At 35.8% G+C, this 72,089-nt stretch overlaps 4 protein-coding genes and 1 non-coding gene across 6 annotated transcripts; 2 read left to right on the top strand and 3 right to left on the bottom strand.

Moving 5' to 3' along the window:
* The first annotated feature begins 22,758 nt into the window (after nt 1-22,758).
* LOC125493652 (protein MAIN-LIKE 2-like) lies at nt 22,759-24,033 on the top strand. Its single transcript, XM_048637132.2, has 3 exons — nt 22,759-23,364; nt 23,472-23,678; nt 23,929-24,033. The coding sequence occupies exons 1-3, from the start codon at nt 22,759-22,761 to the stop codon at nt 24,031-24,033; spliced, it is 918 nt and encodes a 305-aa protein (XP_048493089.2).
* A 2,312-nt stretch (nt 24,034-26,345) lies between these two features.
* LOC104903706 (uncharacterized) lies at nt 26,346-31,608 on the bottom strand. Of its 2 annotated transcripts, none has more exons than XM_048636720.2 (4): nt 31,209-31,608; nt 27,904-27,989; nt 26,693-27,343; nt 26,346-26,572 (listed from the first exon to the last, which is right to left on the bottom strand). In XM_048636720.2, the coding sequence occupies exons 1-3, from the start codon at nt 31,276-31,278 to the stop codon at nt 26,693-26,695; spliced, it is 807 nt and encodes a 268-aa protein (XP_048492677.1). In that variant the 5' UTR covers nt 31,279-31,608; the 3' UTR covers nt 26,346-26,572. The 2 variants fall into 2 exon arrangements, with proteins under 2 accessions (XP_048492677.1, XP_048492678.1); XM_048636721.2 differs by having other exon boundaries at nt 27,904-27,971.
* A 5,795-nt stretch (nt 31,609-37,403) lies between these two features.
* Nucleotides 37,404-51,220, top strand: LOC125493651 (protein EARLY FLOWERING 3-like). Its single transcript, XM_048637131.1, has 5 exons — nt 37,404-37,649; nt 44,509-45,374; nt 45,489-45,540; nt 49,207-50,050; nt 51,027-51,220. The coding sequence occupies exons 1-5, from the start codon at nt 37,404-37,406 to the stop codon at nt 51,218-51,220; spliced, it is 2,202 nt and encodes a 733-aa protein (XP_048493088.1).
* Nucleotides 51,221-56,253: 5,033 nt separating this feature from the next.
* Nucleotides 56,254-57,360, bottom strand: LOC125493650 (uncharacterized). Its single transcript, XM_048637130.1, has one exon. The coding sequence runs from the start codon at nt 57,358-57,360 to the stop codon at nt 56,254-56,256; it is 1,107 nt and encodes a 368-aa protein (XP_048493087.1).
* Nucleotides 57,361-64,491: 7,131 nt separating this feature from the next.
* On the bottom strand, nt 64,492-64,596 carry LOC125493936 (small nucleolar RNA R71). The gene has a single exon (XR_007270259.2). It is a non-coding gene; the product is annotated as a small nucleolar RNA R71 (small nucleolar RNA).
* Nucleotides 64,597-72,089: the final 7,493 nt, after the last annotated feature.

The following is a 72,089-nucleotide window of genomic DNA, read 5'->3' as shown; positions in this document are numbered from 1 at the left end:
CCCCTCTGGTAATGTTCCTACTCCCTCAGTTACAGATGATGTTGATCTCCCTTTGTCTGCTAATTTTTCTGAGTCTAAAGTGTTGGATGAACTTCGCCATGTGCAAAAAGATATTGATGAACTTTCTAAGTCATGTCTTGTGGGAAAATGCTGGGGTTTCCTCGTGATTTTCGATCTATAATTTCTAAGATAAAATATGACTGCAAATTTGTTAAGGGTGATGTAGAATATATTCAGATGGGTAACCAGTGGATTTTGATATGTTTTGCGAATCATGATTTTGTTTCTTGTTTGGTCTGAGAGACCTTGGCATGTCCAAGGTGATCTCTTTGTCATTCAACCTTGGAAACCTGATTTTGATCCGTTTCTGGAAGAAACTAAATGGGTTGATTTGCGGGTGCATATTCCTAGATTTCCTATTGAGTTGCTGAATTTTGAGTTAGTTGATAGTCTTCTTGCTTCAAATAATGTGGGTTCTTTGGTTAAGTTGGATTCTAGGTCTTCATTGCGTAATAAAATACGCTTTGCTAGAGCTTGTGTAAGAGTGAATATTTCTGATCCCCTTCTTGAGTATGCTGAGGTGAAAAACGTGGGAGGGAAAATTGTGGGCTATATAATTTGGTATAAGGTTTTCTTGCTGGATGTCTTGTGATGAAAACATTATTGACAAGTGCCATGTGTCGTTGTATGCTCAAAAAAAGAAGTGAAAGTGTGTTTGTTAAAGAATCCAAAACAAAAAAGTATTGCAGAAATTTTGTCTAAGGCTAGTAGGCAAGACAACGCTGGTGCTTGGGCTGAGCAGGCCAATCTTGTGCCAACAAAGCCTAAGTCTATGATGAAACAACCTATAATTCATCGCTCTGTTGCTGGATCTTCTGATGCCCCTATCAAGAAACCCAAATTAATTCTAGTATTGTGTTTAAAGATTATGTTGTAAAGAATGTTGCTGGTAAGATAAAGGTTTATGCAAAAGGTAAGTATAAAACCCTAGTTGTGTCTGCTGCTATTGATGATGAGTACGACAATGAGACCACTTCTGATGATGATAGCTTGAGGTTCACTGCCAAGCTAAGCTTTGCCCCTCTGACCATGAGTTTCAAGCTAGCTTGCCTCATTTTTCTCATGATGAGAATAAGATGGCAGGTGAGGTATTTACTCCATCCATGGAAGGCAATGTTGTGTTGTCTCCTGTCCCTCTACAAGTTGTTTATACTCACGCTTTGATGAGAACCAATTTGCTCCATGAGACACAAAATTTGAACCCCTGATATATATAGAATGTCGCAATAAAGTTTTTTTAAAAAATAGAAATAAAATAATGAGAATCGTCGTACATCATGGAGCGTGAGTCCCGCCAGAGGCACATTTCGTCTTGGAACGCGAGTTTCATTCCGTCGTGTGGTTTCCATTTTTTACGTGTTCATCACACAATCGCGATTTAGAAATATAATTTTTCGAAAATCATAGTCAACAACTACCACCACCGATTTTAATAAAATGATTTGTTGATGAATCATGTTCGTATTTAATAATCTGACAAATGTTCATTAATTATTTCAAGTTAGTTTTTTGAAAATTTGAAAAACGAGTCGCGATTAGGCGCCGAAATTTTGATCGTCTCTACAAACTGACGGGAATCTGTTTTTCTTGATGGTCAAGTCATTATTCATTGAATAAAGAATAAGAATATATTCTTTACCCACTAATCACATCGTTTATCCATTAGTTAAGGAATAAGAATTATGAAAAGAAGTGAGAATAAGAATCGAATCTCATGTGTAAGAGGCAAGAATTCGGATCTTATCAGGCAAAATTGAGTTGTGCGCCAGGCACATGACTATGTGCCAGATGCACGATTGTGCGCCTAACGCACAATAGGGCCCTACGCTAGACGCAGATCCATGCGCCTAGCGCACAGAATTGTGCCTCACGCAAGCTCCTGCGTTTGGCGCGACGATCTATTCAGTTTCGTTTTTCAATGCATTTCTACGTATTACGATGTATTTTAGGAAGAATATTTTCTGAAAATCTTATTCCGCCTCATTGATAAGAAAATCCAAAAAGAATAAGAATATTTGTGTTTCCAAAGAATTTTAATGACGACATTAGGGTGAGGTCATTAGAGTGATGTCATAGGGTGATTTAGGATGGGAGAAATAAGATTTTTTTTAAAAAAAGAAACTGATTTCCTACTTCTTTGAAACCCTACTTCATCACTTGATTTTCCTATAAATACTCCCCTTTTATCTTCATTAGATCAACAACTTCCCACTCACAAAATCAACTGTTATTTCCCTAGGAACACTACAAGAGGGGGGGGGTGAATTGTAGGTGTAGAAATAAACGTAACTTTTTGCGGAAATTAAAACTTAAACGAATAAACAAGCTAAAGGAACACAAGGGATTTTTACGAGGAAAAACTTCTTGGGCCCAACAAGAAGAAACAACCTCGACCACTAGGGATTTTAAACTCAACACTTTCACTAATTAGGCCAAACAACTCTGTTACAACCTAATTCTAACTCGAGCCCTACCTTAAGTTCCTAAACTCAAGTTCCTGAACCACTGTTCCCTTAACAGCAGTTCCTCTCAACTTCACTCGAAGTTTTCTCACACATACAAGCTTCACTCAAAGCCTTTCTCTTACAGAACTTCACTCAAAGTTCCCTTACCCCAAAAACCAAAATACAATTGATCGAAATAAGCTTAGTGGAATTAGAGTAAGAAGGCAAAGAACAAATGGCTATTATGAGAGAATGAAGGCACTGACACTTAATAAGTTAAACTCACTTAATTACTTAGTCAGACACAATTTGGAACTTATCTAGACTTCTATATTTATAGTGTTAATCATAAAGAACGTGGGAGTAATGTTAGAGTACACGTTTTAATCCATTTACCCATGATGTTCCTTCCCCTAAGGAACACGTTTTACATCATGTCCCATGATCCCATGAACTATAAATGAACGTGGATAAAATGCAGCCATTACTCCTAAATAATAGGAGTTCCTTCAACATTATCCGAAAATCAGTTTTTATAAACTCTTTTTATCTTTAAATCTGAATTTCTAATCTTTAAGAAAATAATATCTTTGAAATAAAATCTTTCTAACAACAGGATATTTATTTTCTTATTTTCCGAAAAATAATATCTTTTCCAAAACAGATTTTTTTTTTAAAACTGATTTTATCATTTGAAATTAGAAATAACTAATTTCCTATAATCTAGGCATGACTTACTCCATTATCTTTTAACCGTTACACTAAGTACACGCCTAAGTCTAGTTCCTTATATTAGTTCAGTTCCTTTAACATATTTACTAAGTGCCACTGAGTTTGTTCCTTACAGAGGAACAAACGCTTCATTCTCAAATATTCTGCCACAGTTCCTTACCATTCTTTCTTTGTTCCTTTACATTGGAACTAGAAAATAAAACGCCTAGCTTCTATTATTCTTGATCCAATGCTTGCTCCAGTATCAACATAGAAACTTCTTTATTTAGCCTTTGAAATCCTCTCTTGACTTCTTCATTGACTTTGTATTCTCCCAGTTCCTTGCATTGATACCTTAGACACCATACACTTAAATAATTCATTAGTTCACTACTTAGTTTGTTCCTTTGTTTCTTTGTCATTATCAAAACTAGGGTTCAACATCAACTTCAATAATCAACAATTTTCCACACAACTTAACTTCTCACAATTTCAATACTACTCTCATCTTCTCTACTTCCATCCTCTAAGAAAAATCTCATTCAAGAAAAAGTTAGAAAATTAATTAGTAGTAAGAAGTTCATCAAAGAAAAACACAAAATAAGGTTTTAATTAGCAATTAAGTAAACTTATAAACTAAGAAAATCAAAGAAAAAAGAAGTAGAAAACTTTGCAAACGGAAGTGCATCATTTAGCAGCAATTTCAGCGCAGCAATGAGCAAAAATTCTACTTGTGCTAGCAAGGTAAAATTTATGTTGTTGTTTATTTTTATTAATCTTTCTTAATCATGTACTAACTTTTTTTTTGTTTCTTCTTATCATTTTTTAAAATTTTTGGATTTGATTTGTGTATGTGGAAGTCCAAATATAGGTTCCCAACCTTAAATCATCCTACCTAGAATAGTCAACTCTAATAGGGAGACTCTTAGGAAATAGTAAGTTTATGTGCTTTTTCTTAAGCAAGTTGTTATTCATCACAAAAAATGTATTTTCATCAAAAAAAAATCAAGTATAGTTGTACATAAAAATCTCCATAAAAAATAAAATATGATGCTGTAATTATAATCAGTTTTAATTTTATACTATATTTCATTTTTCGTCTCTATTATATAAATGTTTTTCCTATGAATTTCAAGATATTTTCAGAAATTGGGCTTTGGAATTTCTAAAAAATGAATTTTTTACAGTTAATTAAACATCATACAAAAGGGTTATGAAAAACTAATTTCGTCTAGTACCACATAAGCTTGTTCTTTCAATAAAGTTCAAACAAAACTCATTTAGGTAAAACTAAAAACATAAACTTTAAACTAGACATCAGTATCTTTTCAAAAACATAAAAATCATATTCATATGAATTTTATACAATTTTATCTCATTTTTGTAAAACCTTTCATGAAAATCGCTAAATTCCAGAAAACTGATTTTCTCTTCAGTTGAGAAAATAAATAGCATGGGTCTTAAATTTTCCAATTTAAGTGAAAATTTTCAGTATAGTCCTTCAATGTGTCTAGAATGTTTATATCAAAATTCACTTCAAACCAAGTTCAATAAATTATCTTTTTAAAAAAAATTGGATAAAGATCCTGTTTTGACCGGTTTTAGCATAAGATTCATCATACTTCGAGTTATCACTAAAAGATTGTAAAATTTGGACACAAAATACAAAACTCACTTACCTATACATATGCATATCACATGTTCAATTTTACGCTCGACACTGGAAAATTATGAAATTTATAAGTCGGTACAAGAATAAAAGTGCAATATGGAAAATGAAATAAAGTGATCAACTCAAGTTTCATAAAAAAAATATTTTCTTTTGTCACAAAAATGTTAACTAAAGTCATTAAATTTCAAGTTTCTCTTAAAATGACTCATTTTGATTAAATAAATAAAAATTAATAAAAATCATCATAAAAAAAATTAAATTAAAGAGGTTAATTAATATTTAACTTTCACAAGTTTACAAATAAACATGAATTCCAAAGCCCATTCTAGGAGATGAAGTTCAAGGAGCACCATGGTGAAGATCAAGATTTTTTAAGATCATAGAATTTATATATTTTATTATAATAATAGTTTCTTTGTAAATAGTTATTACATCACTCAATTAATGAAAAATATAGAGATGTTTATTCATAATTTTCATAAATAATTCCACAATTCTTTTTGAATAAAATGAGCAACCAATGTTACAAATGTTGCATGTTGGGCCCAATATATCATAACATATGAATCAAATGACCCAATCTCAATTAAGAAGAAAAAATTGCAAATCTAGCTAAGTTAAATTGTATGATGATCCATCTTACATTTTCATAATTGTTCTCCATAAACTTCAAATGGATCAATAATTATATAATTTGACGTAATTACAAAGGTAAATATGACATCCTAATTGATTTTTAGGTTGTTTCACGCGTCTCGCTTTAAATGGCCAAATTCTGATTAGCCAAACACAATCTCCAAATTCCATCTCAATTTGATCATTTTATTAAAAATGACTTCGTAATCTTCAATTAAGATTATTTCCAATCATCCAAAAGCCTTCAATTAGGAAGCAAAATCTCTTCTTTTAGAAAACGTCTCTTGTGAAAAATACTAAGTTTAATCATTAATTAAGGTGATTATTTCAACTCACATTCAATCACTAATTAAGGTGATTACTTTCATCATATTTAATCACTAACTAGTTATTAGGCCCGGGCTATGTTCCGGGTAAGAAAAAATTTCATTTATTAATATAATACCTAATGATAATAACACTAAATACAACTTACTCTAGCGGTTAAGACTTTAGTATATGTACTTGAGGTCTCAAGATCAAACCCCTATACGACGCAATTCCTAAATTTTTTTATTGTACATCGATTACATGAACCAAAACTCCCTAGGGAGAGCGCCATGTGGCACAATTTCTTGTTTATGCACGCCATTTAATATATTTGTATAGATTAAGGTGGTTATCTTAATTATGGATTAATCACAAATTAGGGTGATTATCTTAACCTTTCATCATATTAAATCACTAATTAGGTTAATTATCTTAATCCTTGAATAATCACTAATTAGGGTTTCCTAACCTTCATCTTGATCACTAATTGAGGTGATTATCTTTCCTTCCTTTAATCACTAATTAAGGTGATTATTTCAATCCTTTATTTTAATCACTAATTACGGTGATTATTTAAATCTCATTTCAATTACTAATTGGAGTGATTACCTCATTTCTAATAGATTTTTTTAATTCTAGAGGTGAGTTATTATAATCTGTTTCTTTTCCTTCCCTAATGGAATTGGCCATTTAGGGTGAGACGTAGATCAAACTACGATGGTTTTGATCCATGAGTGAATTCCAATCCCGCAATGATTGGTACGTAGTGCAACTTTGGTGCTCAAACCTACCATGTACAAATAATATATTGGTCCTAAATAAAAATGGTTGATGTGTATATGTACATGACAACATAATCTTCTTTCTTTTGAATAGTCATGATTACTTTAAACTGGAAAATAACGCATCTAGTAAGAGTACGTTCTTTAGAACGGAAGAGGGGACGAGTTCCAGACACTTACACACCTCTTGACCTAAAACTCCAACCCTATCTCATGGTATGAAAGATCAATTTTCAAAAGCCTTATCCATATGAAGTCATCATCATTTTAAATGATATTTCTTGAAATTGATTTTAAAATGATTTATTAAATAAATATGTCCCTATAAAGATATTAATAAGGTGTCGACTTTAAAGTTTTCTAAATCTCATAGTCCAATGAGAGACTTTTTTGAGATTCAGATCGTTAATTAAGAGAATAAAAAATCGGATACCACGGGCTGGTGACTCCACTGGGGATATGTACCTCCACTTGAGGTATAAGAGGTTTAAACCTGAGCAATGCGTTATTTTCTATTCCATAGGTATATATAATAAAAAAAAAGTTAATCATGGCTATTATTTGCAATTCAATTTTTGTATATAGCATGCTTATGTGAAAATTATGACAGCTTGGAAGTTTATCGATCCATACACGTGCACTCTTTTTAAACATTTTCTTATTAGGTCTAATACCTCTGTCTATTGGCAAGGCTTAGAATTTTAGAATGACAAATTAATGAATTAAGGGCGTAAAACCTGCATCCGCGAGTTATTGCGACCGACTCTAGAAGTGACTCGACGCCATTTTAACATAATATTTCCTTAAATAAATCACACTTTACTTGACTTCAAGGACACAAGGATCAATGCACAAATGACGTTTATTTATTTCAGTTATTGCATAATGTAAAATTTTTTCAAAAAATTTCTCAGGCCGTTTTTAGTCGGTCAATATTTCAGTAATCATTACCTGTAGCTAATTGCTGCGGAAATGATTATTGAAATACTAAGAGTATTCTTGTTTATTTATCATAAGTGTCATGAAAAAAAGTGTGCTTTCCCATTTTTTTTAAAAAAAACTTGCATTTACTTCACAATTTTTTTTCATTCAAAGGGGTCTGCTATATACAACAAAAAAAGGCTAAATACAGCAAGACATATTAAAAGACCAACCTACACTTTGGGTGGTCACCTACGACGAATGATCCCCTTTTTGGGAGGTCATCTATGACAAATGACCCGCTTTGGGGGGTCATCTATGACCCGCTTTGGGGGGTCATCTATGACCCGCTTTGGGGGGTCATCTATGACCCGCTTTGGGGGGTCATCTATGACAAATGACCTCTTATATGGGGGTCATCTATGACAGTTAACCCCCCTATAGGGGATCATCTATGATAAATGACCTCATTCCCCATTGTAGTACATATAATCATAATTCGAAAAATATAAAATATGACCTACCAACTTTGAATAATATGATATTAAATTTGAAATTTAAACAATTGAGTACTCACCGAACTGCTGTTATTATTATTTATTAAAGCGATCTCCATCATTGAAGCCCAATTATAATAAAAAAATGGGTGCAGCGACGAGAGAGTACTAACGTGGTAAAGGGAAAAGTGTTTGTGGTGAGTGAAATTGTTGTGCATGTACATGTTATGTTTTATGCACATGTTATGTTTTGATGATGAAAATTAATATAATATGTTGTAGCATGAAAGTATGTAACAGTTGCAACAGACGCATGAAGAAAGAAATTGATAAACGAAGACTTTGAAGAAAAGAAGAATCAAGAATGAAGTCCAAGTTTATAACTTCTTAGAATAGTTACTTTGGATTAAAATGTAATATGCTTTAACTTAGTGATGTAGTTACTTTGGATTAAAATGTAATATGCTCTAACTTAGTGATGTGCAATGTGCTAAATATAGAAATATAAAGTTAGTATAATTATTATTTTCTTTGAGTTAAGAAAGCTTTAGAAAAAGATTTTATAAAACCGTGTTTTTTTTTAGAAATAGATTTTATAAAACCGTGTGTATAAAACATTTGATAAAAACGAGTTTTGGAAAAAAGATTTTGATAAAATCGTGTTTTGATATAACGTAAGCTTTAGAAAAAGATTTTATAAAAATGTGTTATACAAAATAAAAGGAATTTTAGAAAAAAGATTTTTCCTTAAAAACGTGTTAAAAAGATTTTTTATAAAATAATTTTATTTCTAACGTGTTTTCTAAAAAACGTGTTTTTCAAAGAGATTATATAAAAGCTGGAATTTCCTAAAAACAAGTTTTATAAAATCAGATGTATTTTGGAAAATATTTTTTGAGTTGAAAAGAAAATCTGTTATGGAAAACATATCTTTTTAAGAATAAAGATAAAGATGAAAAAGATAAAGATTGATTTTCTAAAAGAGAATTAAATCCCTTGAATTAAGGAATTGAAAGATATCCTTTGGAAGGATATTCGTCCAATCCATGTTCTATAAAAGGGATTCATAATTCACTTTTAGATCTCACGTTTTCAGAGAGAAAAATCGAGTCTATTAAAAGCTGAAAACTATTTCCTCCGGCACTGAGCATAGCACTGAGCGAGTCAGATTTAAGTTACTATTATACGATTGTAATTGTCCTCTACTTGCTTGACTAAGTAGCACATTATTGAGGATCGTTCTTTTTCTGTAACTTTAACATTATAGAGAGTGTCAACACTTAGAGTTAAGTGTTGGGAGTCATTACTAGGGTTAGTAGTGAGGGGAATTTTATTGTATCAAGAGTTTGATATTTTAGGATTCAATGAAATAAAGAGTTTTGTTTCTTATGGACGTAGATCTCAGAGGTGAGATTGAACCACGTTATATCCTGTGTTTACTTGTCAAATCTAATATCTTTTAGTTTATTATTCGCAAAAACTTAAATCAGCGATTTACGAATATTTGGCACTGTGCCAGGCACTGAGCCACGAAAGGATTTTTGCGAAAATCGATTAGATTTCACCACTCAATTCAACCCCCCCCCTTCTTGAGTGTTCCCTTGGGTTCCAACAAGTGGTATCAGAGCAGCACTAGTAGAATAAATGCTACTTGCTGCGGTTAAAAAGTGCCATATTGCTGCGTTTTTGGGCGCGCAACAATTAAGGGCGCAGCAATAGGTATTAATAATATTGCTGCGGTTTTAAACCGCAGCAATATCAACAAATATTGCTGCGGTTTCTAGCACAAAACCGCAGCAATATTGTAGTAGTATGTTGACACGTAATGCCACTTACACGTAATATTGCTGCGGTTCTTGGCCAGAAACCGCAGCAATATGTCCTAGTTCACAAAATTTTTTTTTTTTTTTTTTTTTTTTTTTGCATTTGTCAATTAATTTTGAAATATTATAACCAAACAACTAACCCATTCACAATCCATTAAATTCACACACAAACTGAAGATAAAATATTCATTAATTGATAAAAATGAAAAATCTAATTACATCAATATTACAAAAGAATAAAATGTAAAAAGGAAAGGCGAAATTAAAAAAAAATTACAACTAAATTACCAATAAAAACAAATAATATACGAAAAAAATAAAAAACTGAAAAATAAAAAAAAATCTAAAAACTACAACCAGAACTTAGAAACGAAAAAAGAGGAAATAAAAACGAAAAAAAAAACAGAACAGACGAGGATTCCGCAGCGTTGAAGGAGACGATGGAATTGCTTCGTTGGATTCGGCAGCGTGTGAGACGAATAGACGTCGCGTTGAAGGAGACAATGGAAGACGAACAGACGACAACATTGAAGGAGGAACAGACGGCAGCGAGCAAATCACGAGAGGATATCATGTCCAGGCGAGGATGAGCGAACAGACGAGGAAGAGAACAGACGATGAGCGAACAGACGAGGAAGAGAACAGGCGAGGATGAGCGACTTCGGCGGGGAGACGAAGGATGAGCGAGTAACCGCCGGTTGAGAGAGGTCTGAGACAAAGTTTGAGGCTGAGAACATGAGAGAGGAGAGAGGAGAGAGGAGAGTGGTGAGAGGCGTGATAATTGAGTGAGGCGTGAGAACTGAATGAGCTTGAGAGGCGCTTAATGTGTTGAAGGTTAATGAGAGAGATGGGCCTTAACCCTAGCCTCTTTAAATACCTTATACGGAAGTATTGCTGCGGTTTTTTTAAAAAAACCGCAGCAATATATTAAAATAATAATTTTTATATTATTTTAATATATTGCTGCGGTTTTTATCAAAAACCGCAGCAATATGGTTGGTCAAATAGTAAAAAAAATTCAAAAAATTTACGCTGAAATTATATTGCTGCGGTTTTAGGCCGAAACCGCAGCAATATCCTTATTTCATATTTTTCCTTTTCTTTTACGTGATATATTGCTGCGTATGGGTAAAACCGCAGCAATACTACCGCAGCAAATAGCAATTATTCTACTAGTGCAGGCTATTCTCGTAAGACTCACATCTAGAGAATAGAAATCATGAACACGCAAGATGACTTTCGTGACAAGTATTCCAAGTGTCCAGTTTTCAACGGGAAAGATTATGGATGGTGGAAGACTAGGATGAGGATCTACATTCAAGGTTCTGATTTTCAATGCTGGAGAATCATAAAGACTGGACCTCTTCCTATTCAAAACAAAGATGATGAAGGAAACCTGATCGACAAGGAGGAAGATGAGTACAATTCTGTTGACTACGGAAAAGCCGAAAAGAATTACAAAGCTATGAGTATTCTCCAATCTGGAATTGGACCTGATGAATATTCAAGAATCTCGGCGTGTACTACTGCTAAGGAAATTTGGGACACACTGGAATTGGCCCATGAAGGTACAAACGAGGTAAAACAGTTTAGGATAGATTTACTAGTCCAACAATATGAATTGTTCACAATGAATAAGGACGAATCTATTAAAGATATGTTTACCAGATTCACACTAATAACTAATGAACTAAGATCCTTAGGAAAAATCTATTCTTCTGAAGATTTAGTCAGAAAAGTGTTAAGAAGTTTGACTAATGAATGGCTTCCCAAAATCACTGCTATTCAAGAGGCTAAAGATCTAACAAAACTCTCAATAGAACAACTAATTGGTTCTTTAATGACCCATGAACTTGTTTTAGATCCTAAATCAAATGAACCAAAGAATAAAGGGTTGGCCTTAAAAACTGAAGTAGAAACGGATGATAGTGAAAGTGATGAAGAAGTAGCGTCTTTAGCTAGAAAGTTTCAAAATTTCTTAAAAAAGAACAGGAGCAACAACTTTAGGAGAAGTGGAAACTTCAAAGGTAAAGGCACTACTTCTAACCCTAAGAAAAGTGCTACTAACTCTGGTTGTTTCAAGTGTGGTGAGTTTGATCACAGGGTTAAAGAATGCCCTCTGTGGAATGAAGAAAAGCCTAAGGAAAAACGAGAGCAGTCGAAGAAAGAGTACAAGAAAGTTATGATTGCAGCAGTCTGGGGAGACTCGGATTCTGACGAGGATCAGTGCCAGGCACAGTGCCACGTGGCGAAATTTTGTCTGAATGCTGTACAGACAACTCTGAAGACGGCACTGTGCCCTGACGACTCACATCTATGTTTGATGGCTAAAAGTTCGAACCCTCTTGAAGAGGTAGAAGACAGTGAGGTAAGTCTAACTTCCTTAAAACCTTCAATTCATCTTCTTTCAAAAAGTCAGCTTGTCACATTACATGGAAACGTAATTGATGATTGTCAAAACATGAATGATAATTTTGATATCATGAAAAAGGAAATAAAAAACTTGACTAGGCTAAAAATTGGATTAGAAACAGAATATAAGGATTTATTGAAAGAAAACAAAACTCTGATGAAAAGGATTGACGAGAAAGACATAGAGATAAACACAATAAAACACGAAAAGACTCTAGTTGATAATCTCGTAAATAGCTCAGTGCCAGTCACTGAGTTCGAAGCTGAAAAATCTAGTCTTGAGGAACAAATTGAAAAATTAAATCACGAGTTGAATGATCTTAAGAACTCAAGACAACAATCTAGGATTGTTCCACTCATGTTGCCTAGTGATGAAAAGATAAGAGAAGAACTGGATAAAGTTAAAAGAGACTTAGAGATCTCCCGAAAAAGAAGTAGTGATTTGAATACCTCAGTTGAATATTTGGAATCGCAACTTTCTATTGCCCGAAAGATGCACGAAAAATGGACTCATGGGATGAATGCTCTAAATTACTTAACTTGCACCACAAACAACATGAACAAAACTGGATTAGGATATACTGACCAGCAACCCAGTGCCAGGCTCAGTGCCAGAACCTTCGAAAGAGACTTTCGAAAGAGAAAATACGTGGGCCTTCCTGAATATCTAATTTGAATTTTTGTGGAAATAATGGTCATCTAATTGACGACTGCAACAAAAAGAAAAATCGAATTGCAAAGAATATCAAACGTGTTACTCAAATCTGGGTTAGGAAAGACATACTTGATGCTCAGCGTAAGAAAAAGGGACCCAAACAAATCTGGGTTCCTAAAACTAACAGTGATTCTTTTGCAGGCAAATGTGAGAGGAAGCAGCCTATAGTACTTGACAAAGGCTGCTCAAGACATATGACTAGTGATAAATCTCAATTCCTCTCACTAGTAGCCTACCATGGAGGGTGTGTTATATTTGGCACTAATAAAAAAGGATAAATTGGTTTTGAAATGTCGGCAAATCTTTAACACACTCCATAGAGAATGTGATGGTGGTAAGTGGTTTGAATAGTAATTATGTGATCAAGGTAATTATGTTGAATGTCATGCATGAACCTTTTACAAGATAACTCGTGGTTTTGGGTTTATTTTGGAAATTAGTTGAATATTATGCCTATTGTCCTCCTTTGAATATGTTAATTAAGTGTTATTGATGCATGTCTTGGTGAAGCTTTGTGAGTAAAGGTCCACTTGATATAAAAGGACTCGTAATGGTCTAATGATGCTGTCCTAATGTCATGATCCTAAGTTGCCGAACTAATAAGCTATATGATCCTAAGTTGCCGAATTTTTGAGCTATGAAATGCAAATTCTTTCTCCTATAGCAAGCTTGATCTTTAGCCCAATATTCTGATTTTCTATTCATGAATTTGACATTTGTGCCTCATCATTTATTTTCTTTCATATATCCCACCTTATCTTCATTTCCCTTTTATTATCTTTCTTTTCTTCACACATTCATCCAAAGTTCAACAAGTGCTTTTAATCTTGATTCATGGTATATGGAGCATAGACATATTGATAAGATGGTGAAAGAAGAAGACACATTAGTTAAGGGGGAACATGAAAAGGTTGGAAGAAACACTAATGCTTGAAAGAATGAAAGTACTATTTCATACTGTGCGGGCACAGTGCCTAGAATGTATCTAGAAGAAAATGAGGTTCGAATTAACTTATTTCACCTTTGATATCTTATTGATTGACTCTAGTAATATTGTATGGTCTGACTCTCTTTAAAAAAAAAAAAGAGAGAGAAGAAAAGAAAAGAGAAGAAGAGTAAGACACTTGTGTTAGATAAATCTTAGAGTTTAATTTCTAGATGGAAAAAATATTATCAAAGGTTTGAAAATCATTATTTTGGATTCCAGTATATCCGAAGATTAGTTATATTTGAAAGAAAATAGATTGTTCAGTGGCACAGTGGCACACACAGTGCCACAGTGAAGAAAGTCTTATGATGTTTATTTGCGAAAGTTGAAAATATGAAAAAGGGTTTAAGCACTTGTTGTTCGAATTTCCATTTCAAATCTTTAAGCTTGCATTACCTATCTCCATCTTACATTCTTAGCTACTAACCATGATCCTTCATGATTATTTCTTGCTTCTTAAATTCGGATTGTGAGTTGGATTATATGTTTGCTTAATGACTTCGGATTGTGAGTTGGATTATGACATAGCACCAGCATCCTTAGTATTTATTGCTTGAGCTACTTGAAGTATTTTACTGACTATATCTCACTTTGACTCGCTAAACATGTTGATGCTATCCTTTTTGATAATGTCAAAAGGGGGAAGATGGGTATAATACTTAGACTATTGAATGAAATTATCTTGGTTACCAAGTTACTTGTGAAAACGTATGTGAATGATATTATGTTACTTTCCCTAATGTGATTTATGATGCATACTTTGAGGGGGAACAAAAGAACAAATGTTCATTTAACAATATTATATTTTATGGTTTGTCATCATCAAAAAGGGGGAATTTGTTGTGCATGTACATGTTATGTTTTATGCACATGTTATGTTTTGATAATGAAAATTAATATAATATATGTTGTAGCATGAAAGTATGTAACAGTTGCAACAGATGCATGAAGAAAGAAATTGATAAACGAAGACTTTGAAGAAAAGAAGAATCAAGAATGAAGTCCAAGTTTATAATTTCTTAGAATAGTTACTTTGGATTAAAATGTAATATGCTCTAACTTAATGATGTAGTTACTTTGGATTAAAATGTAATATGCTCTAACTTAGTGATGTGCAATGTGCTAAATATAGAAATATAAAGTTAGTATAATTTATTATTTTCTTGAGTTAAGAAAGAAATAATTATATAAAATTATATATCTATATAAAAAGGAAATAGGTTTTCGAAATCAGAAATACAAAAGGACTTAGGAAAACGTGTTTTTTTTAGAAAAAGATTTTATAAAACCGTGTGTATAAAAGATTTGATAAAAACGAGTTTTGGAAAAAAAGATTTTGATAAAATCGTGTTTTGATATAACGTAAGCTTTAGAAAAAGATTTTATAAAAATGTGTTTTACAAAATAAAAGGAATTTTAGAAAAAAGATTTTTCCTTAAAAACGTGTTAAAAAGATTTTTTATAAAATAATTTTATTTAAAACTTGTTTTCTAAAAAACGTGTTTTTCAAAGAGATTTTATAAAAACTGGAATTCCCTAAAAACAAGTTTTATAAAATCATATTTATTTTGGAAAATATTTTTTGAGTTGAAAAGAAAATCTGTTATGGAAAACGTATCTTTTTAAGAATAAAGATAAAGATGAAAAAGATAAAGATTGATTTTCTAAAAGAGAATTAAATCCCTTGAATTAAGGAATTGAAAGATATCCTTTGGAAGGATATTCGTCCAATCCATGTTCTATAAAAGGGATTCAAATTCACTTTTAGATCTCACGTTTTCAGAGAGAAAAATCGAGTCTATTAAAAGCTGAAAACTATTTCCTCCGGCACTGAGCATAGCACTGAGCGAGTCAGATTTAAGTTACTATTATACGATTGTAATTGTCCTCTACTTGCTTGACTAAGAAGCACATCATTGAGGATCGTTCTTTTCTGTAACTTTAACATTATAGAGAGTGTCAACACTTAGAGTTAAGTGTTGGGATCATTACTAGGGTTAGTAGTGAGGGGAATCTTATTGTATCAAGAGTTTGAATTTTAGGATTCAAACAAATAAAGAGTTTTGTTTCTTGTGGACGTAGATCTCAGAGGTGAGGTTGAACCACGTTATATCCTGTGTTTACTTGTCATATCTAATATCTTTTAGTTTATTATTCGCAAAAACTTAAATTAGCGATTTACGAGTGTTTGGCACAGTGCCAGGCACTGAGCCACAAAAGGATTTTTCCGAAAATCGATTAGATTTCACCACTCAATTCAACCCCCCCCCTTCTTGAGTGTTCCCTTGGGTTCCAACAGAAATTATATTCTAAAATTTGCTTTGGAGTGAGTAATAGTTGTTAAATTATATTATGAAAATTAACATATAGTAACCAATATAAAGGATAAGTTTCTTTACAGATCTCTAATGTGCAGCTTACAATCTGAACATATAATTTAGTGTTTATCTTGATCTCAACTAAAAAGATAAGAAGAAAAATCATAATAAATCATAACTTTTTTCTTCTAACTAGTTGCTGCACCCATTTTCAAAACATGCACAAGAAATACAGAGGTAGAGACCTCTTGTATTTATCATCTTGATTTGTCACTTTCAAGTACCAACCTACAACAAATAATGTAGAAGATCTTAATTTTTTTGGCGTGTGTGCACAAGTATTTATGGTAATGTATTTTGCTGCACCCTCGCGTACGAGATTTCTTTTACTTTTTTTAATTAAAAAAATAAAATTAACCATGGTTAAGTTAGGCATAATTTTAGATGTTGTATTTAGCCTTTTTTTTGTTGTATATATATATATATACCACTTATGCATTCAAATTGGTTTTTCGAAAACAAAATTGATTTACAAAAAAGTCATGTTTTGAAAGTGTAGTTCGAAAAAAATAAAAAATAAAAAGGGTCATAATCACGAGTTTAATACGTGTCATGTGTAGGAATTAGAATGTCATAAAAATGGTATAGCTTAAAAAATGAGAAGTCTAGTCTAAGAAAAAAATTATGTCAAATCAAAACGGATAATTATATTAAAAAAAGGGGGATATTCTTCCATAATCCTGCTAAAAACATATAAAAAGAAAAGTCATTAACTAACATTGTTAATGTATGCATTTCAGGTACTTCAAATTTGTCTAATCCTAAGAGGTGGAACAGACATATTCAAATAGGAGAATACATGGCATGACGCCTAGCCGACCGAATTCGGAAAAAGGTTGAGAAGAACCCGAGTACTTCACATTTTCTAATACTAAGAGGTGGAACAGTCATTTTCAAATAGGAGAATACATGGCCTGACGCCCAGCCGACCGAATTCGAAAAAGGTTGAGAAGAACCCGAGTACTTCACATTATTCTAATACTAAGAGGTGGAACAATCATATTTAAATAAGAGAATAGATGGCTTGTCGTCCAGCAGACTGAATTCTCAAAAAGTTTGAAGAGTACTTGAACCAGTTAATTGCTTTTATATTGTACTTTGTAGGTAGAGCTACGTGCGGCTTGATCCCCTAAAAAAACAAAAACAAAAACTCCGAAGTTGTTATAATAGACAACTCATTTTCTTAGCTTTCTTTACTATGTAATGTGCTAAAAGGGGCACATAGACAACTCATTTTCTGAGAGCAGCTGCAAAAAAATATTTTATGTAAAAGTTTTCATTTTCGATATATCATAACTACGTTGGGCTTGATTCTCCAAAAAAAAAAATTGTCACAAGAAAGATTTCTTCCCCAAATCCAAATCTACCTATGGAGATACATCAGCAACCTTCGGGTTTGGCCCTTTTTGCATCTGATATTTTCCCTTTATGGTTTCAGTGCTTAAAAGCGATCAATACATAGGATCACCACAAAGAAGAAGAATATCTGGGGCATTATAATTTGCCAAAATGAGGACACATACCTAATTATATCACTTTTCTTTTATTTATTAGCAGTAGGAAATGGAAGGATATCATCAAATTGATTTCGGAAAATGTTTGTATCTTATCCCAAAAAATACGACTCTGAAAAAAGCAATCTAGAATAAAAAATCTATGTCTAAAAAAGAAGAAGTCAAAGAAAGTCAATGAAAAGTAAAACAAAATAATTGAAAATTCGTGTTAAAAATCTTCTAAAATTTATCATTTCTTTCATCCCCTGTGGAATAAAAAAAAAAAGAAAAAGAAAAAGGAAAGAGATAAAATCTGGATAAATCATGATGTTAAATTTTCATTTCATTTTACAAGACCTCTGCCTGGGCCCATTCAGGATCTAGGCTGATTCGTTGAAATTCTGAGCATAGTGAATGTTTTATGCCATTAATACTATCATCCTTGTCTACACCAGTTGTATTCTCTGCTACCCGTCTCAGCATTATGTCTGAAATTCCAAACAATGACCACCGACATAACACTACCCCTCCACCTAATTATCTAATGGTTGAGCTTTGAGGACTTGTCCAGGCCATGCTCCACCGACAGGATAACATTGAACAAATTGTGTTGGGCATAATGCGCCAAAGCACCCAGATGCCTCCTCCTTTTCCCCCGGAGTCAGAATTAGCTTCACCTTTTCACTTTGAGCCCATGAACAATGAAAGAGAAAATCTCATTAATCTTGAAGAAGAGATAGTTAAAATTAAAGGAGTCTTGAAAGGTATGACGAAGGCTGAGCCATGGATGGACATTCATGGACTAGCACTTTTGGTTTCAAGATGCCTAACCTGAAAAATTTTGATGGAACTAGTAGCCCAACAATTTCCTCAAAAATGTATGTGGGGGCAATGAGTCCCCGGGGAGTGGAAGAGTCTTTGATGGCCCAACTCTTTCAACAATATCTAGATGGTGCGGCAACACATTGGTTCCTCTATCTGGAGAACAAATAAATCCACTTTCGCTGATATAGTCAGCGAGTTCGCAAAACAGTCTAAGTACAATGAAGAAATTAATGTTACCAGAAGAGATCTGGAGACCACCTCCTAAAACCTTAATGAGACAGATTCTTCATTCATCACTCAGTGGAGAAACAAAGCCTCGCATCCGCCGTGACGGCTTAGCCTACGACACGTGCCCTTGGGGCCGAAGCCCCTACTATAGGACGGCAATCGGGCGGTGGGCACATGCGTCGCTTCTAGCCCGGATTCTGACTTGGATACTTCATGCCACACTAAACCCCACTGCCTTCTTCCGATCTTTCTCTCTCCTCCCTCAACCCTTCGTCTTCTCACTTCGGTATGATTTCTCTTCTTCCCTAATTTTTTGTTTCACTAAATTACCCTAATCTATTTAACAATTACTTTAATGTACTGTGGTAACACAAACAATAAAAATTGCTTTTTTTTTGGATTGTGAATCTCAAACATGGGAAAGAAGGCGGGGAATTCAAAAGGGAGATTATTGTCGAAGACGAAGAACCCAATTTTGATTGTGATGAAAAGATTCTAGAACAGCCGAAAAGAATTGTTCTTGGAAATGTGAATTTGGCCCCAAAAAAGAAAAAGACAGAAAATTCTGATGAAGAAGATGATGTGTGTTACTGGTACCCCAATTCCTGTTCAAGAAGCTAAACAGTGTTGGCCTCATCGCTACTTGTGCAAGGTGGTATTTTAAATATTTCTAAGCAAAAAATTATTAATTTTGTTTTTTGTTTAAGATTGAAAATTAATTTTGACTTGCTTTTGTTTGTTGAAATTTCAGGGTAAATGGGCTAGTAAGTCATCATATACAATGTAAGTGTTATTGAGAATTACGAGAACAAATAAAGATTTTTTTTTTTTGGGATTTGAGTTGTTTATTTTTCTGCTAATTTGTGCTTTGTTAGAGCATGGCATGACGAGCAGATTTTGTGTAACTGATGTTATGTGGCCTAATTATTAGCCCCTGACTTTAATATTATTTTCTTCATAAGTTCTCCATTTTGTAACGACAACTTTAATTTTTTGTATTAGAAAATTAAACCTGTGTACTAGAAAATTAAACCTGTGTACTAGTATATAAAATTATGAGGGTGACATAACCCAAAGATTTAAAATAATCCTTGGGTTATGTCACCCTTATAATTTTATATACTAGTATATAAAATTACAGACAGAGTCATAACCCAAAGATTTCAAATAATCCTTCACCCTTTTTTTGTAGTTGTGAATAACTTTTCTTTCTTTGTAGGAATCGGAGTGTTCGGTTCTGCCCCATAAAAGGATCCGGTTGACAACCGGATCCTTTGCTTATTTTTTCAAAGGCCGCAGCTCCAAAGGATCCGGTTGAAAACCGGATCCTATACCCCCCTAAAAACCGGATCCTAAGGGGGGTTTTTGTACTAGTAATTTATCAAAATATCAATTATTTCTAGTTTTAAAGCCTTATTTATTTCCTTGGATGTTATGAGAATTAATTTTTATCAACTAGTAACCCCCCTTTTTTTATGAGCTTTTAATGGTGGTTATTCTTGTAACATATATTCAGTTACAAGTTAATATGGAAAGTCTGAACCATTGAGCCGGGCACAAGCACAAATCTTTGGGTCAGTGCAGCTTCCATAGCAGTCACATCCACTGGTAGGCAAAGGAATCTTCACATTGTTCGCAACTTGGATAGATTTGCAGTACTTAATACCTATAATTTGCCATTCCAATTGAATATAAGGAAGCTGAATACAAAAAATTTGAATCCCATTGATGTATTTTTTAAAACGTTATATCTCAATATTCACTTTATAGGGTTTGTATTTGTGGACTACGGAGTACTTGAAACGGCACACACTCACATTGTTTCATTACTAAACACAATAATAATAATAATAATAATTATTATTAAATTAAAAAAGCACTCTGACCCGACGGGTTAACCCGACCCGACCCAAATTTGACCTGCCAATTTTTGGGTTAAATGGGTTTGGGTCAAAATGGGTTTCGGGTTGAAAAATTGTTGTCGTCAAAACCAAAAAAACGGGTCGGGTTTGGGTTGGGTCAACGGGTTAGGTCAAATTTTGACAGGTCTAAACACGAAGCAAAGCGCATTGCGGGGTAAGCAGGTCAGGGGTTCGAAACGCTTTGTAGCTGCTGCGTTTTATGAATGATTAATAAGTAAAGTTTTTTTTTAAAAAAAAGCCATCAGCAATTTCCCACTCCTCACCTCATTTGCTCCACATTCTCACTTCTCAGCTCATTCTTCTCTTCCCCATTCTTCTCTCAATTTTGCCAAAAACTTCAATCCAAATCGCCACAAATCTTCACATACTTACGTTTGGAGCACTCCTCTTTGATTGTTTGGCAATTCTAAGGTAAGTCATTAGTTTAAATTGCATTTCGATTGGAATATTCTAGTGTTCGAATTTTAAAATCAAATTGGGGGTTTTGCTTGTAGTTTGTTTTTGCTCAATATTTTTGCGTGATTATGCTCTATGATGCTTGTGGATTATGTATATGTGATATTTAAGTATGTTTAAGCTTATTTAGCTTAAATTGCATTTCGATTGGAATATTCTAGGGTTCGAATTTTAAAATCAAATTGGGGGTTTTGCTTGTAGTTTGTTTTTGCTCAATATTTTTGCGTGATTATGCTCTATGATGCTGGTGGATTATGTATATGTGATATTTAAGTATGTTTAAGCTTATTTAGCTTAAATTGCATATCGATTGGAATATTCTAGGGTTCGAATTTTAAAATCAAATTGGGGGTTTTGCTTGTAGTTTGTTTTTGCTCAATATTTTTGCGTGATTATGCTCTATGATGCTTGTGGATTATGTATATGTGATATTTAAGTATGTTTAAGCTTATTTAGCTTGGATTAGATGGCTTAAATAAGTCGAGATTCCCTCCATTTGTGCAAAAATCAGTTCGAAATTATGGAGGAATTTTTCTTGAATTTTTTCTTAAATTTTGGCTTAGTTTTGATGCATGAGTGTTGGTGAATTGATCGTGGTAGTTTAAGCTTGGAATTTTGGCATGATTTATAGCTCAGTTGTGCTTAGAGAAAGGTTTGAAAACTGCCTGTTTTGGCCATAATTTCGCTCAATCTTGCTTGTTTATTGTTGTCAAAACATGCTTGAATTTTCTCACATATGTATGACAATTTGGCTTAAACTTGAGCAAAGTTATTAATGGTTGGAACCATGGTTTTCATTGCAATGATTTATGATAGTATAAAACATTATTCTTTTGCCAAACTTACAATGTAATATGCTTAGGGAGTTGTCTTGGCCGAGTTATCTTGATACCTTGAGTTTGTTTCCATTGCAAGCTAACCTTAGAACATTATTCTTGATTGTATATGTATAAATTGTGCAAAGTGGTTATCTTGAATTTAAGATTTGTGTTTGTAATACTTTAGAGGAAAAATACACCTAAATAAAGCTAAGGCTTTGTTAGTTCAATTCAATGAATTCATTGGTACAATATTATGTGACTCAATCTGTAATAAGAAAACAAAGTTGTCAGAATAGTCCCCTGTTATTATTATCATGATGAATAAAAGCATTTTGTTTTGTTCATATTAGCTTAATTTTGTTTCTGTTTGCTTGGTATCATACTCTTTTCATACATGGTTTTTTTTGGGTGGGGTGTGGGTTTGGCAATGTTGCCCTAAGGTCCTTCTTTCTCTCTCTTATTCATTGGTCAATGTATGTTGTTCTTGTGTGTTCTGCTGTTGTTTTTCGATATGTTGCTACTATTGTTCTGTTACTGTTATTGTTGTTGCTCTGTTCTGTTGTTGTTCTTGTTGTTATTTCCCTCCTCTTCAACTGTGCATTTGGCATTAGTAGTAATCCTGATCAACTGAGCATTTGGCTTTGTTATTTGGCAGGATCTAAATGGCGCACCGCTATGCATTCGTTGGCAAGCTTCAGAACCTTTCTGGTATGGAAAAACATTTAAGTGAAACTTCAGAGTCTTTTTTAGAGGAGTGCAAAGCCTTAGGTGGCTTGTATAAGATGTTGTCGCTGCCTTATTCCAAGATTCCAACCCCTTTTTTGTCAAAGGTGTTGGAATATTACAATCCCGATTCCAACACCTTTAACATTAAAGGGCATGTGCTAGGAGTAACACTTCAAGACATGTTATTCCTAGCGAGAATCCGAATTGATGGCAAACCTGTGCTTGTCAAGGAATACAACGACGATCATTGCATCTCTATTTTTGGGAAGGCTATGTACGAATTTGATGAGCTAAAGGCGATTATCGAGGATACAGGATCGGATGCAAAGAAGCGCAAGGTAGCGCTATTGATGCTAATAGTGAACTCCATAATAATGCCGTCTCATAATGGGAATCGTTTTTATCCCGCATTTTTTGAATTATTAAGTGATCCAGATGAGACGTCTATGACTTATGCATGGAAGGCAGCCATGCTTGCTGCCCTCCAGCATCACTTGCAGAAGAGATATAATAAAGTAGGTGGTTGTGCATGGCTATTAGTGGTAAGCTCCTTCTTCTTATTCTTTTTTTCTTTTTCTTTTTTAAATCAATCTTTATTTTATTATATTTATTATTTAAAAATTAATTTGATTGTGACCTTACTGTACAGTGTTTCTTCTTCGTTCGCATCCCAAAGTTGTGGGATTCCATAGGCCTCACATCAGTGAGGGAGGAAATGGAGGAGGGGCAATTGGCTCAAGACCCATTTCCAATGAAATGGATATTAAGGAAGCTGCAACTGTCCACCTTTGGCAAAGATCAAAAGGGGGGTTACCTCAAGACAATATCCCCTGTTTTTGAGAACCTCGAAGACGAGGTATGTCTTCTTGTGGAATTTTTTTTTTTTGATAAATGATCAAATTTCATTAAGTTCAAAAACCAACAACATTTTATAACCTACCCCCCCCCCCTCTTAGGTTCAAACCAACTAGGTTGGACCCAACCAAAAAAAGGGGAAAGAAGAACTCTAATACAATTCATAAAACCATTCCCTATCTTTCCTAAATATTTTCCTAGGCAAAATCTGACTAATTCTAGTGACTACTGTACTCTTAATCTCATTACAGATATGGTCACAATTAACATCAACATTTGACCAAACCAGATTATTCCTAGCTTTCCAAATTCCATATATGGCAGCAACTACAACAGCATTACACACTGATTTCTGAAACCTGCTGAGCCTGGTCTTCCTCTTGATGCTCCTGAACACACAAAAGTAGCTTGCATGCTTACATCTGATCCTGAGCCAATCTTGTAACACATGCCAAATCTGACTACTGACTGGGCACCCAAAAAAACAAGTGCTCATGAGTTTCTGAGTCACTTTTACACAGAACACAGGCATCAGAGGAGTAAAGCCCCTTTCTCCAAAGCCTTGCACATGTTTGTAGCCTCATCCTCATTACCATCCAAATAATAACCCTATGTTTGGGTAGATTAAACCTATTCCAAACATACCCACTCCAGCAAACTTTCCCATGCCTCTGTTCCATCTTCTTGTAAACCATGGCCACAGAGTAATGAGTCATCTGTTGTAGATCATTCCCCATTCCCATTGCCATCAACTGCTGCTTCACACTTCTTCTGGAATTTACTCCACTGTATTTGCTAATTGATCAATTGACATCTACCAATAAAAGAAATATGTCTTGAACTCCAAGTTCTTATTCTTGCTGTCATCTTTTCAATGAGCACCTCACATTGTTTTAGGAGCTTCGGAGTAAACTGAAACAAGTAGGCCATTTTAGGAGTTAAATTATATTGAATTTTTTTTGGGTTTTGATGTTGTATTTGATGTTTTGTTGATAGGAAATTTGCTGGAAACCCTATTCGAATTGGGTGCTTCAAGACGAGCTGAAAGAAGATAGACAATTCATAACACGACATGGCCCGATGTTTTGTAACAACTATGTGGTTCAACATAAACCACATAATGTTACAAAACAACTTGGAGCCTACGAGCTCGACCCGATCTTGGATCCGGACAAGTTCAATATAATTAATCATAGGATACAAGTTATTGATAATCGTGGCGGTAACGAACACGATTATTTCGACTCGTATAAGAAGGAGCTTGCAATGTGGGATAAAAAAATGTGTCTTGAAGTCGATGATAGCACTGATGATGATGTCCTCCTCCTTCTCCTCGTGCTCCTCCTTCTCCTCATTCTCCTCATCGTAAACGTAGGTTTCATGGAAATCAGGAGCTTCGGAGAGGCACTCGTCAACGTAACCGGCTGATATAAGTTTACACCCAGTTTCGGTGAGCTGGGTTATTTTTCAGGAACTTGTATATTTGGCTCTGTTCACACCCAGCTGGTGAGTGGGATATTTTTTTTTAAAAAAACTTGTATATTTTTAGAACCATTTGGTTCTTCTGTTTCAGAAGAAAAACTTTGTCTATTTTCAGAATCATTTGGTTGTTCTGTATCAGAACCATTTGGTTATCATTATTATTATTACTAGTGTAAGACCCGTGCATTGCACGGATTTGATTTATTATACCAATAGTTACTTTGATTTTTAATTACACATTATTTGTGATAATAAATATTTATTTCAACTTTTTATTTTAATTACATTAAAAACTTTTTATTTCCATTAAAGATTTTTTCACAATACCTTGTATACTATTTCTCTTCACATTTAAATATATAAGAAATAAACATGTTTCAATAAAGTGTAAATTTAAGATTAAATTAATGTAAAATGTAAAATACAAATAATATAAATGGTGATATTGGAAAATGTAAATAAATTATATATGTAACCTTTGCATCCATTACAACCATTTCAATTTTTACTGTAATACTCCATGATTATCTTAGTGGACTTATTTCATTAACGAAATCATGATCATAATCTATATTTTCAACCATATAAAGGTGGCTCAAAAAAGAATTTCTGAAAGAGGACTAATGTTTTTGAAAGAAAAGAGATAAATAGATGAATTGAGGGGTCAATTTTCGAATTCATGGAGTTGGGGTTTGGGGTTGTTGCAAATGGGGATTTAGGGTTCGAATTTAGGGGATTTATGGTTCGAATTTAGGGGATGTTTACACTAATTGGGTTTAGTACTTGAGATGTTTTTTAGAGCTTAGTTAGTTCCACAGAAAATAAATTTCTCCATCACAGTTTCATCAACAACATCATCAACTTATCCACGTATCTTATTTATTAATCATTAAAATAGCTGATGCTTTTCTTTCAGGAAAATTGGGTACTCTTAACAGCAGATTATTCCCAGATAGAATTGAGGTTGATGGCTCACTTCTCGAAGGACCCATCGCTTATTGAACTACTTAGTAATCCACATGGTGATGCTTTTACCATGATAGCATCTAAATGGACTGGAAAGCCAGAGTCTGATGTGATCTCTCATGAGCGAGACCAAACCAAAAGGCAAGCTAAAGCTCAGAGACAAGCTGTGAATTGAGTTCCACCTTGTGCTTTCTACATAAAATCCTCATAAAAAAAATCCTTGGCAAAATCCGCATTAAACATATTCTCATAAATCAAATCCATAACATCAGCATCAAACAAATCCGCATTAAAAAAAATCCTCATAAAATACATATAACATCAGCATCAAACAAATCCGCATTAAAAAAAAAATCCTCATAAAATACATATAACATCAGCAGCAGCATCTGAGCAGAAACATCCCAACCAAGCATCAGTAGCAGCATCCTTGGCAAGCATCATTATCTGATTTAAAATTAAGAATAACCATGATCATGATTAGTTATGATAACCATGATACCTAAGAATTCAAGCCTACAAGAACATTAATCAACAGTTGATCCTCAATTTCAAACAGAAACATACCTACTGCCTAGAGGTACTAGCACCACCACAAAACTTTACAATCAACAATTGGGATTTTCGAGTGATTGGTATGGTATCATCTAACAGGAACTCATACCATACACCTTCACACAATTCGGGAGCTGAAAAGAGCTCAGCAACATGCTGATCTAATAAGTGATCAGCCAACCACATTTCCTTCACCTTTTGTTCAACGATTTTCGATCGACCACCAGCACTGTTGAGTTCCTGCCCGCCACCATTATTTGAGTCATTGCCAAAAGCTTCGGAAGTGGTATTGGAAAGGGAATTTGATCCGCTCGGAAGATGTTTTGGGAAGACAGGGATCCTCTTCTGGCAATTAGGACAAAGGCTGAATACATCTTCCATATCTGTATGGCCATAAGATTTGGCCCTCTTTCTGGCCAAACAATATTCACTTTGGAGACGTTTGCCCAGATCGAGAAATTCTGTGCCATTCAGCACCGGCAAGGATTGTTGCCGTGCCAGAGAATTGTACTGAGCCAGAATTTCCAACCAAATTTGCAGGTTCCAATAATCACCTCCATGGTTATAATGAAACCCATTTGTTGAGTACTCCTTTAGTACTCTCTTACCCAAATTAAGTTCTCCGATACTCCATTGACGGTTTGTCGTTGACATTTCTACTGGCTAAATGCAGAACTTGCACATTAGAACAACACAAAGAAAAATTACTCTCTAATTACAACTTAAACATATATGTGACACAAGAAAAAATGGGTGGTTCAAGCCTAAGAGAACTACTGAATTCATAATCAAGGCTTCATAATTTTTAGGTGCAAACATTCCCTCATAATTTTTTATACTAATCTATTTATTTTTACTAACATAAACTGTACAATTCAACAAACAACAATCCAACCCAATAACAAGAATCTCTTTTGATCATCAATTTCCTTATTACTAACAAACTGGTGTTTGTTTGTGTGTGGGATCTACGGAAGGAATTTCAGCAATTATTGTAATAGAAAAAATTGTTCTTTCCGCTTCAATTTCAGCTTGAATAAATAACAAATTGAAAGTAGAAAACAGTTTACTGCAATCATTGTCATTGTCATTGTCATATTTGTGCTCAATTGTTCATAATCACTATTGAATAAATAACAAATTGAAAGTAGAAAACTCAGAAATAACAAAACTCATTTTAACAAGCATCAAATTGGAAAACAATTCGCAGCAAGAAAGTTTACCTTGGATGAGGTGCTGCTTTCAAGACTTCTTTTCCGTTTCTTCCCACTCTTCTCAATCTTCTCACTGCCTTTCAATAAATCACTATCTGAATTTAATAGCTTTAATGCCATGACTCAAAAAAAATTGGAAAGTTTGATTGATACGTTGATAGTGTACTGTATAAACAGTGTTCCGACGCAAGCGAAAATGGCAGAGTGCTACGCTCGAAGCAAAAGAGGTTTGAATGAGAGAGAAAAGTCAAAGAGCTTAATTAAGTCTCAACCAAATGAAGTCTTTTCCAATCAATGCTGAACTCCTGGGGGGAGAAAACTTGAGTTGATGCATGCAGTTAATACAGAGGGAAAATGAGATAGAAGAGTCAAAGAGATTCGGAAAATACGAATTAGATCAGCTAGGTGTAATGATGGCAAAAGGTGAATAAGAATTTTAGATTACTATGGCCCGTTTTTATTTACTAAACTGAGTTGAATTAAACTGAACTTATTGTATGGTAAAATGACATCAAATATTGGTATTTAAATGGTGTATACTTTTTATTTACTGAACTGAGTTGAATTGAATTGAACTAAATTGAATTAAACTGACAATTAAAGTTAATGATAACCTAATCAATTACATGGTTTACTTCTCATTAAAATTAGAAATATAACATTATAATATGGTACATGTTAAAAAATTATATACATAAAAAACAATTTCAATATTGAAATTGTGATTACGAATTCTTCTAATGATGAAATGAAGATACATGCATTTATTGCAAGACGAGAGAATTCTTCTAGTGAAAAAAGAAGACGTGGTTATCCCAAATGATGTATCACTAAAGAAATTGTACCACGTGACAGTGAATAAAGTGCAGCGGCGAGGGACTTGAAGGCTAGGGAGGAAAGTGTGAGAAGGTAGAGAAATGAAGTTGTTGCTAGTTCAAGGGGAAAATGTGATACTTTGGAAACAAAATCAGGGGATTTGAGTACCGATAAGTGTTCCTTAGAGGTGGAACGCAGTCGACTAGAAAGAGAATGTGATGTTCATCCTGAGAAGCTAAATGAATTGATAAGGGAATTCAGTTTGGTGAAGGAGAAGGGGCCGAGGGCGTACAAAAGGTATGGTGATTTGCTCAATGCTATCATGAAAATGGAGGAGACCGGAGAAAATAAGAGACACTAGATAATGGTCTAATAAGTTGAAGGGGCTGTTAATTTTGATGACGAGGATCAACTCAAGGTATTGGAATTCTTGGAAGAAAGCGTTCTCTGTTGATGGTAGAGTGACCCCCTATCATTTGAACTAGGGAAAAGAAGCGTCACGAAAACAAACAACAAAAATTTCCTCGTAAAATCTTCATTTGCAAGATCTCCAAGAGACTGCAATCTTTGCTCGATCTCAGCAATACTAATTTTCCTATTACTAGTTGTCCCACCATAATATTTCTCCAACTTGGATAATGACTTTTCATTGCTCAAAAATACATGTTGGTTATCCAACTTGGAAACAAAATCATTGGATAATGACTTTTCTTCTTGGGACAGAAAGGCCTTATAAGACTATAAATATAAATGTTGGTTTGTTGATATCTGATTATGTTCTATTGTTCAGTGGCTTGGTATGGGAAATCAGGAGCTTCTGGACTACTTCAGGGGATATGCTGTAGTAAGGGCTAAAAACACTCTTATGGCCCCAAGGGGCATCGTGGATTCAGTGTCTTAATATTTAAGAGCTCGGTTGTGGGCTATGTGGAGGCTAAGCGGGCTTCACATGCACTTCCAAGGGCAGGGGACAAGAAGGCTTGCTTGGGAAAGCACCAAAAAGGCAATGTTTTACCCTGATGATTTCTTGGCTTCTTGGGACAGAAAGGCCTGCTTGGTAGAGCAACAAAAAGGCACTGCTTGGGAAAGGAAGGTCTGCTTTGGAAACCAACAGAAAGGTACTACTTCACAAGTACTTCCTTGATGATCTTGTTGTGATTACACTTTGGGCGCCTTTGCAATTGGTTCAGGTTTGGGCTTGGGAGAGGTTGCCGGAGTTCAGGTCGAAGCCGAACTCCGTTAGTTTTGGGGAGCTAAGGTTGGCAAGATGGCATAATGTGAATGAGAAAGAGATTGGTAATGTGAGGCCTTGAACTCCGTTAGTTTTGGGGAGCCAAGGTTGGCAAGATGGCATAATGTGAATGAGAAAGAGATTGGTAATGTGAGGCCTTTGTTGCAATATTCTGGACATTCTTTCGAATGGCGGCCGTATTGTAAGCATGTTGAGAATCTGCCTGTGCCAATCTTTTATAAGGAGAGTGAGGAGACAGCTGTGGTGGGGGAAGGTTTGGGTGATGATATGAAATTGATGGTTCGATTTTTGAGGGTTTGTAAATTGGTGGGAATGGACACAATTGAGCAGTATAACCCAAATAGAGTGGCTATGCAATTTGGCTTTGATCAAGATGTGCCTAAGATTGTGAAGAGGGAGTTGATGAGTATTGATATTTCGAAAAGAGAAATTGTGCAGTTGGCCTGGTTAAGCTATATCAATCCAATTAGTGATGAAGTTTTGTATTTTCCATCTAAGTATTATGAGCCACAAGTCACTTTGAGGTATTTGAATTGGCTTAGGCAAGGTGTATTAACTAAGCACGCCACCCTGGATAATGGGTTTCTGAGAAAGAGGAGGTGCAACAAGAGGGGGAGAAGATAAGAAAGATTTGATATTATGGTTATATCACCGAAAGATCAGAAAGATCTGCACTTCCAAGGGTAGGGGACAGGAAGGCCTGCTTGGGAAAGCAACAAAAAGGCAATGTTTTACCCTGATGAGTTCATGGCTTCTTGGGACAGAAAGGCCTTATAGGACTATAAAATATAAATGTTGGTTTGTTGATATCTGATTATGTTCTATTGTTCAGTGGCTTGGTATGGGAAATCAGGAGCTTCTGGACTACTTCAGGGGATATGCTGTAGTAAGGCCTAAACACTCTTATGGCCCCGCTTTGGCAATGCAGACATGAGCACGCTATTACAACAGCAATAACAGCCACCACCATACAGATTACAGAATAGATCCGAGGGTCCAATATTTACAGTGTTACACTTAACTAAACCTAAGAGCTTTTTTTTTCAGTTTTCACTTTACAGAATTGAGTTTTTAAGTCTAACAACATGGCCAACATTCCAATTTCCTATAACAAATCATTTCAACTAATTCAAGTATTCAGATTTCAGCCATAATCACAAATTCACAACCAAATATTGATATATATATTACCTGAAACAGTGAAATTAAAACTTAAGGAGTTAGGGTTTAGAAAAAAATAACTCACTGGTGACTGGACTGGGCGGCTGCCGACGTAGCTGGTGGCGAAATTCCGGCGACGGACTGCTCGTGTTCATGGCTGGACGACTCCTTTCTCTCCTAGTCTCCTTTTGAACTTTTAATCGCTTCCTTCGTGGCTGAGTTCCTTCTCCTTCCCTTGTATTTCATTCAGGCAATCCGTCGGACTGGACGGCTCCGGCGGCTCGCGGCGGTTTGGCGAGCAGCGGGGAGTTAGGGTTTTAAACTTTCTCTCCTCGAATTCTCTCTCTTCGCTTTTCTCAAAGGCAAGGCCTTATGTTTGAATTTGTGTTTCACGCGGCGAACTCCAGTCCTTTGTTTTTCGGGGATTTTTTTCGTCAAATTATTTTTTTAAAAGTGGGGGGACATCTGTCCCCATGTCCTCCCTGTTGGCTCGGCCACCGCGTGGTTGTAGGGATGGTGTGCGATTTCAAGAAGCCAAAGCCATGGCGAGGTTGTCCAAGAAGCTTTATTTTGGGTTTTCTTTTTGTTTCTTTTGACAGGTATTAACCACGATGCATATAGATTAAAATAATATTAGGAGAGATATATTTTTTTCTATTGTAGTTATTGCATAATTTTAAAAGTAAATAGATTTACATATAGAACTTATACTACATTAGTATTAATTGAAAAGATATTAAATTTTAAAATTATTATTTTTAGGAAACCGGTTCAAGTTAGAAGTAGTCTCCTATATCTTCACAAGAAGAATACATACGTAAATATTGTATTATGTTGAATTTTTTTTTTAAAAGAATAAAATATTTCAAGGAAACCGGTTTTACTTGGAAGCAGTCTCTTATTTCACAACAACTTTTTTTATTAGTCAAATACTTAAACTTAAGAGACTGGTTTTAGATAATCAATGGTTTCCATCATTTAAGAAATGGGTTAGTAACCTCAACCGGTCTCCTATGGGTAGTCTCTTTGGCCATTTATGTAGTAGTGATGGATCCTTTACGAATTTGACACCAACTCTAGTTTCAACCACACTCTGTCTTATATCAAAGAATCATCTTTTGTCGATGGTCTTATACTATTTAAAAACTTTTTTACTTTTGTTATTATTTCATTTTAAGTTTTTTTATTTTTAGAATATCTCTAAAACACTACCTATTAGTTCACACTTTTTAAAAGCAACTACTAATAACTTTTTTTATTTATTAAGAAAACTACCTATTATATAGTCTTTTTAGTGGCGCTACCAAATGACAGGTTCGTTAGTGAATTCTGTAAATGGACCCCACATCCTGTCCTCACGCAATTTTGTCAGAGCGCCTTAAAAACTTTCTCGCACTTTTAATTTGTTCGAGATGCACTTATATCCGCTCACAGATTCGTTTCCATACAACTGATTGAGAGTTCATGCTCATATTGCTGCGGAACCTGAACGATTTCTATTATTATCACATGTTTATTACTATCAAGTACACCTCCCTCAGCCACATGGAACAACATGGCTTCGACATCGGTGCTCTGAAATTACAAGAAAAATGACCTCAGAAAGATCTTGAATCTCCGAACACAAATCCACGGGTATATGCTAAGATAGATGAACCATTGAGTATGGCATATGATCGTGAAGCCAAGGTATAATTCAAGCCTTAGCGTATGTACGCTATTTACCCCTCCCTAGAACAGACATGAGCAAACTCTGCGCTTATTGTCGCCATTTGGGCACGAAACTGAGCAATGCCATGATCTTTTACTACAAAAATTCAAAACCTGGTTGATCGAGGCATCATTAGTCCAACCTATAAGGAAGTCCTCGCAAGGAGAGTGTCGGCACACCCTCAACCGTAATCACAATAGGATATTTTCCGTATACTAGTTGAGCAAGGTCAGATTCATCCACTTCCTAGACGCCTAGGGGCAAGTCCTATAGGGTCAGATTTCCACAAGTAGTGCCATTCTCATCAATTTTATGGTCACAACACAAACCAATGTCAAGCTCTCAACTATTGCATCAAGTAGATCACCAACATAACTCTCGTCTACCGCAAAAATCCTTAATTGTCTCATGCCTATCAGATGACAGAAAGAAAAAAATTCGGTAAACATCTTGTAGAGGTTAGCCCATAAGAAAAACAAAAAAAATCTTTCTGTTATTAGTAGCAGAGAACTACGTGCAGCTTGAATCACCATTATCACCTACACTTGCATTGTGAGATCACTCCACCTATGTAACACCTGGGGTACATAGGTAGCTCAATATGAGTGCAACTGCTTTATTAAATAAAAAAAAAACTTTAGTTCCTTTTAAAAAATGACGAACTACGCTAAGTCTGATTCCCTAAAATTGCACCTAGAGCCATAGGGATATGTAGGCAACCTTCAGGTTCGACTCAAATGAACTTATCATTGTATTTTAGGCAATGTGATCCTAATTTAAGGTTCTAGTCATCATACGAACAATTTCAAAATACTGAATTGAGATATCAATAGGGATACATGCCCCAATTTCTATATTCTTCGTCGTTGTTCAGATACTAAACCAGGGAATGGAAGGATAACAAAAAAAAGCATTGTGTTATTAACCCTAATGTCTAGTAAAATCATTTTGAAGAGTCAAAGCATAAAAATACGAAAACAACATTGTAAAGGTGGACCATTCCAGTCAAAGTATGGCAAAATCGTTATCAAAACTTTCTGTATTCTGCAATATAATGCGTTCTACAATATGTGGCTTTCTTCTCTTTTATTTTAATAATTCTTTTTCTTTACCTTTAGGACCAAGAAGAAGAAATTTTTTCCTTCTCTAAAGATGACCAATTGCCATTAAAAAAACAAAAGCCTTAGCACATCCACAAATTCGGTCAAAAAGACTGTAGAATTTGTCATGCAACCTTTGTTCAAAGGACTTCAAATCATGATGAAGATGGGTTATACTCAAGGAACTGGATTAGGGCGTGATAGTAGGGAAATAAAGCAACTGATCCCATAATATACAAGCAAAACCGATACGGATTAGGATATGAAATGGGCATAACTTCTTACAACATCAGAGAGTCTTCTCTACCCTCAACGACCCATTCATCCTGTAAGGGGATACCGAGCTGTACTACGAATTTCCAGAACCTTGGCTTAAAAAATTTATCGGGATTCAAGATTTTCTTCAATGAAGCTAGGAATTTGGACTTAATCAAAAGCTGGTTTGTCCAGGAACAAGGAATGAAAAGGAGAATGACTAGGTGGATAATCTGGAACTTTGGGTTCTTATGAATCTTTTCACTTTCAAGTCTTCTGAAGAAGGGGATTTTGATCTAGTATCTTTGATGATACCTTCTGGCGAAAGCGTTGAACATAAGTGGAGTATTGAGTGTCAGGCAAAAGACGGGCCTATAGAATTTAAAATGTTTTTAGGAAACCACCTTCCACAACCATCTCATGAAACTACCTTTTCACCCCTTTCAAATGGTTATCATACCGATAACTCATCTTCTAGCCAATCTACCCTGCATTCCCAATCAGAAGATTCTGATACTGAGAAAATTGAATGCAAACCTTTATCTAAGTACGTTTGCACACAAGACACTATTTCTATGTTACCTTCACTCGTCCTGATATAGCTTTTGCAGTTTAGCATGTTTGTTTATTCATGCATGATCCACGGGAACCTTATTACAATGCATTGAAACGCATCCTGCGATACATTGAAGGCACCATTGATCATGGATTACACCTATATATATCCTATATCTCATTTGCGTTTTGATCACTTACTGATGCATATTGGGGTAGTTGTCCAGATATCCGTCGTTCTACTTCGGGTTATTATTGTTTTCTTGGTTACAGTTTAGAATCCTGACAGTCTAGGCGACAACCCACCTTAATTATCTAGATCTAGTGCAGAGGCAGAGTATCGAGGCGTTGCAAATGTTGTTGCCGAAGCCTCTTGGTTGCGTAATCTGCTTTTGGAGTTGCATTGTCCCCTTCGACACAAAACCATTATTTATTGTTATAATGTCAGTGCTATTTATCTTTCTCGTGATTTCGTATAACACCGACACACCAAACATGTTGAGATGGATTTCATTTTGTTCGGAAAAAGGTTGCCATTGGTCAAGTACGTGTTTTACATGTCTCTACTTGGTATAAGTTTGCTGACATATTCACAAAAGAGCTATCACGACAATTATTTTGGGAATTCAAGTTCAGTCTTAGCGTTCGGCCTCCTCCCGCTATGATTGTGGGGGTGTGATAGAATAATATAAAAAATATTAGGATAATATTTTATATTTGGATATAGTTTATAGAATTAAATAAAATTCTACTCGTGTTAGGTTTTCTAATATTTTTAGGTTTACCTTTATGTTGTAAACTATATATTGTGATCAATGGATTCACTCCAATCAAGGGAGTTTTACCAAAACTAACAATAATAAATAGGGTTCTAAAAATACTACAAATCCTAGTTGAGATGGTTATGTATATACATCGTTTCGAAATTTTTTATTTTCAATCATTTACATACTTTTTCGTACAATTGTTTATTTTTGAAAATATGTGTATACCTTAACAGATATAGTAATAGTTTTTTATTTTTATTATAAGAAGATCTGTGTACATGTATAAAATGCATAAATTCCTATATAATCGTGGAGTAGAAATTCCTATATAGTCTCTTTCCTTAACCTTTAATTTTAACAATATTACAAAAAATATATACGAACGAATATGCTTCTTTTGTTTCCTAAAATTGCAATATTATTTTAACTCTTGCACTATTTAGATTCTCACTTTAATCATAGTCTTTTCATTTTTCAATACTAAACCCACATTATTTGTATTTTTCTAATTACACTGCACACGTCCTTTTATTGGTTATGTTCATCTAACAAAGTTATATGTAGTAAATTACATTAAAATTTACTTATCCCCATTATTATTATTATTATTATTATTATTATTATTATTATTATTATTATTATTATTATTATTATTATTATTATGTTAAATGTTATATGATAGCTATTTGTTTAAATATTAATGTTTCTTATAATTTTTACAAATAAATAATGAATTTTTTTTATAATCAACCATACTTACTACAAATTTAGCATTTTAAATATGCTCTACAGTTTTTTAAAAACAAAGGATAGACATCTTATTGTACGGTTTGTACCCTTTAGGCCTTTACGTACAAAATAGTTGGTTTAGTACTTTATGTACTTATTGGTACGGAAATGAGAGGGATAAAAGCCATTTTCTTCGGAGTCAAAACCTTTATTGGGATATACTTACTATATTTGCAACAAACTGAGTGAATATATCCTAAATCTTAGTTTGAACTTTGATCCATGTAGTTAATTTTAAATAATAATAATAAAAAACCTATTTCACAATAATACTAGGCCTAAATCTTGGTACCTAAACAAAAGGATTGACACCCAAGTAAATCCTCAAAACAACATTTTGATTTAAAAAAACAATCATATTCGCAAAACCACGTAATGAGCGCAATCTTTACCTGATTTGTTTTTTATATTGTTAAATATGAGTTAAATATTACCGCAAGTACGAACACGTACACTTTTCCCCTCCACAAATTCATCCTAGAAAGAAATTTTCTTCCCCAACTAACTAATTAAAAAAACTAATTTTAGCCTTTTATATAGTGAGATTAAACTATTAAAGTGTAGTGTTCTCTCCACTTGTGTCTTACAATCCGTACGCTTCCACTGTTCTTTGATACAAATCATAACTCACTCTATTTTTGTGTAACCAACTCTCTTTCCACGCTAAATCTGTCTCGTTGTATGATCACTATCAATGTTAATCTTTTTCATCTCTATTTGCAATCATTTGATTTTGGTAGGCTGTTTTGGATGAATGTTAGATTTTGTGAAGAGGGTAAATTGCGTATTTTTGTGAGATAGACTGAATTTTTCTGGCTAATTTATTGGATTTGAAATTTGGATTAGGTTAAATTTTTACGTTGTTTTATAGAAATTTTGTTATCAAAGCACGTTAGATTTTTATTTTAAGACTTCAAGGATATATTTCTTAGTTACCCTGCATCATGGTGTGGGAGATTTTTAAAACATGTGTTCACTCATAAAATTGGAGTAATATTTGAAAATATATAATACATTTGGTATTGTAGTGAAGAAGAATATAGTGTTACTGCTGTGTTTTCATGAAACCTTTTTGCATTAAAAATTTGTTTCAAGTGTATGTGATGGAACTGGAGAAAACAATAAAAAACGGAAAAGCTGAGACAAAGATTACAGGACCTTTGTTTCCTAGACTTCATGTGGATGATACCAAGAAAGCAGGGCCAAGGGCACCTCCTAGAAACAAAATGGCTCTTTATCATGAACAACTATCAATTCTTCCCCAAAGGTTTAGCAATACAACGACATCTATATTACCACCTCCACCTGTACATGGTTGCATCCTCACAAATATGTCGTCTTCAAACCAAGTGAGTTCATCTACTAACTCTATTTTTATGACTCATCATCTATATATGTTTCTTGCACTATATATTCACATCAATAATTTGTATACAAATTCTATATTTTATGGTATATGATTTACTTTTTGTCTACTGGGAAGTTGCTAGTAGTGTCATTCAAGTACAAGAATATGAAATAGGCAGGCTGAAAATGAACAACAAAACTAGGGAAATAGAGTTACGGAATATCACTCTCACTGCTACTAAATGGGTGGATCTAGGATTTTCAAATTGGGCACAATGTAACCAATACTATATATGCTCAATACATTAACTAACCAAATACTTAAATATCAATTAACAAAATAGACAACTCAATAATACTTCCATCACATCAAGTGACAAAGACAAAATTTCAATAAAGAAAAGTCGTTGCTGGGATATTTTGGGTTGGACTGTGAATATTAAAGAGGACGGAGGAAATGTGAATAGGAAAGTTGGCAGATAGCAATAATTTATTAAGAAACAAAATCAAAGTTTTAATTGCAAATCTTAAAAAAAACAAAGAAAAAAAAAACTAAAAGTTGACAAAATACAACTCCAAAAAAAAACCCTGAAATGAAAAGAACAAACCCTAACAGAAAATGAAGATAGCAAAGAAAAAAATGAAAAAAAAACTAACAGTAGCAAATTCCAAAAATAATCTAACGCGAATAGTTTACCACTTGAGTTAACTATCCAAGTGCATACTTTGCGTGTAGAATATTAAAATGTTTCTTACTTTATCAGGCGGAAAAAAAATATTTTTTGGAGATGTACGTGCCACCCAGGACAAGATGCGCCCTTTCTACTAGAGATTTTTCGTGGTTAAGAGACTTAAACAAAATTCACAAGTTAACGTCGTAAGTACCAACAAGAGTTACGTTGGCTCAAGTGGTAAGCAGTTTGATAATGTTGCTTAAGATAGGTCTCGAATTTGAGCCTCACTATATGCGGAAAGTCTTGTTGGGAGACTCATCTACCAAAGCCGGGTGGAACTCGTCTGTAGTTGGAGCAAAGCTCCGGTGAACCGGGTGGGCAACCATAAAAATGTCGTAATTATCTAAAATTTCAAATGGCCGAATAACACAATATTACTTCTGAAACATCATACCCTTCTCCATAATCAACATGTCCGAGTTTCTAGCTATTAAATTGTGGTAGAGGTAGAGATAGAGGAAGAGAAAATGATCTATTATCATGTATTGCTTCCATCCACCCCTTCAAAAGTAGAGAGTTTTGAAGGAAAAATGAATGATCCACCTTCACGATCCCGTTTGATCCATTTTATATTACTCTCCAAACAAAATAGTATGATTAGGCATTAATTAACATCATATTTAGTCATGCATGTTTGACATAAAACTCAAATTGGAATATGACAAATACTTGTTACATTTGTAATATCTCACAAGTCATTAAGGTCAGGAATTTTCAGAATACAAGAGAGTGTGGCAGAAGGAGGAGGTAAGAGATGTGGAAAAATAATAAAAAGAAGATTACTTATTTCGATGGTCAAAGACGTTAATGTATATATATAAAATTAGGAAGTCTTGTATAAATCAGTTTTACAGTAACATTGTATGACCAACCATCACTTTTTTCCTTAAAAAGGTGGTCTTATAGGTTATAAAGGTAACTTTTATTTAAGAGTTCACCTTCTACTCTAAAAGGGTCACGTTCATAGTAACATATTCAGGTAGAAGGTGAATCTGGTTTTGTCATGGTAAAACGGATCTACATGAGAGTTTGTAATATAAGATTGATAATTAATGAGATTATGACAAGTGTTTTAATCGGTTTTAGACACTGATATTTATTTTAGTAAAATTGTTATAAATCTACATTGGAAGAAGATTAGTTATTCCGATGGTCAAAGACGTTAATGTATATATAAAATTAGGAATTCTTGTATAAATCAGCTTTAAAGTAACATTGTATGACCAATCGATCACTTTTTCTTAGAAAGGGTGGTCTTATATGTTAGAAAAGTAACTTTTATTTAAGGGTTTACCTTCTACGTTAGAAGGGTCATATTCATATTATCATGGTAAAGTGGATCTACCTGAGAGTTTGTAATATAAGATTGATGAGTAATGAGATTATGACAAGTGTTTTAATCGATTTGCTGTAAATGTCGATACTAATATTTATTTTAATAAGATTGTTATAAATATACTTGGAAGGACCATGATATTAAGTTGCAATTAAAACGAAAAAACAAGCGAAGGTTTGTATTTAGAATGTAATAATAAAAGAAAGGTTTACTTTTTTTTGCACATAGTTATTTACATATATTGCAAATAACTAAACAAAAAAACTTTCTTAAGGGAGGAAATATAATTACGCAATTATTGCTTTCATTCAATCTAAAGGTAACTTTAGTATGATACATGCATGTACATGGCCGTCTCATAAAATTAGGGGCCCTGTGTTAAATTAAATTATATAAACTAAATTTTTTTGGTGAATAGGAAGAGATGGGAGAGTCATTTATGGTGTTTTTTTGGAGAATAGGAGAGGAAGAAACACCAAATAGAAATTAATCTATTTAACTTTGCATCCAACATTTTTTGGGTCCTGTGCAGTTGCTCACCACATGGCCTTAACCACCTCTGTGCATGTAATATTAAGAGTAACATAAAGAAGCTGAAATATTTCTAACAGTAGATGATATACCAACTTATACTTACGGAAAAAAAAATTATGAAAGAACTACTATCGTCATTAATCTTATACGTAAGAGATAAAATTCAACATCACTCTGGTAATGTTTTTTATCCTTGTATTTGTATGAATTATACTTTATAGAGTAGAAATATACTTAAAATTTTTCTGAGTTTCCAAAGAGTAGATACTCAACAAGATTAATGTTAGAAATTTTCGGAATAAGTTTTTTTTTTTTTTTTTTTTTTGATCCATATGAGCCACGAAGGCGGTACAAAGTACAAAGAAGGGGAGGGGGGATTCGAACCTGTGACCTATCGTTCACAGTACCTCAATCTTTACCACTAGGCTAAGAATTTTCGGAATAAGTGGGAGTGTGGTGGAAGGATATTGGTCATTATGATGTATTGTGTTGAAAGACGTTAATGTACTTATAAAATTAGGGCATCTTATGTAAGTCCGCTTTATATTAGTATAAGACCACCTCACTGTTTAAAAAGGGTGGATTTATGTGTTATAAACACCACTTTTCGAGTTAAAGGGATCACCTTAATTTAAGGGTTCACCTTTTAGCTTAGAGTGCATCTTGGGTGTAACATTTACACCTTAACTTATTGTGTAACAAAGCCTCATACGTACATAATAACACATAATGACATAAACACAAAAAGGACATGGACTATACAAAACAAGAAAATGAACTAAAAGTTGAAAAATAAAAGCAGAAAAAGGGATTACCATGGATGAAATCATCCATGACAACCCTTAACTGATGAAGAAGGGGTAGGGGAGGTTAGGGCTTTTCACTTTCTAGGATGCCAACTTGTAGTTCATGTTGTTTGTTATCAGTGATGGAAGCATTCTTTTTTTAATTTATCAACAAACTAGAAATTTCCAATGCTCGAAATTAGTTATGACTTGTTTTTTTTTTTACCGGATAAGTTAGCTAGTTTATTCATCTGAACTCAAATTTGAGATTACAAGGTTTTGAGCCTCTAAAGGCACTTTCTCTAACCACACTCTCATCTCAAGAAAATTGCGACTTAAATGGGCAAGTTTATGAGTTACCTTGTTCCCATTTTTTAACATGACTAAAAGAAATAAAAGTACAGTTTCTAGCTAACATCAATATATTCGCAACAATATTTCCAAAGCTAGAACTCTCAATTGATCTCATCTTCAGGTGGTTTATCAACTTGATACAATCGCTTTCCAAAACCAAACCTAGCAAACTTGCTTATAAGGAAATTGAGAGGGCATGTCGTGGGGCTACAGCCTCCGCAATGTCTATTTCGTAGCCACCATCAATCGGTAAACATGTAGCAACCATAACATCTCGATAGGACTCATGCATTACGCCACCTTAACCCACCTTTCCATCCTCAAATACAACAGCGTTGGAGTTTACCTTGTATATACCCATTTCAGGTGGCATCCATCGCACCTTATCTTTACTTCCTTCTTTACGTTGTGCGGCCTCATCGTCAATTACACTCTTACACTTGCATACAAACCCAATTGCTCTTGCTACCACCTCGTCCAATACTACTCGCTTTTGGTTGAAGACCCATGCATTACGTCTCAACCAAACGCCCCAAAGTATGCTCTAGAATATAGCCCATCAATGCTCCTCTGGTATTATGTTAGACATTTTTGCGCACCAATCCTTCAAGAAGGCCCCATCACCATCCTCGACGTTCACCCGCAAAGGTAATTGACGCCACATTCTCTTCACATCTGGGCACGTCATAAGAGTGTGCAATGTGTTTTCCAAACCTTCCCCACACATTAGGTATCGTCGGTCTCCTGCCATTCCTCTCTTGAACATATTTTTACAAGGAGCGATGCCATCATGTATTTCCCGCCTCCCGAACAGTTTCACCTTGGCTGGTACGTGTGCTCCCCAAAGTCTTTTCCATATAACTTGTTTAATGCTCCCCGATGATGATGTTGCATCGTTCCTTCTATCTTCCATCTCAAGAAAATAAGCACTTCTCACTAAGAAGCCCCATGCTTCGAATGATGTCAGACCCAAGTATCTAAAACTTGTGATATCGGGATTGGAATGCATTGGATTGCTTCAACTTCCCATGCTTTAAATAATTGTTTCAATTTTGTTACGTTCCAACAACCATCCACCATCAGCTCACTCACATAGTTTGGCACACCTTCCACCTCTATGAATCCGAAAGTTTGGCAGCGAAAGTACCCAAGGATCCTCCCACATGTCAATAGTATTACCCGCACCAACTACCTTCTTTAAACCCCTTCGAAGTTGCCCCCGAGCTGACAATATTGATCTCCACGTAAAACTGGCCATGGAGCTCACATTTCCATCAAAAAAGGAGGAGTGTGGGAAATACTTATTTTTCAATGTCTTGGCCTTCAAAGAGTCAGGATATTTGATGATCCGCCACGCTTGTTTAGTAAGGAGTGCCTTATTAAAAGTAGGGAGGTTTTTAATGCCCAAACCACCATTCTTTTTTGACTCATACAACTTGTGTCATGCTATCCACGCCATTTTCCTTTCTTCTTTCGGTTGCCCCAAAAAAAGTATTAAGAAACACTGCATTGCATAGGAAAGGATATCTTGTGCAGTTGCTTTAATCAACACCTCTCTGCCAGCATGAGATAAAAAGCGTTCATTCCACCCTTTAAGCTTCTTTAGAACTCGTTCCTGAATATGTTTGAAAACTATTTTCTTGGATCCACTCACACGTGTTGGTAGGCCAAGATATTCACCATGTTCCTCAACTGCCTTAAAAGTTAACTTCCTTTGAAGCAATTCTTGCTTTTCTTGTTCGATATTTCGAAAAAACTCAGATTTCTCCATAGTCAGTTTTTGACCTGAAGCAGCTTCATATATTGAAAGAATCTCCATTACCTTCTCTACTTCCTCCTCAATTTCCCTTGTAAATAAAAAACTGTCATCTGCAAAGAACAAATGTGATATCGCATCTACCTTCTTACCAATTTTTAAGCCATGAATTTCTTTCTTTGCTTCCGCATCTCTCAGCAAATTAGAAAGCCCTTACGCACATATGATAAACAGAGATAGAGAGAGGGTCTCCTTGTCAGAGCCCTTGAGAAGGAGTGAAAGATTTTGTTGGTTGCCCATTAAGTAAATTAGTTATGACTTGTTAGTTATGGTTTTTATATAGAAATACTAAAATTGATGTCAAGTTCATAATAAGTTTCTTCCTATTTCTGTTTGTGATCTAAATATGCACGAGGATGATATGAGTTAAAGGCTTTTGCATGAGGAGTGCCACATGACAGATGTGCTTACCATGTCACTAGTGATGATTACTGGTGCGGGCTGGACAGGTCAGACCGTGGGGTGTAACGGGCTGGGCTGAGATTTCACGGCCCAAGACTTGACCATGAAATTCATGAGTTGTGCGGGCTGGTCTGCGGGGTGAAAAATCTCGGCCCACACCGGTCTGTTACTGGTTTTCAATGTTCGGAAAGCGGTTCTGGAGGTTCGTGGATCTAGTGGGCTGGACCGGGGTGGTGGCTCGACATGTGAATTTTTTTCAAAATTATTTAATCATTGAAATTATTCATTATTGTTACATAAAATCTTTAAAATGAATTAAAATATATACAATTATTAATATTAATGAATAATTTCATTATTTTAAAATTTAATTGAATTACAATATATGCAATTTGATTAAAATATATATAATTTGATTAAAATATACACAATTTGGTTCAATATTTACTTGGATTGGGCTGGTCCGGTTCATGGGTCAGGCTGGATCAGTTTCGTTGTCCGGATTGGGCGGTTTTAGTAGCGGATTTTAATGGGTTGGGCTCAAGAAATCTGGCCCACAACCCACCCACAAATTTTACAGTTCAAGCTAGGCTGGACCGGGCTTTCTGTGGGCCTGCCCACACGGCCCACGAGGTGGTTAGTTGGGCTGGATGGGCTGGATTGGCCCGTACTATTGGCCATCTCTACATGTCTCAGACTCGCAGATGATCTGGTATAATGTCACAGCTTGAAGAAGGGAAACATGTGGTGAATTACATGCATTGCCCACGTAGATTTTTTTTATAACAAATAGTACATATATATAATGTATTACTCATCGTTCCTTTTCCTATGAATGTTTTCTTATCTATTACTGTCAAAATTTCTATTTGTCACAGTAATTGTTGTTGGGTCATACAGGTTGTTAGCACAGAAAGAAGCCTAGTTTCCCCTTACAAAAACTCTCCTGCATCAGCTCATTCAAATGGAAAACAAACTCCGCGTTCTTATGAAGGATTGATTTCAGATAACACAAGTATGAATTTCACTAAGAAATCGATCCAGACGAACGTTGCAGAAAAATCATTAGCAAAATTCACATGTAAATCTTTTGAGCCATTTAGCCTTTCACATCCGAAAAGGCCTATAATAAACAAAGATGAAGCAGAACTCAGAGTTCCAATGTTTATGCATCCGCATTTGATTTTGGATTCTAGTAATAACCACTCTGGTTCAACTAAAGACAAATTATTGGTTGGTGCAAGTTGCCCTCTAGAATTACAAACAACAACTAGTGCAAAGGAAGTAAAAACAGTCATGTCTACTGATCTAGAATCAGAGCTCAATGTCAGAGGTTTCAACAGCGATAAACTAGAGGCGCATGAAGCAGTTCAAGTACATGATAAAAAGCTAATTAGTATTCCTGAAGGTAGTCAAGAACATGACAGAAACTTGACTAGAGATGAACAGTCTGAATCATCGGATATTATGGTAAATGAGACCGACATCAGCAGAGTGCGACGCCATATGGTTATGTCGAGGCAAGTAAAGAAAGTAAGCGAAGGTGTTAATCACACGAGAGATGTTCATCAAAGAACTCTTGATGATGGAAATCACCTTGAAGAGAGTCGATTTTGTACGAGTCTGGTTAATCTTGAAGATAGGAATGAAGATCGCTCACACACCCCTGTAAAGGATTGTGCATCGGGTGCTGTCATATCATCGGATGCTGTTGTTGAGATGATTGGTCAGAAATATTTTTGGCAAGCAAGGAAAACAATCATTCTGTAAGTTTACTTTCCTAACATCCTATAAAGATGCATTGATCAAATGTTATATATAATACTAATGTTGTCATGAAACTCGAATCCTAATATATTTCATTATTCCTGTTTTTGTAGTCAGCAACGAGTTTTCTCCCGGCAAGTCTTCGAGTTACATAGGATTATAAAGGTATTATACTTTTTACTCTTTCTTTATTTGAAGAAAATAGTTGAACCACACACCAAATTTTTCAGGGTAGGATAACCCATATTAATAAATGGGTTTGGTCATAGGGTTAGTGTTGTGACCCGTTTAATAAACGGTTGGATTAGGGTTGAGGATGCTTAAACCGTTTACCAATGAATCCTTATGAATTTGACACCAACTCTAGTTTCAACCATGCTTTGTCTTATATCAAAGAATCTATCTTTTGTCGACGGTCTTATACTATTTAAAAAGTTTTTTCACTTTTGTTTTACTTCATTTTAAGTTTTTTATTGTTAGAAATTTTTTGAAACACTACCTATTAGTTTACACTTTTTAAAAGCAACTACTAATAACTTTTTTTTATATAAAAAACTACCTATTATACAGTTTTTTTAGTGGCGCTGCCAAATGACAGGTCCGTTAATGAATTTTGTCGATGGACCCTACATCCTGTCTTCCTCACGCAATTTCGCAAGTTATACGTACTCTCAAATTCTCTATCTTCCTAAAACTACCAAAAATGTTCGAACTGAGTATTTAGCAACAAGTAATAATTGCATATGACTTCAAAAAAACAATACTTTTGGGTTAGGGTTTATATTTTTCGATAATTTTGCTAATTAGGGTTTCAAATATCAGGAAGATCGCAAGTTATGAACCTGGGATGAATGTTAATCAATTCAGCGAGGAAATTTGAAATTGAATGTCGGGTTTCAAATCAGGGTTTAAAAATTGAAATTACAGTTTATTTTTTCATTTGGTGTCCATTAAAGGATTTTATTAACGTGTTCCGTCATTTGGTAGTGCCAATCAAATAATTTTCTGTAATAAGTAGTTATTTTTATAAATAAAGTTATCAAATAGTTAGTTTGAAAAAGTGAAAAGTAATAAATAGTATTTTCTACAAAATGTAAAGTTGTAAGTTTTAAATAATTTTAGGACTTTTCTAACCCCTACCGCAAGGCATAGGTTAAAAGTGTCAAAATTCCTACATAGAATATCATTATACAAAAATGTTTGGAAAAATTATTTTGAATAATTCAACATTTGCGTCATTTTTCAATTTTAAGTCTAATTTTTGGTTATTCCAAGTCAAATCAACTTTGTAACCCCATTAACTTTACAGTTTTTTCACCAAATATCCTTGATAAAAAAATTTACTCACCAAATACCCCCACTTTTATCAAAATTCACTAGATACCCCTGAACTTTTAAAAAAATTCACCGGATACCCTTTTGTTGACGGACGTTAGTCCTCCGTTAGCGTTTATTTACAAGTTTGCCCTAAGTCAACCTAATTAGCCTTAAGTCAACCTAATTAACCCTAACTAATCCTAACCCAATCTCTCTCCCCTAACCCACCAGCCCCACCCCCCAACAACCCCACACCCATCACCCCCATCCCACCACCCCTAACAACCCCAGCCTCACCAGCCCCTTTCCCCCTCCCTCGCAGCTCCCCCCTCCACCGCAGCTGCCCCTACTCCCTTCCCCACAGCCGCGCCTCTTCCCCTCCCACGCATCCCCTTTTCCCCCTTCTCTTTCGAAGATTCCGGTGAACCTTTCTTGAGAGAGAGAGAGAGAGAGTTAGGTTGACTTAGTTTAATGGGGTTGACTTATGATTTTTAGGATTTTTCTAGGGTTAATGACTAATGGAGCAAACCACCGTTAGGCATTAAGGGCATTTTTGGTAATTTTTTTTAGGTATCTTGTGAATTTTTTTAAAGGTCAGAGTATTTGGTGAATTTTGAAAAAAGTGGGATTATCTGGTAAATAAATTTTTTTGTCAGGGGTATTTGGTGAAATAAGCGTTAACTTTCAGTAGGCTAAATGACCGATAACCTGAAAAACTAGTAAATAAAAAAGTTTGACTTTAAACAAACCCATTGACCCACCTATTAACCCACCCAAAACTGAAAATCCACCCACCCACCCCTACAAACACCCCCTTCCACACCCTCTCCCCGCCCCTGTGAACACCCCCTCCCCACCTTCCTGCAACCTCCCCCACCCCCTGCGAAGACTTCCCCTGCTCCCTATCTCTCATATTCTCCTTTCTCTCTCTCTCTCTCCGTCACCTCCACCAAGCGAGGTTAATGATGGGTTCCTGTGACCTCCCCCACCCTCTGCGAACCTCGTGATGATGGGTTTTAGTGGGGTTGTTGGGCGACGGGGCTTTGGGCATGGAGGAAGGGAGACGATGGGGAAACGACGAGGGAAGCGATGGGTGGGCATGGGAGTGGGGACGGGGTGGCAAGCTATGGGGGTTGCGTGGGGCGGGGTAGGGTAGGGGTTGCGCGGTGTATGGGTGGGCCAACTAGCAGGGGAGGGGAAGGGAGAGGTGGGAGTGCTGCTGGTGGTGGATACATAACAAGGGCAAAGGAGGGATGGGGGTGTAGGTGCTGTTGGTGGAAATGCAAAAGGGGCAGGGGAAGGGTGGAGTACTGGGGTAGGGGGATGCTGCTGGTGGGGATGTAGGGGCAGGGGAGGGGAAGGGTGGGGCTGCGAGGGGTATGGGTAGGAGGGGTGGGGTTGGGGTTGGGGTTGGGGTGTGCTGCTATTGGGGATTTAGGGGGGAGGGGAAGGGAGGGGTGGTCTAAAGGGAGAGGGAAGAAAAATATGAGAGGAGGGGAGTAGAGAGAAAATAAAACAAATAAAACAAAAAAAAGCAAAAACCAATCATATGGCGACACATAACACATGTAACCTACTAAAAAGGTCACAAACAGATTAAAATTCAATAGAAAAAAATAGCACTACAAGCCTAACTCAATCAGGGATAATCAAAAGTTGACTTATTTAAAACCATTTTTTCAAAGTGTTTATTTTATAATCCAATCAAACTAAAAAATGTTAAGTGATTCTCTCTATTTTCAGTATCTATTCTTCCTTGTTAAGCTTAAATAGAATCTTGTTACATATATATATTATTATATTTCTAGTTAAATTTTGAAATTCTTAACCTATATCTTGTGGCATAGTTTGAAAAAGTCCATAATTTTATACAACCTATTCGACCTTCTACCGAACTTTTGTACCTTCTATTGTTTTATGTTTAACTATTTAATGGTCGTTAAATGATCTTTCCTAGAAATTTTCTATAAAAATTGTTGCAACTGTGGTCAGCACGAAAATAGTCACAATACTGCAAGTGTTCCAAAAAGAGTCTCAACTCTCATGTGATTTACAACATAATAAATATTTCAAATATATTTTTGTTATATATTAAAATTTCTTTTTCTTAAGAGCATAAGCTAAAATAGATTTGAAATTGATAAGGTAGCTGAAAGGAGCTGAACTGATATGGTAGCTGAAAATTTCAGCCTCTTAAATTGAGATGCTATATTTGATAGCAACTCAATTTTCGTCAATTTTTGAGCTTAAATTTTATTTAAACTTTTACCCCAAACATGACTATTTATATTAAGTGACTTGAACTTTTAACACCCGTTTATTTAATGTGACTTAAATGTGTTGCCAAACAGAGCCTAAGACTATTTCGAAGTAATATATAGTTGATACTGTTAAATAGAAGAACATAGTTGGGATAGTTGGTGCCATATATTTTTCGTGTTTACTTGTACTGTTATGTTATCGACATTGGAAAGCTTTATGTAAATCTGGATTATCTTGCAATTCAATGTACAGGTCCAAAAAATGCTTGTTGATTCTCGAAACATACAACAAACAACAGAGCACTTTCCCTGGGGAAATGCCTTTCTTGAGCCTACTTCCATGAAAGAACTATTATCAATATCGATTCCAGAAGCTCCATTATGGAATGGTAGATCAAGAAATGAACTCCGGAAGATCAAACTATCCGTAGATAATCCAATCGAAAACCCACCTCTTCTTCCCCTTAGCTTTGATACAACAAGCACAGCTACAAATCTAGCACATAACATTAATAAACCAGCAAATAGTAATTTACCAATGTGGTGTCTTCCATCACCAGGAAACCAGTGGTTACTTCCAGTTATATCTCCTTCTGAAGGACTCGTCTATAAACCTTACCCTCAGCCTCCTCCTCCTCCTCCTCCTCAGCCTCCTCCCGGCTTCCTTGCGAATCTTTACAGCGAATGCGATCCTACACGCGCTCCTACAACACCAACTGAGGACCTTCTGAAATCGCCCAATGGTTTTGATTCAACACACTTCGCACCGTATGGAATGCCGCCCATCACGAGCTCATTTGGTTCAGGGACACCCATTAAGCAGATGACGGGGTTGGCGAGCTTTAATAATTTTGGGATCATATACCCAAGCTCGTGTGTAAATACTGGCAACAGAAATGCGGGCGAAGCTAAAGAGAGCGAAAATATGGACAACATGATCATAACTTGTCCTAACAAGATTAGAACTTCTTGTGATGCTCTTCCATTATTTCCTACTGCTCCTACGAGTTTCGAGTTTGGACAACCTGTACAGAGTTGTAACAATGAGCAGAAGACTCGGGTGATTAAGGTTATACCGCGTAATCCTAGATTAGCGAGTGAGTCAGCCGCTCGTATAGTTAAATTGATACAAGATGAGCGAAAAACATTATTGTAATTAGATGTATTGAATAGACAAGTTTGTTAATTTTTTTTTTAGTACGGTTAAATTTATACTAGAGTTGAGAAATATTGAATAGATTTTGTAAGTTTGAGCTAAATATTACTTTGGAAGGCTAACCAGAAAACTTTTTTTTTTGGTTGTTGAAATAACAGGTGATTCGTGGTTTTAAAATGTTGGATAGTAAGTGTTAGGAAAAAGTTTGGTTTAATATGTTGGTCCAAAATTTGGAAGTTAGTTTACTTCTTTTGTTGCTACTTTTGGGGTCCACTTGGTTTATTATTTTGTCCGTTTCAATTCTCTTTGTTGTTATATTTTTGTAATAGTTTTTATTAATTGCCATTAAGTGATGAATTACTTCTTATGATTGTTGGAGATCTCCGTATTAATTTGACAGTTGCATTTGCGGCATTTGCCTCACATTTTTCCTATAAATAGCCCATCTTCTCTTCAGAAATATACACAACACAAATATACACAACACAATTCTTTCTCCCTGTGCTCACTAGAGATATTATTCCTCAATTTATTTTTTGTTCGAGTTCAGTTCCCTAGCTCTCCATCTACCGAAGTGCGCCGGTTCGTGGAGGAGACGTCAACCCTAAAGTCGGTTTCTGGCATATCCCATTGCTACTATTGTGGAGGTCTATCGACTTTTATCAGTGATCATATCATGTCTCGATTTTCAAATAAGTTATTATAGTTTTCATGTACTAGTTCCAACAATCGAAGTCGATATTCTATTCGGTTCTAGTACTATTCGTTCCACATGGCTGCTGATCAAATATTCGTATTGCTCAAACTAATAATACTCCAAAATCCGAACCTTTGAATGGAAAGAACTTCAAACGTTGGTCTGGAAAATATCCTTCTATTGATCCAACAGTATGATATTTTTTATGTGTTACATGAAGAAATTGTCCTTGATGAATCTACCACAGGTTATGATACTAAGAAAGTTAAGGACAATCGTACTGTTAGAGGAATCATGTTGCATTACATGGATAACTCTTTGTTTGATATTTACTATAAATGCAATAGTGTTAAAGAAATATGGTATGCTCTTGATGCCAAGTATGGTTCTGATGATGCTGGTACTAAGAAGTAGGGTATTACTAAGTGGCTTAAATTTGAGATTGTAGATGACAAGCCTCTTATGGACCAAATTCATCAATATGAAAATCTGTTTTCTTTGATCATCGTTGAAGGCATATTAATTTGTCATCACTTTCAAGTCAATGCAATCATCAAGAAGTCACCTTCTTCTTGGAGAGAATATAAGAAGAACTCGAGGCACAAGAAAAAGGATATGAAGTTGCAAGAATTGGTCGCTCATATCAAGGTTAAGGATGCTAACAGGAGCCTCATGCTTCTAACTCTGTTTTTTTTTGGTGTAAAAGAGTGCAAAAAAACCCAATACAAGAAGACAAAGAAAACAAAATAAAGAGAACGAAAAAAGACGCTACCAAAAGAAAACTACAAACCTAATCACACACAAGACAAAAAAAGGAAAACTAAAACTATAGCACACCCAGTTACGCAGGGACCATCCTATTCCAGGCAACTCCACTCAAATCCTCCAATAAAATAGCATGAAGATCGTTCGGGATCGCCTCAATCATGACTACCTTCTCCACTGCATGAACACCCATATTTGCAAGCCAATCCGCCGCCCGATTCGACTCTCTATAGCAGTGTTCAATGGCTATCTTCCACTCTTTGCGAGCAATAAGAGAAAGACAACGCTTTATTATGTGAATATACGGAAAGGAGGATGGAGCATCACTTATAAGGAGTTTGGCTACAACCTCCGAATCAACTGACACAAGTACCTGCTTGTGATTACCCTCCCAAGCAATCAATAGACCTCGTAGAACAGCCATAAGCTCTGCCTTTGTGCAGGAGCAGCTACCACAATTCAGGGCGAATACCTCATGTATCTCACCTCTTGGTCCTCTGATTAACCCCCCACCCCTAGCAGGTCCTGGGTTGCCTTTCGACGCCCCATCTGTGTTGAGTTTAACCCAACCTTCACGGGGGTGTGTTGCCATCTCACCAAAATCTCTTGTCTCCTTCTAGGCGTCGGATTCCTCGCAAATTCATTACGCTCTATGGTTGCCTTCACTAGTAGAATAAATGTTATTTGCTGCGCTGATATTGCTGCGGTTTTACCTATACGCAGCAATATTACACACAAAAAGAAAAGAAAAAATAGAAAATAACAATATTGCTGCGGTTCACGCCCAAACCGCAGCAATATTGTTCAACGACTACATTTTGAAAAAAATGTGGGACATTGAGAGACTAATATTGCTGCGGTTTTGGGCGGAAAACCGCAGCAATATAATAAAAAATATTTTTAAAATATATTGCTGCGGTTTCCCGCCCAAAACCGCAGCAATATGTGTCCTTTAAAATTAATAATAAAACCCCAACTAGGGTTTGCTTGTCATTCCTCCTTGAGCGCCGTTTTCAACTCATCCTTCCTCTCTCTCACTCATCCTTCCTCTCAAAACCATTAGGCGAGAAATTATTCAAATCTCACTCACAACCTTTCTCTCTGCGACTTATTTTCATCAGAGAAACCCCTCTCTTTCTCTCTCTATGCGAGCTTATTCAGCCATTGAATCACGACTGAAGCGAGAGTGCACCTCCTCCTTCGCTAGAAGACGTATCAGTGACGACGACGATGACGAATTGCTCGGGGATTCCATCAATGGCGGTCGTTCGCCGGTGAAGAAGCAGAAACTTAACGAATCTTCTTCTGTTTCGCTTCCGCACCTCGTCTCTCAACATCAACGAACATCAGATCTGTTTCTTTTTTATTTTGGCGAATTTCAGATTTGTTTTGTTTGTCTTCCTTTCCGGCGAGTTTAATTTCCTTATTTCCGGCGACTTTCAGGCATTTGTTTGTCTTCTTCGCGTTCAAGAGTTGCGTGGTCTACAAATCTCGGCCGTAGATCGTCGCTTGTGGTCTACATATCTCAGCCATCGCTCCACCACTAAATCGCAAATGGCGAAGCCTCAGCGATGTCGAAACTGGCGACAGGCGAAGCAGATTGTTTTAGTTCTTTTTTTTGCTTAAATTTAATTCTTCGATTTTAGTTTTTTTTTTTTTTGATTTGATTTTCTGATTTTCTTCTTGTATTGTTATAATTTTTTTAGATTTAGTTTTTCGATTTAGATACTGTTAGAATTTTCATTTCGATTTTTTTGATTTATGTTAGTTTCATTTGTTGTTATATTTCTCTTAAAAGATCTGATGCTCATTTGTTATGTAAATTTGGTGGATAGTACAAGGGTTATTTGCCTGGTTCTAATTTTTTAAATTTAATATCAAAAAAAAAAAAATTTTTTTTTACCTGTACCTTGACATATTGCTGCGGTTTTTAGGCCAAAACCGCAGCAATATACTTAAGTAAACAATAAAAAAAGGAATATTGCTGCGGTTAAGTAAACAATAAAAAAAGGAATATTGCTGCGGTTTTTTAGGCAAAACCGCAGCAATATTCTCTTATAAACTGATAACACATAATTATATTGCTGCGGTTTGGCCTAAAAACCGCAGCAATATCTGACATATATTGCTGCGGTTTAAAACCGCAGCAATATAATTAATACCTATTGCTGCGCCCTTAATTGCTGCACGTCCCAAACCGCAGCAATATGGCACTTTTTAACCGCAGCAAGTAGCATTTATTCTACTAGTGCTTTATTTCACCAACACGCGAGAGAATGAAACTCACTTGGTCGACAGGTATACTCGGGTTCCGGTTGAAATTTCTATCATTGCGCCACCTCCACAGCCACCAACACGTAACAGAAAACACCTTAGGCCATTCACTTCCCATCCTCGAATCCTTGTGGATATTTTTCAATATCCAATTCTCCAAATCTGGTTCCACTAAGCTGTGATGCTCAATGAGACCAAGTTTTCTCCATAAGATCCTAGCCACAGGGCATCTTCGCAAGATGTGCTCAGCATTCTCTTCAACTTCCCCACACACCAAACACATAGGGTCGCTCGTAAGTTGACGCAGGAATCTATTACCATTCGTCATGAGGCGGTCTTGAATCGCAAGCCAAATGAAGAAACGGATCCGCTGTGGTGTTGGGATACGCCACACTTCTCGCCACTTACCTTTGTCACTCATAGAATTCAGCTCATTATTTTTAAGGATATTCATTGCTGATCCTATAGTAAACCCGCCTAACGGAGCACCATTCCAAAATATTTCGTCAACCGCTTCCTCATCATCTACCAACTCATGCGCAGCAATAAGTTTCAAGCTTGTTTCCGTGAGATAATTCGCAAACATATCCAGTTTCCAACCCGTAGCGACATCCCACATCTCTTTAGCAGTCACATCTTGTACTTCTAGGGGTGGCATAGGGCTCGCCAAAGTGATCAGAGGCTCGGATGTGGCCCATCTATATGATGCCAAAATAATGTCTTTGCCCCGTTTCCCACAGCCGAATTAATGCCTTTACGGACAATATCAATGCTACTCAAAATGCCTCGCCAAGTACTAGAAGCATTAGATTTTTCCTTGAACATATCGATGTCACATCGATTATTACAATATTTAGCCCGCACAACTCGTGACCACAGCGAAGCCGGTTCAGCTAGGAGGCGCCATCCCAACTTCGCAAGAAATGTCGAGTTTGCTTGTCTCATTGACCGAAGACCCAACCCACCTTCTTGTTTCGGTTTGGAAATATTCTCCCACGCTACTAAGTGAACGCGCCTTTTACCTTCTTGTTCGCCCCACAGAAAGCTGCGCGCTTTCCTATCAATTTCATCACATATCGAACGAGGGAGTTTTGTGGATTGCATTGTGTAATAAGGAATCGAACTAAGGGCCGACTGAATGAGGGTAGCTCTCCCCGCAATTGATAGAGTCTTGTCTTCTAACCGGCTAGTTTGCCATTAATTCGGTCAACTAAATATTGATATTCCCTTTTTGAGGTTCTTCCATTTATCGTAGGGACTCCTAGATACTTCCCAAAATCATCAGTAGATTCCATAGCCAAGTTGTTACAAATGGCGTCCCGAATATCCAAGTGAGTGTTGGCGGAGAAATAAATTTTGGATTTATCAACATTCACCTTACTCCCAGACGCTGCACAGAACCGATCGAGGCACCACTTCATTACTTGCGCTTGTTCTACTGAAGCTTCCATAAACAAGATAAGATCGTCAGCAAATGCAAGGTTTGAAATAGGGGGCCCACCATGGCTAGCTTTCACCGGTTTCCAATTGCCATTATGGACTTCTTGATCAATCAAATGGGCTAGTCTTTCCATACAAATAACATATAAGTACGGAGACAACGGATCCCCTTGTCGGATTCCTCTTGATGGAGAAAATTTCTCCATAGGTTCACCATTCCAAAGAATCTGCAGGTGAGCTGAATTGATACAAGTCATGACTATGTCCACTAGATGTTGCGGAATACGTAACTCCATCAAAGATTCATGAATAAAAGCCCATCTAAGCCTATCATAGGCTTTTTCAAAGTCGATTTTTACCGCCATGTAACCCTTTTTCCCTTGCTTGTTTCTCATTGAGTGCAACATTTCTTGAACAATAATCATGTTGTCTGTAATTTGACGTTTTGGGACAAAGCTACACTGAGTAGGGGAAATTAACGAGGGCAGCACCGGTTTGAGACGGTTGACAATCACCTTTGTAACAATTTTGTAGACGATATTACAAAGTCCAATAGGCCTAAAGTGTTTCGCAAACTGGGGGGTCTCCATCTTGGGAATTAAAACAATATAGGCATCATTAAATCCTTCCGGGAACTCGCGGCCAGCTAAAATCTCAGAGACCAATCTCATTACATTAGGCTTCACCATGTCCCAGAAACGCTGATAAAAAAGAGGTTGAAACCCATCAGGGCCCGGGGCCTTGTAAGGTTTCATGCTCTTTAACGCAACAGATACTTCGGCTTCACTTAGGGGGCGCATCATTATTTCAAAATCCTCCGCCTCAATTCGAGGGAAGTAATCACTGGGAAGCCGATCCGTAGATGCTTGGCCAACCTCCTCCGAAAAGAGATCTTGCCAATACCGAACAACTATCCTTAACTACGAGAGGATCTGAGACCCATTCGCCTCCCTCGTTTTGCAACGTATCTATTCGGTTTCTACTCTTTGCATTACAGTAGAAAGGTGGAAGTATCGAGTGTTGCGATCCCCATCACAAATAGCTTCCATCCTAGACTTTTGAAACCATAATGCTTCCTCATCATCCAAAACTGCATCCATCTCGCGTCTTAATTTTGCTTCAAGCTTTATGAGATGGTTCTGCCTCCCCTTGGAAAGAAGAGCTTGAACGCCCGAAATACGAGCCCATAACTCCGATTTTTTGCGGAAGATATTGTAAAACTCTTCTTTGTTCCATTTATTTAGTTTCTCAGCAAACTGTTTCAAGAAGGGGACAATCGGGGCACCCGAATTCCAGTTCCTTCTAACAAACTCATAAAACGCTTGGTGATTGAGCCAAGCCGCTTGAAAGCGAAAAGGTTTAATAATCCTTGGAATCGGAGCAAATCCAGATGTACTAATCAATATCGGGCAATGATCCGATTGTGACTTGGGGAGATTTCTCACATCCCCTTCGGAAAATTTCAACTTCCATTCAACGTTTGCAAGGCCTGTATCCAACCTAGCAGACTTAAAAGTCTCCGGGGAGAGACCCCTCGACCATGTATGTTCCGGGCCAGTACATCCCAGGTCAATAAGCTCGTTATTTTCAATCCAGTTTGCAAAGGCTCTACATCTTCGCTGCATCTCTGAAGATTCACTACCATTCCTTTCCCGCACATTGGATGTTTCATTGAAGTCTCCCGCTAATAGCCACGGCCCCGTATACTGGTGTTTAATTTTTTCTAGCTCGCGCCACAAGTCATGTCTCAGCGAGGAGTCTGGGCTAGCATATATGGCAGAGAAGAGCCAAGGATCATCACCAATTCGCTTGATTTCTACAGTTAAATGCTGACTATGATTGTCATATGGGGTAACAGTAACTATCTCGGCTTTCCAGAATAGCCAAATTCCACCCCGAAAACCTTCTGCTTCCACTCTAGTTTGGCCTGAGAAACCAATACGATCACAAATTCTCTGAGCCTGCTCGCCACTTATGTGAGTTTCAACCAAGGCTAGCACAGTAGGGTCATTAATTCTCATTAGCTCCCACAAAATTGTCATCTTATTTCCAACACCTTGCACATTCCACACCATAATTTTTAATGACATATTAAACATTGGAAATATGGGAAACCTATCGTACATATTCCGAGGAATATTAGGAAGAACCCTCAGGAAAGCCTCCCTGAGTGCTCTCATAGGTCCATCCGTAACATACGGGATCTGAAACTCCATCATCATGGCCGGAGGGTTGTGTTCCGGGGGAAGGAACGTATCCAGAAAGAGAAGGGTCCGATTGGCTAACGGGTGAACTTCTATCATCGAAGGCCCCTCTGTCTGTGTGTCTATGAAGAACTCGCACGAAGGAGGAATCCTGGAGGTCAGAGTCGTTGGGATGCGTTGAGGATTCATGGCTAAGACCAACAGCCACGTTCGCAGAGGGAACTGAATCTTCACAACCCTTTCCAATAGTTAAGGGAGACACTTTGTGTTTACCCCGCAAGCCTCCTGAATTCTCTTTACCAACTAAGACACTGGACTTTCCCAAAGAATTATGCCTAGGGGCACCTTTTTTGAATTTAGGGTTACTACGATTATGGATGCGGTTTTGGGGGCCCAACGGGGTGCGGGCCTCCCTTGGGTTTCCTCTCGGAACAATTTTAGGAAGGTAAAGATTCTTAGGAATTGAAGGAGAAGATTTACCTATTTTCCCGGAATCTATATCTTCATCACGGCCCACTCTTTCCTTAGTAGAAGACTTACCTAAATTCACAGGAGAATTAATCTCCATAACCGAATCTTCACCTGCCGCAATACAAGCATGATTTCCAAGTTGTTTTGAACTGTTTCCTGAACTTTTGCCTAAATTAACGGCCTCGCCCGTGGGTCCACCCAAACTGCTCTCCAATTTCTCATCCAACTGAACTGTCCTGTTTGGTTCAGCCCTCTGGAGGCTTGCTACTGTCTTGACTTGATCCAAGACTCCAAAACTTGATCCCTCGGCCTTCGACTCTTCCTGAATCTGCTGTTGAGCCACAAATGGGCTCGAGTGCTCGAGTTGACTTGGACCTGGTTTACTAGGACCACGCTTATCCTGATTATTCTTGCTTTTGCCAAAGGGTTTTCGTCCTGATCTAGTGACCATCATCCAGTTACCATATTTCTCAGTCACTTTCGGAGGACTCACGCTTTCCACCTCCCGTTGAATGGTCCCATTGGCTATGTCCGTATTGGTTATAGGCACAGGGTTATCCCTTTGTTGGATTCGAAACACATTGCAAGCATCTTCCTTATGCCCAAGGTGTCCACATTTGAAGTAGATTAAACGTAACCCTTCATATTGGATAATCCAAACTTTACTATTTAATCGGAACTTGGATAATAATGGCTTTGTGAGATCAACTTCAACGCAAAAACGAACATACTACCCTCTATCCATAGATTCAGTGTTTCGATCAATTTTTATCACCTTTCCAATTTTCGCTCCAATTTTATGAAGAAATTGTTTGTCAAAATACTCCACCGATAAATGTGGGATCCGAACCCAAGCTGTTAGCTTCTTGATAGGTTCTTGATCAGAGACGAAGTTCGGAACCCATTTTCTTATCGTTAGATAGTTATCGCCTATCAACCATGGCCCCTGTGTCAATACAAAATCATAATCGGCCATGTTGTTAAAGCGAACTACATAGTAAGCATGGCCAACATTTGTTAATGCTATATCTCCCTTAAGATTCCATTTCGATCTCAGTCGAATAATTTAGTTATAAGCGAATTTCGCCAGGGCTGACGAATCCTCCTCTTTTCCTCCTTTGTGAGATGGATTGTTGGACAACTGTCGTCGTCTGAATCACATTCCAAAGGAATATCATCATCAGAAACTTCATCTTCCTCCATGTTAGAACTATCATACAGGGGGTTATTTGCGGACCCAAACCCTCTGGCTGCTTGACTATATGAGATAGTCTTGGGAGATTTGCGCGAAGTCTCCAAAGATTCCTCCACAAAAGACACCTCTTCTGAAATCTCCCTCAAAGGAGATTTTGACACATCTCTTTCCCCCAATAAGGAATCCTCTTCCATCCGTTTGAATTTCTTATTTGATCTCCGCAGGATATCATTTTCCTCACTCGACAGCCCTTTCGCTTTTTCGCTCTCGTTTTCGCCTTCCATCCTATGCATCTCAGTGTGTTATAGTTGTGGCTCAGTGAAATTTAATGTTCAGTTCTAACTCTGTTGATATTGCTGAATATAAAAATGTAAGTACATAAAGAGTGGTGACCAGAACAACAAGCGCAATAGGTTTGATAGAGAATGCTGATAAGGCTCTGTTTTATACTTCCTCTGTTTCTAAATAAGTACAGCACTTCTTGTTTTCACGTTTGTCAATGCATTATTTTAATCATTAATATCTTCAATTATCAATAAGTAAAAATTATAAAAAATTGATATTAAAAAAATTCACATTCCGACGAATCTAACAAGATCCCACATGACTATGTTTTTCCTAAAATGTAAATCACCAAAGCTAATTAAAGTTTCAATTGTGAATAGTAAACACTATGCAAATGTTGCACTTATTTAGAAACGGATGAAGTATATGATTTCTGCCTATTATATTACTTTTTAGTATAAGTTTTGAGACTTATAATATGTTTCTTCTCATATTTTAATATAATAACAGTTAAGTTACTTGAGTTACAAGGTTGATTTAAAATATGAGAAATACGCTCAAGAAATTACTTGCTTGATTTTAATACTACTCATACATGCTAATTTGTTTTATCTAATATTTATAGTAGTAGTATTTGTTTATTATGTAAATAATTTATTTTGGAGCCTAAGTGTTTATTACTTTATTAAATTATTTGTAGGAAAATTAGAAGAAGAAAAAAAGAAACAAAAGAAAGAAAGTAAAAGGAGGTTATCAACTTGAAACCCATTAGAGAAACAAAGAGGAGACAAAATAAGAAATCAAAAAGAAAAAGAAAAGGGTGCTGGACCAACAGCAAAACGGAGCATTGAGCACAAAAGAACAAAAAGCAAACCTAAGAAACAAAAGAGAGGAAAAAAAAAACCTAAGACTAAAGTGGGGAGCAGCAATTAAAATAAGACCTAAGAGCATCAGGGAGCAGGAGGGAAGTACGAAGGGAGGAGAATGCAGCATTGGGATAAAGGATACAGAGGATTGACGAGACGAGGAGAAATACAGAAGGCAGTAGCGAACAACAGGCGACGCACAACAGAGGAAGAACGCATCAGCGAGAGCACGAAGCGTTCATCTGATTTGTCATATGAATCTGGAGTTTATCTCTCTTTTCTCCTTTTTTTTTTTTTTTTTACAAAGGGAAACAACATACAAAGCAAGCTAAAGCCTCTCCTTCCTTGCGTTATTAGCAAGTGAGTGGGCTTTATGAATAATATTCCTACAAGATTTTACACATTTAAAAAAAACGCATTTCCTTGCCAGCATAATTACTTTATGGATTATCTCACGAATGTCCTTATCCGCTCTTTCCGGATCATGAAGAGCTGCCACAATCTCCATACTATCCGTTTGGATAATAAGATTATCAATTAATGCGTTTTCTTCCAGGGTATGCATCACGGCGTAGGCTTCTGCTTGAACCGGAGACTTAGCAAATATTCTCTTTGCGCTGAAGCTCTTAGTGCCGCCTTTGCTCCTTTATCTTTTTTAACTTTTTTCCAAGACCCATCTACACTAACTGTGATCACCCTCCCCTGATGCCTTGAACCGACAACCCACTCTTGGACCTCATTTTTACTTACTTTGGTCTTCGCTCTATCTTCAATTGGTCTGAGGCCCTCTTTATCAATCCTACCGATCCTTTTCACACTTTCCTGAAACATTATCATCACCCCCTGTGGATTTGATTTAGTATTTCTAAATATCACTTCATTTCGATGTAGCCAAATGCTCCACAGTGTTGCTATAAAACTCATTGCACTCATTTCACTCTGATCTTTCGAAATGTCTGGCCTACCAATTCTAAAGTAGTTCATGAAGTTTTTTAGCCAGTCCTTAAAAGGCATCTTCGAGGTGCTTGATTCAATTTTGATTCCCATTGTGGCCATCCAAATCCTGTTGGAGAATTGACAATCTCTAAAGAGATGCTCCACACTCTCTGGATGCTCATTGCACAACTTACAATGGCCATCCACTTGAATCTTTCTTTTTAATAATCCTTGCGCTGTGGGCAAGGCATTATTGATAATCCTCCACATGAACATCTTCCATTTGGGCAAGATGTTAAGACTCCAAACGAATTTTGAGACATGGCATTCTCTTATCTCGTTCTTGCCCTCCTGATGAATATGCCAATATCCCAACTTTACAGTATAATTCCCATTTTTCGTTTTCCCCCACCCCAAACTATCTTCTTGGATTTCCTCCGGAACCTTAATGGCTAAGATGGTTTCTGCTTCGTGTCTTCCAAACAATCTCCAGATTAACGAGGCATCCCAATTTCTATCCTCCTTTATCAAGTGAGCCACTTTAGTAACTCCAGCTCCCTCACTCCCAGCATCTGTTTTTTTTTTTTTTTTTTAACTCCCGCCCAATCATCTTTCTCTATATCAATGCTTTCCCCATTCCCAACTTGTTTGTAAAAACCGTCTATCAAAGCCATTGACGCATTCCACATACTCCTAAAAGCATAAGAGCTGCTTACCGTTTTTTTTCCCTCCATAGCCTTTGAAAGGGGGTCATTGTGATATTTAGCCTTGTATAGTCGATGAATGAGGGAGGAGCTATTTTGGTGAATGCGCCAGGCCTGCTTGGTGAGCAATGAAATATTCATGTCCCTTATGTTTCTCAGACTCAGCCCTCATTCATTTTTATGCTTCTCCACAACTGATCTTTTTCTCTTAGTTTATGTTAATTACTATGTTTAATTTCAGATTTTCACTTCCAATTAATTGGGTTAATTTAGATATGTGTTGCTAAATTTATATGTTCTAGGTTAGAAAAATAGTCTTCTATATTTCTATCAATGAATTGAATTTGGTTGTTTGGGTTTTATTTATTATAATTGCAATTTGATAATCTTGGTTTGTTTTCATATAATTGATTTGGCCAATTGATTATATGTTTAAGATATTGGATTATTAGCGGAAGTGAAATTTCAATATTAATTTTAGGGATTATTAAACGTCAAGTAGTATAATTTTAGAAATAGTTATACACTTGGGGCTAGGGATGGCAATGGGTCTTGGACCCGACCCATTTATAAGGGTCTGGGTTTATAAATTTAGACCCAATGGATCTCGGTCAGGTCTGGGTCTCGAAGAGCATGGGTCGGGTCTGTGTTCGGGTCCACATATGCTAAACCCAGACCCGCCCCACGGACCCATTTGCATATTAGAATTTTTTTTTTTTTTACCTAAACTCTAAAATTTTATGAGTTGTGATTTTGTGAACTCGTTAGTGGTGTAACTCGACTAAGACATGTAACTTTATAAGTTGTAACATTTTAATATTTATGAGTTAATTATTAAAATTTTACTTAGAGAGTGCTTTAACCATGGATACAAGAACCTATATATATTAGGGCGAAAATTTTTGATTACATATACTCAAAAATGTGATGAAAACTTAAAACTAAGAAGGACCCAGTAAGGACCCATGGACCCGCTAGACCCAGCGGATCTGGGTCTGGGTCTGAAAAATCTAGACCCAACGGATCTGGGGCGGGTCTGGGTCTGTGTAAAATAAACGGGTCTGGGTCTGGGTCCAGGTGGATCCGACCCAGACCCGCCCCATTGCCATCCCTACTTGGGGTGGTCTTTTATATGAATTTCTCGTTAGTAATGGGTTTATATTAATTGTTATGACCACGGAAGTAGGCGTAAGATTAGTATAAATACACGTTTTCTACCTTGGAAGAGGAGATAATATATCATAGGAAGTTCGATCATTGCAACCCAATATTATTTCAACCCAACAACTAGTTTAATCTCATTGTAGTAAGTAAAATGTGAAACCCGAAACCTAGAACTATCTCTCTCATATTTGATTCTTACCTATTATCCTACTTTTTAGTGTTAGAATTAATAGTTCATATTACTACAGTAGTTTAGTTTATCACCACCATTTACTATTTCCGGATCGTCTAGATAATATTAGTGTCTCTTAATTTGGTAGTTGATTATACTTCCTTGTGGGAAACGATATATTGCTTACCCTATATTTACTTTAATTGACCCATACACTTGCGGTATTTTAAGGTACTTTTAAAATCGACCAAGTTTTTGGCGCCATTGCCGGGAAGGCAATAGTTCAATATCATATTAAAGGGATTTTGATATTAATTTAGACAAAGTATTTCTTAGTACTACTTGTTTATTTTTACGCATACTTGTTTATTTAGCTAGTCTTCTGTTGGTTAAATTAGAGTGCCATTGTTTTTATTTTTATTTTTATTTCTAGTTGATTTCATAATTTAGTGTTAGCCATTAGTTTATACATTTTTCTTGGTCATTAGTAGTTTTTGGATTTTAAGACATTGTTTTAGAGAGCTGCATTCTGTGTCTTTTACTAGTTTTGCTCATATTTTGCATTTAGAAGTTATGCAACATTAATTTTGGAGATTAATCTCTATTGTTTTATCCATTCTAACTTTTATATTTAACAACTTTATGCTCTTATACTTTATTTTTAGTGTATGCCACGGATTAATCGTACTGTGATTCCTTTTGATCCAGAGATCGAAAGAACAGCTCGTGCACTAAGGAAACAAAAGAGGTCGGAGAAAATACAAAAGCTGTCAGATTTTGATTTGGAGTACATCTTCTCTGAAGAATCCGACAATAAACCAGTAGAGATGGGGGATGACAACAATGAAAAGTCCTTACGTGACTACGCGATGCCGAATGCTAGTGGTGCACCTTCAAGTATTGTAAGGCCTACTATTTCTGCTAATAATTTTGAGCTTCACCCTGCTTTAATTTAAATAATTCAACAAGACCAATTTAGTGGCCTAGATAATGAAGACCCTAATGAACATATAATAACTTTTCTTGAGAAATGCGACACTGTTAAGTTAAATGGAGTGACTGACGATGTTATTCGACTTGGTTTGTATCCGTTTTTACTTAGAGATAAAGCTAAAATGTGGTTAAAATCTAATCCACCTAATTCATTTATAACATAGGCTACATTATCTCAGCTTTTCTTAGTAAATATTTTCCTCCGGGAAAACTGCTAAGTTTAGAACAAATAATAACTAGTTTTGCTCAATATGAGGGGAGTCTTATATGAAGCATGGAAAGGTTTAAAGATTTACAACGTAAATGTCCTCATCATGGTGTTTCTGATTGGTTGCTAGTGCAAACTTTTTATAAGGTCTAATGAATCTGTTAGAATAACTATAGATGCGGCCGCCGGAGGTGCAATAATGGGTAAAACTACTGAAGTAGCTAATAGGTTACTTGAAGAAATGGCTTCTAATAATTATCATTGGTCTAATAATAGGAGTAAATCAAAGAATGCTGCTGGTATGTATGAAGTAGAAGGAATTAATATGTTAAATGCAAAAGTTGACAACTTAGTTAATTTGTTTACTAAAATGAGTAATGTCAATTCTATGTCTGCTACTATGCCATGTAATTTGTGTGGAGGTGCTCATTTAACTGCTGAATGTGTTAATGTGGAGCAAGCTCAATATGTTTCTAATTCTAATAAGCCCCCATAAAATAATCCATATTCTAATACTTATAATCCGGAGAAATCACGCTAATTTCTCTTGGAGGAATCCTGGACAACAAATTAATGTTAATTCACACCATCCACCAGGGTTCCACCAAAGATAAAAACAATTTGAAATTAGACCATCATGGGAACTAGCTATTGAAAAACTAGCTAATGCTACTTCTGAAAGAATTGAAAAGTTGGAAGCTAAAGTTGATCAGATTGCTATTTCTAATAGAAATGTAGAACTTCAACTTGGACAATTAGCTAATGCATCAATTCTAGAAGTCAAGGAGCTTTGCCTAGTAAAACTGAAGTTAATCCTAAACAACACTGCAACGCTGTCACTCTTAGAAATGGTAAGGAGTTAAGTACCATAAAAAGTACGATTAAAGAAAATGAGGTCGCTAATGAAAGTGAAAAACAGAAGGAGAATTATGAAGTTCAAAAAGAACCTGAATCAACACCTCTTCCCCCAGTGAGACCATATGTTCCCCCTATTCCTTTTCCACAAAGACTTAAACAAACTAAGTTAGATAGTGAATTTCATAAATTCTTTAAAATGTTTAAGCAATTACATATTAAAGTTCCCTTATTGATGCTTTAATGCAAATTCCTTCTTATTCTAAGTTTCTTAAGGAAATTATGTCTAAAAAGAATAAGTTGGAAAAATATGAAACCATTGCTTTGAGTGAGGAATGTAGTGATGTGATTCAGAAATCTGACATCTCGACACGAGGGCAGCCTTGAGGGTAAGGGTACAATTGGTTCTAAATTGATTTCACCTTCTGTAGAGAACGAAGCGTACACAAGCTCACTTATTTCTGTTGCATCACGTATCAGCTATCCATCCTTATTTCAATCAACATATGAAGGAATTACGTGTTAGCAACCCTGGAAAAGGAATAAGGATATTGACTCAAATGCGTAACAAGATGTTCATTGATTGGTTTCATAAATAAGTAGTGAATGATTTGGATGAAATTGTTTATGAAACTGTCAAGTTCTTAGCACTTGATCCTCATGAAGTTGTACGCTCTATTAATAGGTATACATTTTGGACTGAACGCCAAGATCTGAAGTCGACATCACAACAAAATAGTGATGTTTCATTTGTGGCGTCATCTACACAATATGCAAGCTCGAAGGATAAGTTGCATATGTACTTGCTGACAAAAATTATTATGGGAGAACTGAAGAAACATGGGAGATGCACTACTATACTTTATATTTTCATATTTTCCTCTTGTGTTGCAAGTGGGTTGACGATAATTATTGTTGCATAAAAAAAGATGATCCTTACGGATTCACTCCTGTGGACCTTGGTCGTCTACATGAAACTCAGGAGCCATTTGTACTTGCATCACAAGTTAAGCAAGTATTTTATGTAACTGATCCTCCTAATAATAAGTGGTCGACTATTGTACCTGGCAAAAGGAGTATCATTGGCATTGGTGATGTTGATGATGAGGAAGAGTATGATGCATTGAGAACATCCCAACTTTTACCTATCCTGAAAATAGAATGGAAGATGATGTGAATATGTCAGATTACTATATGCACGTAGATCACACGGAAGACATGTATGTTGTTGAAGATCCTAAAAAATGGCGGAAGGTCAATAAATCATGAGACATATACTCAATTATGTCTAATTTGTCCACTTTGTAACTAATATGATGCTTTTTTTGGCTTATTTATGTTGTCTAATTTGAATTTCGGGAACGAAAATGTCATTTTAGGCCTACATGGCAAGGGGGGAGTGTAGTGGGGGTGGTGGTGGTTGTGGAACTGTTGTAAATGTGGAGAGTGAGGTCACATGGCATTGGAATACCCATCTGGTGCTCTCCACATTTATAACAGTTTTCATGACCACCGTCGCTACCACCTGAATGGGCATTCCCTTGCCATGTGACTTGATTCTCCATATTGGCCTCCGTTTCGACCACCTCCGCCGCTACCACCATATGGACATTCTCTTGCCATGTGACCTCACTCTCCACATTTGTAACTAGTGTGTAGATTTTTAGGCTTCTATATGTTCTTGGTCGAATTTCGAGAACGAAAAGGTTATTTTGCACCTATTTTTGTATTTTCGCGTCCAAATTATATTCCTTGCCTTGTTTATATAAATGAAATTTGACCGATTAAATATTTTAGGACATCTAAATTTGAGATCATTCTAAAATAGTAAAAAAGGATGACTTTTACCAGATTGATGAAATTTGGAATTATTCATGTCAATTTATTATTGTTTTTATTTCAAGACAGCCGAAAAGCTGAAAGCCTGTATAATTTGATATACTCACAATCCAACCAGCCATTAGAAATGATGTTGAACTTAGCTGGACAAGCATTGTTGATTCACTATAATCATCTTGCCTAGACACGGTAGGATCCCAAATACTTATCGATGCACTGCCTCCATAAAATCGTGTACCAGTGGCCGGGAAAGCTTGTACCGTGGCAAGCTACATATATTTCACATTTCGGTAATATAACATCATATCAGCAATGTATAACAAATAGTATCTGTTGTATAATATGAGCACTATAAGAGGGGGGTGAATTATAGTGAGAGAATAAGCTATACTTTTTGCGGAATTAAAAGTAAACTTGGGAACAAACAATGGGAACACGAGAGATTTTACGAGGAAAAACTTCCTAGGCCTAGTAGGAAGAAACAACCTCGACCACAAGGGATTTTAAACAACTTTCCACTATAATAGGCCAAAACAACTCTGATTACAACCTATTACTTTTCTCTCGATTCTCAACTTAAGTCACTCAACTCAAGTTCCCAACGACAGTTCCCAACAACTGACGTTTTCTCTCAAACTTCACTCGAAGTTCCTTTCTCTTTCTCTTTCTCTTTCTCTTGCTTCACTCAAAGCTTTCTCACACTTACAAGAGTTCACTCAAACCCTTTTTCTCAAAAATACACTTTATAAAATAATGGAAGAGTAATAAACTCGATTAATGTAAGTATGAATTCTCTTAAGGAAAAGGCACTGACACTTTAGATAACTTAGGACAAATTAACTAAGTCAGACACAATTTGCTCAAATGAATTAGGCGCCTATTTATAGACAATTAAGACAAGACATGTTCTCCACTAATTAGACCATTATCACATGTTCTCCATGATGTTTAATTAATTAATTAAATTAAATTAATTATTCCATGTCATGTAAAGCATCCACTAATCCACTACTTCACTTCATAGAAGCAGTAACACATTACGTGGTTTTTCAAACTTGGAGAATTAATTAAACTTATTTAATTAATAAATACTTGGAGGATAATTAACTTAAGCCACTAAATCCACTAACTACATAAAACGTGTAGCAGTAACTTTAGGCGTGTAATCTAGTTTTTAGAAAATAAATAAAATACTTTAGCTAGTTTTTAGGAAAAATATCTTTTAAAAAGTTTTTATAATTTAAAAATCCGAAACATTTAAAAACCGGAAATATTAAATTTTCGAAAACTAAATCTTTTAAATAAAATATAAAAGATAAAATATATATTTTAAAAAGATAATATTTGAAAATCAGTTAATTTAAAATCAGAAAATCTTTTTAAAATCTTTTCCTAACAAACTTAAACTAACTTCCTAAAATAATGGATCTTAGTCAAAATATCCCTAAAAACTCTAACAACTATATTGGGCACAAATTTCACTTAGGCGCACAATATTAGTCACTTAGAGTTCCTAAATTAGTTTTAAGTCTTGTTCCCTAATTTTAAGTCTTGTTCCTTAGCCTTGTTCCTATAGTGCCAGGTCTGTTCCTTTCATGGGAACAAAACCAAGTTCCTTTGAGAATTCACCACGAACTTAATAAAGCTTTTACTCAACCTTAACAAGAAGATTAATAAATACCCTAATGTATTCTAATCTTCATTCCATGCTTGATTCTTCATCTCTCGAACATCTTTACTTCGATCTTGATTAATTTCCGCTTTAATCTTCAATCAAGTATTCTCTTAGCTCGAGCATGAATTACCTTGCAACAACATAAATAAAATATACTATGTCTTTTGTGGTTAGGTCATCTTCAAAACTCAAGGGTCAACAATATCTTATACTAGAAAACTCGTGTGTGGAAACTTGCCTCAGAGTGTGGGCCTTTAATAGTAACATTCGACTGTTTATTAATTTTATGAGACTGGCCTTGAAGTTGCCTTCTCCGAATTGGAACAGTTCCTTTGGAGCATAAACCGCTCTTGTGCCAAGGTTGCACGAACTCATCTGGTGAGGTGTCGTTTTGGTTCATGTTTTGGGGAGATGAACTAGGTTCCATCTGTCACAAATTTATCACATGTTACAAAAACAGCTCAAGAAAATTGAAGCAAAGATCATACTTTCAAATTTCGATTTTCGTTCACATGAACTCAGGAAGTAACCTTCTCAGGTACAAAATACTTTTATTAACTTAAATTGAACTTGTATGTAAATCCTTTTCGACTTATATGGACTTAAGAGAGCATGTGTTTGCATTATATTTACATGCCTTTAAAGTTTATATTGTTGCATTGTAAGAATGGGTAGTATAGGAAGGTTATATAGAATAGAAATATTATATGTCTGCATTGAATAGTTAGTTCAGCATCATTGTATTATTTTTCCATGCTAATGATGCATTATAATATTCTTTTCCCGGCTGATGATGCATTAAATAGCCCACTAAATAGTATTTATTTTTATCATTTTGAGAATTTTGTAACATGTTATTTGTAAGGGGTCTTCACAAAACCTGTATCTTGTGATCTTTTAGAAGAGGATGATCAAAAGCTGGCTGCTTGTACATATCAACACAATCCACCACATATCCAACGTCGCCCTGTTTAAAGTACGATAAAAGCAATCTAAAATCCGTAATTTTCAACTTACTTATGTGTTACATAAGTTTTTGAAGAAACAATCAGTTTAATATATATCAGGCAATACCTTAATAGTTTTGACAGTTCCTCTTGGAGAAGCTAAAACTGTAAAACATAGTCTGGCTTTGTAGGTTCGATATATCGTCCGCTGACAGGAGGTGATTTTAGCATTAGTGCACCAACTAAAAGAAGTTGTAGCACATGATGTAATTTGTGAAAACTGAAGTGCTGGTAAGCCATAATGAGAATGTATTGGTGATTGACAATTGAATAGCCTTCTCAAGATATGCTGAGAAAGTGTTGTTTATAAAGCAGGCAGCTGTGGTTTATAATAACCTGAAAATGAACAAAATAGCATGCATCATGCATGCAAGATCAGATGTAGGTTTATCTTGGTTTTTTATTCGGATTACGACCATATCTATATATCACTCCCTCGATCATCACCCTCGAAAGCTAATATTACTTTAGGACATGGAAATTAAGAGTAAATAAAGCTGTCAACCTTTTCTGGTTGTTAACTCTAAACATGGACAGGGGAGTATTTTCGCACCGGCCACCAGGAGAACCATATTGGGAGGAGAAGATCAGAAGATGATGAAAAATTATTAAGTTAATATAAAATGTATTGGTTCAAGGAGATGATAGTATTATACTAGATACACTAAAAAGTCTTTCACGTCGCCGATCTCCAACAAAAAAAAAAAAACTATATCTAAGAAGACGTGTTGAGATCCTCTAGAGTTTCAAAATAACTCTACACGGTAGAGTTCTTTAAATATATATATTTGATTTAAATTATTGATAAATTTTTACCTACGATAGCAACTTAGACATTCAAACAAATTTAGAAAGATATTTTTGGGTTATTCTATGGTATATGACTATATGTCTGTGGTTTTTTTTTTTCCTGAAATGATTAATTATGTTAAGTATTATTCGGAACTTTTACAATGTATTTCAACTATACTCTCGACCAGTGGTGGAGTCAGGATTTCAAAATCGAGGGGTCATAAAAAAAGACAAAGGATATTCAATTTTGAAAATCTTACCATTAAGACACATTGTCTAATATTCATTGTCATACATTCCAAACTAAGAAAAATTACAAGTGCATTCGACGAGTCTTTATTTTTTGGGAACATAATATCATCATCGGAATCTTGAAGAAACACTTCGTTCTCAAGAAAAGTGACCAAACAATCATTCAAAAGTTGATCACCCATGCTATTTCGCAACTTACGTTTTATGTAAGTCATTCCCGAAAACACTTCTTTCACACTAGAGATGGCCAATAGTGCGGGCCAATCCAGTCCATCCATGGGCCAGCGCAAAAAGCCCGGTCCAACCCAGCTCGAACCGTAAAATTGGTGGGTGGACCGTGGGCAAGATTTCTTGAGCCCAGCCCACTAAAGCCCGCTACTAAAACTGTCCAGCCTGGACCACGAAACGGGTCCAACCTGACCCATGAACTGGACCAGCCCAGTCCAAGTAAATATTGAACCAAATTGTGTATATTTTAATCAAATTCCATATATTTTAATCAAATTGTATATATTATAATTCAATCAAATTTAAAAATAATGAAATTATTCATTATTATAATAATTGTATATATATATTTTAATTCATTTTAAAGATTTTATGTAACAATAATGAATAATTTCAATGATTAAATAGTTTTGGGAAAAAATTTCTCATGTCGGCCCGCCAGCCCCGGTCTAGCCCACTAGACCCACGAACCGCCTAAACCGCTTCCCGAACCGTGAAAACCGATAATAGACCGGTATGGGCCAAGATTTTTCATCCCGCGGACCAGCCCGCCCAACCGTTGAATTTCACGGTCCAGTCCTGGACCGTTAAATCTTAGCCCAGCTCGCTACGGCCCACGGTTCGGCCTACCCAGCTCGCACTAATCACCATCATTATTCCACACTTACCGTAGCAACCGGTAGAATCAGCATCAACTTGATGAGCAAAACTACAAGTGGATAAGCTTAATTCCTATTGTTTCAACAAACTTCATTGACAGGGAAAAAAGATCATTGACATCTTAGAATTTATCATTATCATCTTGCATATCTTCCATGAATATATCAAGTTGAGAATCAAGAGTATCCAACTCATTTTGTTGTCAATTCGGAAGAATAAAGAGTGGTAAGTTTAAGTAACTTTTCCTTGTTAAAAGAAGAGAATCCATCTTTGGGACATAAGCAAGCTATGCATTTAA

This window comes from Beta vulgaris, chromosome 9 (genome assembly GCF_026745355.1).
Source record: "Beta vulgaris subsp. vulgaris cultivar EL10 chromosome 9, EL10.2, whole genome shotgun sequence".
Classification (NCBI taxonomy): domain Eukaryota; kingdom Viridiplantae; phylum Streptophyta; class Magnoliopsida; order Caryophyllales; family Amaranthaceae; genus Beta; species Beta vulgaris.
This window is presented reverse-complemented; position numbering and strand designations above follow the sequence as displayed.

Bases quoted from the DNA above. Each gene is read 5' to 3' on its own strand.
- LOC125493652 (XM_048637132.2), top strand. From the start codon at position 22,759: ATGGCGCACCGCTATGCATTCGTTGGCAAGCTTCAGAACCTTTCTGGT. The intron at 23,365-23,471 runs GTAAGCTCCTTC...CTTACTGTACAG, and splicing joins GTTGTGCATGGCTATTAGTG to TGTTTCTTCTTCGTTCGCAT. The intron at 23,679-23,928 runs GTATGTCTTCTT...ATCTCATTACAG, and splicing joins TTGAGAACCTCGAAGACGAG to ATATGGTCACAATTAACATC.
- LOC125493650 (XM_048637130.1), bottom strand. From the start codon at position 57,360: ATGGTGTGGAATGTGCAAGGTGTTGGAAATAAGATGACAATTTTGTGG.
- LOC125493651 (XM_048637131.1), top strand. From the start codon at position 37,404: ATGGAACTGGAGAAAACAATAAAAAACGGAAAAGCTGAGACAAAGATT. The intron at 45,541-49,206 runs GTATTATACTTT...TTCAATGTACAG, and splicing joins AGTTACATAGGATTATAAAG to GTCCAAAAAATGCTTGTTGA. The intron at 50,051-51,026 runs GTGAGTCAGCCG...TGTTACATGAAG, and splicing joins GCGTAATCCTAGATTAGCGA to AAATTGTCCTTGATGAATCT.
- LOC104903706 (XM_048636720.2), bottom strand. From the start codon at position 31,278: ATGAACACGAGCAGTCCGTCGCCGGAATTTCGCCACCAGCTACGTCGG. The intron at 27,990-31,208 runs GTGAGTTATTTT...TATTAAATTCAG, and splicing joins GCCGCCCAGTCCAGTCACCA to ATAGTGATTTATTGAAAGGC. The intron at 27,344-27,903 runs GTAAACTTTCTT...TTCTGCATTTAG, and splicing joins AAAGCAGCACCTCATCCAAG to CCAGTAGAAATGTCAACGAC.